Source organism: Narcine bancroftii, chromosome 4 (genome assembly GCF_036971445.1).
Source record: "Narcine bancroftii isolate sNarBan1 chromosome 4, sNarBan1.hap1, whole genome shotgun sequence".
NCBI classification, from domain to species: Eukaryota; Metazoa; Chordata; class Chondrichthyes; order Torpediniformes; family Narcinidae; genus Narcine; species Narcine bancroftii.
Window position 1 is genome coordinate 295359234 of NC_091472.1, and position 72089 is coordinate 295431322.

The 72089-nt window shown below is 40.5% G+C and overlaps 1 long non-coding RNA gene across 1 annotated transcript; it reads left to right on the forward strand.

Moving 5' to 3' along the window:
- Positions 1–42480: 42480 nt before the first annotated feature.
- On the forward strand, positions 42481–45475 carry LOC138760167 (uncharacterized). Its single transcript, XR_011355480.1, has 3 exons — positions 42481–42568; positions 43632–43894; positions 45277–45475. It is a non-coding gene; the product is annotated as an uncharacterized lncRNA (long non-coding RNA).
- The last annotated feature ends 26614 nt before the right edge of the window (positions 45476–72089 follow it).

A 72089-nucleotide genomic window follows, 5' to 3' on the forward strand; every position in this document is an offset into this window, starting at 1 on the left:
AAATAGAGTTGATGTGGTAGAACAGAAGCCATGTTTTTTTTGAAGAGAGAAACATCTGGAATGATCTGGAATGGAAGATATCATGCTGGGATCAGATGCAATGGAGATGGCAGAATTGAGAGAAAGGATTAGATTCCTGAGGTATAGTTGAGGTAGCGGTGGGAGTTGGTGGATTTGTAGAAAATGTCTGCCAAGTGAATTTGAGGTGGGGGTGAAAGTTAGCGGAAAAGTGGATAAAGTTGATGAGTTCACCATGGGTGCATGAGGCTGCACCAATTTAGTTGTCGATCTAGTGGAGAAAGATTTGAGGAGACTTTCCCATGTAGGCTTGTAGCATGGATTGCTCCACAAAGCAAACAGAAAGGCAGGCATAACAGGGACCCATTTGGATATCCATGGCTACCCTTATGACGGAGAAAATAGCTGAATAATAATTAACCTGCACCACTTTGATAAGCTGTAAAACTACAAAAATATTTCTCTTGCCTCATGATTGTCTTTTGCTCAGTTCTGGCTATCTAATGTCAATCTTGTTTTCTGACTGGAAATCACCTGTTAATATTTAGGTTGGTGAGTTAATCACCAAATACAAGCAGAAGACCTGGTGAATGATTTAGTGCTGCTCTGAGCTCAGTAAGATGATCAAGCAGAAAATGTGGTCAATTACCGGGGCTGTAATAAAATGGTTGAAGGTTTGGACGACTAATCCAGAGGTTTGAACTAATATTCTGGAGAAAATTATCTCAAGTGCCACAACACCAATCAGTTGTAAATTTAAAAAAAATCTAGTATTCATGTCTGTTCTTGTCCATCTTGTCCAGAATGAAACAAAACTGGTCAACTCTTCACTGTCCTAAGTTGAATCAGCTTTGTAGGTCAGTGACAATGATGTTTCCCTTCCTGACAGGCTGAACACTTGCTATACACGTTTCGATGAGGAAAACAACACGACACCAAAGACTCCTCCGTCGCCACCCTGAGGAACCATCACCCCCTGAGGAACCATCACCCTGCAAGGCTGTAGCTGATATACGGAGGATCCAATCCAGAGTGATCCCACAGAAAACAGAGGACCAGATAACATGCCTGGTTGGGTGATGAGGGCCTGTGGAGACCAGCTGATTTAGGTCCTAATGGACATCTTCAATATCTTGCTCAAGCAGTCCAATGTCCCTGCAGGATTCAAGGCCGCTACCATCATAATGGTGCCCACAAGAGCAACGGTAGTGGACTAAATGACTACCATCAAATGTCACTGACCTCTACAATCAGGAAGTGATTTGAGCAAATGATAATGGAGCGCATCAAAGCATACATATCAGTGACGATGCACCTATTTCAGTTTTCCTATTGGTCAAACCAATCCATGGGCGATGCAATAGCCCTGACCTTTCAGTCCATCTTGACCCACCTAGAGAATAATGCCTCATACACCAGGCTATTCATCATTAAATTCAATAATTCATTTAATAAAATCATACTGCAGAGGCTGGTAGATAAACTGTTCTCAGCGGGACTCAATACCCCTATCTGAAACTGGATCCAGAACTTCTTGATTGAAAGGCCATAATCTGTTTGATTGGCATCAAACCCTCAACCCCCATAACACTAAGCACTGGCACACCTCAGGGCTGCCTGCTCAGCCCGCCACTGTTCCCACTGCTAACTCACGACTCTACTGCTAGGTTCAGCTCTAACCGAATCTTCAAGTTTGAGGATGGCATTCAGAAGTTGGTCTCATCGGCAACAATGATGAGTTGGCTTACAGAGAGGAGGTTGAAAGGCTTGTTCTGTTGTGCAAGAGCAATAATCTGAGTCTCAGAATGGACAAGACAAAGGAGATGACCATGGACTTCAAGAAGAGGAAGGACCACTTCCCACTATATATCATGATAGCCTGGCTCATAGAGCGAATAGGGAGCACAAAGTTCCTTGGCATCCAATTAAAGGATGTCCTACTCTGACCCACAACACCTCTGCAATAGTCTGGGAGTGACTAGTCAGGTCATGCCTACACTTTTTAAGGAGGTTGAGGAAGGCAAGGCTACCAGCCACCATCCTAACCATACTCATGTGCAGCAAAATTGAGTGTCCTGGCTGGATGCATCAGAGTGCAGTCTGGTAGCTGCATAGCATCAGATCAGAGGTCAGTATGGAGGGTGATTAAAACTGCTGAGAAGATCACTGGGGTCTCCATTCCATCTATTGATGATATCTACAAGGAGTGGTGCTTAAGGAGGCTTAGAGAATCATTGAGGACCCTTACCATCTAGAATGGAGTATCTTTGAGGCACTTCCTTCAAGGATAAGGCACGGGACTATAAAAACCAGGACTGTCAAGCTGGGAAACAGCTTTTCTCCTGCTGACGGTGAGACTGTCAAACATTCCTAGAAACCCATAAATTATTTTTATATACCCTGCTTTACGGGTTCTCACTTTATGCAAATTCTCTTTTACGAAAGGGTTTTTGCTATTACAAAAACAGCGAGCCATTATAGAGGCTGCGCGGGCATCCTGAGCAGCTCCTTCCCTTGGAACTATGATGAGATGTCAATAGATAGATGACCCTCTTTCTCTCTCTCTCTCCTACGTCCTAGTCTCCTGTACCTCCCACCCAGTGGCGTCACTAGGGTTGGCGTTGCCCGCCTTCCCCCCACCCCCCCAAGGAGAGAGTGTATGTGGTGTAATGAGCATAGAAGAAACAGGTGTACAGGTGTGTGTTCTTTGTTTGTCTGAGGTAGCAGCGGCAGCGCTGAGCAGGGTGGTGGGGGACCTCTGGCATTAGAAGGTTCAAAAAGTAAATTTCTACTTTATAGATGTGCATTTATCATATAATTCCTGCTTTTAATCAATTTTTTTTCCTTTTTAAATATTTTAATTAATTTGATAGAGAGAAATATTACATGTATATATTGTTTAGATTTTAATTAATTATATAGCTTTTATATAATGCAATACAGAATATGAGTCAATATTTAAATGATACATTGGCTTATATAATTCTCGAGAAAAGTGAAACATCCTTATGAGAATTTCACCTTATATTCTAATACTGAGATATACATTGTGATTATCTTAATAGACCAATCTCTTTTAGGTGTAGAAAAATAAACAAAAATAAGAACAAAAGAAAAAATGGAAAAAGGAAGAAAGAAAAAAATGATGAGTCTAACCCGTATGTTAGTGTTATTTCAGGTTTTATGTGCTATTTGGTATGATTTGGTGGGTTATTTTTTGGGACTGGGAATGCTCAAAAATCTTTCCCATAGAAATCGATGGTAATCTCTTCTTTGCTTTAAACCATTTTGTCTCACTAAAGGTTCCATTGGAACGCTCTAGTTTCATAAAGTGGGGTACACCTGTACATATTTATTTTGGATAATTGTGCATATGCATCGTTTGTGTGTAGGGTGTACTGTGCGTCTGTGTGCGCACTAAGGTCCAGAAATACGCTATTAGTCAGGTTCTATATGTATAATTAGATGACAATAAACTTGAACTTGAAGTCACAGTAACAAGAAATAAACTTTATCGACTACCTACCACTGGCAAATACATACCAGTTGATAATGTAAACATTATCTCTCATCTGGAAATTTGCCCAAAGTTGGCAAGCTGACCTTCAGACTTGTCAAGCAACAACTTAATATAGCTATCCTTACAGAATCCAAGTTCCAGGACATAGAGATTGGAGTTCACATCCATGTAGTGTTTGCATCTAATGGGGTGACAGCACTGGGGTAAAAAAAACCTAGCTAATAATCAATAGGATGGCTTTCTCCCTATATCATTCAGACCTTACCTGCATTCAGACCCTTACCTGCATGATCTCCAGTTATAGCTGCCTGCAGTTAATGACCATATCATCTTCTTTATAAAGCAAGGGGAAACTCTGTGAGCCATAATGGCGGCCACAAAGCAACTTCAAAAGGTTGTAATGGAAATGAGGAAAATACATGGGAGAGGAAACACATGCCGTCAACGTCTGACCATCCTGCCCACATCTTCAGTGAAATCCACAGACCCTGCTGTGAATTGCTTAGTGACTTTGCAAGAGGCAGCACCATCAAAGTTACAGAGTGCACAAAATATTCTTATGCAATCAATGAGGTAGAAGAACTGCTCCAAGTTCTGGGACTCTAACTAATGCTGTGGGAAGTGTGCTGACAGTTGCCGAGCACCCTATATCAATGGGGATCCCTTTAAGTCATACCTCTTGGATGATGTGGAACAAGGTTTACTTCTTGATGTTGTGTGAGTGTAATAGTAGGTTGTATGTTGCTTCTTGAACATACCAATTTGTGCCAGTAAACATGGATAAACACCAACTAATGTCATTGGATATTAATCTGACTCTAAGAAAATGACAGATCTGCCAGCAAAGTACTTTGACCAATTCCCCTAGCTCCTAATTGGCTCAGAAATGGTCCAATATCATGATTTACTGTGCACAAAGCAGCTGTTATGCACAATTTGCACATCAAAAGCACAAATTGGTCTTATTTCGGTCACCATTTCCTTTTTATTTGGATATGTCTTCTTCCACCAAACAAACTGGAACACTAAGGCTGGCACCACAGTGGCAAACAATCAGGATGGAGTGATTCTGCGAGATACAAACATTGACTTTGCATCGGACTTCACAGTAGAAGAAATCCACCAGACACACGGGAACACCACGCAATGAATCAGTGTGAGGATTTAAAGGAATTAAGTATTAATTAAAAAATAGACCTAGAGAATTTGTGAACCTCTAAGCTGTTAAGGACCCAATAGTTTACATCCCAGAGTTTTGTCTTAAAAATAATGGAAACTCTGATTCTCATTCAAAGATTCTGAAATTGTTCCTTGCTGATTAAAAGTTAACAAGCGTGACCCCACTTTTAAGAAAGGAAGGAAAGAATAAAGACGCAAGTTCCAACCTGTTAAACTAGTTCGAGTGAAGGAAAATCCTGGATTCTATAAAGAAAATATTTGAAACAGAAAAATCTAAAAGAATATTAGGATTGAATGGAGTCAATATGGATTTATGAAAGCAAAATAATGTTTGATTAATCTATTGGGATTCTTTGAGGATGTGACCAGTAAAATAGATAAGAGAAAACCAATGGATGCAGTGTATTTGGATTTTCAGAAGGCATTTGATAAGGAAGTTAAACATAAAGACACTTCAAGGGGATTTGACAAAATAAGCGAGTGGGCGAGAGCATGGCCGATGGAATACCATGAGGACAATATGAGGTTATTCACTTTGAAGCACTTAACAGAAAAACAGCTTACTTATTAAATGGAAAGATTGGCTTATGTTGATGTTCAAAGGAATCAGATATACTGTAGACAAGTCACTGAAGGCCCACATGCAGGTGAAGCAAACGACTCAGAGGGCAAATGGCTTGCTTGCTTTTATTGTGAGAGGAATTCAACGGAAAAGTCTGAAAACCTTGTTGTAATTGTGTGGAGCCTTGATGAGACTGCACTTGGACTGTGCAGTTATGCAAGAAAGGGTGAACCTACTGTAAAATAAAAGTGTTTAGTGAAACTTCACAGCTAGTTCCATTACTATAAGAGGAAACATTCCGTATGTGGTGACTGTATTTTTTGGAGCGTTGGAAAATGAATAGAGATCTCAAAACATACATTATACTTGGCAAGTAAGATGTAATGATGAAATCTCACCAGACTGAGAAATCCAGGATCTCGTGCACAGTTTCAGAATAAAGGCTGAGATTTTCAGAACTGAATTGAAGAGAAAATTTGTCATTCAAAGGGGTATGGAAAACTTCAGATACTGGAATCTGAAGCTGCTGAAGGAACTCAGTGGGTCAAGCAGCATCATTTGGAGAAAACAAATGGTCAATGTTTCAGTCTAAAACCTTTCATCAAGGCACTGGAGTAGAAATGATGAAGGATTTTGACCTAAAACATCGACCATTCTTTTCCTCCACACTGATGCTGTTCAACCCACTGAGTTCCTTTAGCAGATTATGTTTAGAGGGGAATGAACCTATGAAATGCTAAACAAGTGGAAAGGCCCAAGTTCAATGCCAATCCATCTTTTGTATTATTATCATACAACCTACTAAGTCAAATCTTTTCTATACTGAAGAGGGGTTGGCATTGACCTTGGGCCTCTCCACTTGTTTAGCATTTCATATTTTATCCAGAGCACTAACATTGGAAATCAGGCATCTTCTTGTGTCTTTAGTGATTGGATGACTTCCTTCTGCACGGGGAACCACAACTTTAACAAAACACCACAGTTTGAATTTAACTCCCTCTGGACAGAAAGAGATAGAACTTCTCAAATGTTCTTTGTAGCTATTTCAAAACTCATACATGTTATTTTAGTCCATACCTTATAAGAAATTCTAAAAATCTGTGTAATATTTGAGATTTTTTTCTCACATTTGATTGCCCGTTCAAAAAGAGGATTCATCCAATGATTTTCTGAGTCAGAATTATTTATGGAAGCAAGAAGTATTGACCTAGCAGTGACATTTGACTGACCTCACCGAATGGTTCCATCACTCAAAAATAACAATGGAAGACCTTTGTTAATTATGATTGTCAACACTTTACAAGTCTAAGTATTCTGGGATAAATAACATCGTTACTGAGGACTTATTTGTTTGATATTTTTTTACCCTAAGATTTCCACTTAATTTATACCAAACTCATCATTTTCCTTAATTGTCATTGTATGGAGGTTGCCGGTCTTCCTTGCCAGCATTTGCAAGGAATAATTCTTTTAGAATGTAACTTATTTCTCTGTTTGAGGATTTTACTGTTTTCATCATTTTTCCTTGTGCATAGATATTGTTATCGCATTGAAGGAATTCTATTTGCAGCAAAGATGGCAAAATGTTTTCTAAAGGAAAATGAACAGACAGTGGCAGATCCAACACAGGACTGGATCCGTTCTTGTCAATAAAAGGGATTTTTTTTTCCAGTATCATAGTGAAGAATTTGATGGGTAGTTTAAAAGAGTAAGCTCAAGTGCATCATGTGCTTTTCCAAAATATAACTTCTCTCTTTAATTTTTGGCAAGGGGTATTTCACACCTTATCGTTAGTTCTTAATATTAATTTGACTCCTAGCCATTTCATTGCTATTTTTGCAGAGAGTAGACCAATGGATTTAATACTGACTCTTTCACAATCCCATGTTGTGGCTGTTGCTTCCCTCATTACTAGAAGGGCCATTTTGCTGGGATGGAAAGATGCTGTCCCTCCCACTCATACTCAATGGTTGTCAGAAGTGATGCCATATCTCCCTCTAGACAAAAATAGGTGTTCTACTACTGCAATGGATCTTGACTTTCTTTCTCTTCGAGGTCCTTTTCTTAATTGCTTTCAAAATTTGTAGATTAATTATCTCAGGTTTTTTTTAAATGTCCCCATAGTTATTATTATTAGTAGTAGAGTCCTTAACTTGGCCAGCAATCCTCATAGGGTGGGGTTTGGTTCTTAGTTTAGGAATATATCAGGATTTTTCTCTTTTACTTTTTTCCATTTAATAACATGGCTTCATATGCCCCTTCTTCATAGTTATTTGATACTTGTAACTTGATAATAATTAATTTCATTATTATTACCATATGTTCCTATGTATTTTGCATATGTAAAAACCATCAAAAAGATTGAAAATATTGCTTTGTTAAACCATTTTGCCATTATTTGTGCAAGGATGCAAAAAGATGGCAATACCTGCCAATTTGTTGGCAACTTTAGAACACAAGGTAGCACAGGAACAGATCTTTCAGCTCATTAGGTCTGTGACAAAGAGGATGCCAAATTAAACTAAATCACTTCTGCCTGTATATGATCCATACCCCATTCCTGGCAAATTCATATCTTAGAGTCATGCAGCATGAGACCTGCCCATCTCATCCATGCCAACCAAGTTGGCATCCTGGAATAGTTCTATTTACCATATTCTTCTAATCCCATCCAATCCATTTATCTGTTTAAATTAAATGATCATGTATCCTCTAATAGCCTTATAAATGCTACTATTGCATCTGCTACCACGAATATACTGGGAGCCATTCCAGGCAAAGAGTCACCCTTTCAGGTCAGAGACTGTTCTGATGAAGAGTCCCCAACTCAAAACATTGACTCTGTTTCTCTTCCCACAGATGCAGCCTGACGCATTATTTCCTGCATTTTCTGTTTTTTGTTTAATAAACATTTTTGTTATTGTTTTTTCATGGTGATTTTGAGACATCATAAGTTCATCAACTTTTGTTTAATTTGAAATATTGTGCAGCATGCTCTAGATAGGATTTTGTTACACTTGTACTTTCACTGTGGCGAGAGGAGTAAGACACAAAAGTCTGCAGAAGCAGTGATTGCCATAACAGATGTTCTCCTTCTTCAAAAAACCTGGCTTCCCATCTCCCCACCATCGGCTCGGTCCTGACCCATATCTCCTCCATTTCCTGCACAAGAAGAACAGGATTCCCCTTGTCCTCAACTGTCACCCCACCAGCCTCTGTATCCAACATATTATCCTCCACAATTTCTGTCAACCACAACATGATCCCACCACCAGATACATCTTCCCCTTTCCTCCCTCTCTGCCTTCTCAGAATCAGAATTTATTGTCATGAACAAGTCATGAAGTTCAGTGTTTTGTGGCAGCGTCATAGAGCAAACATACATATTAGAACCATCTGACAACATTACTATATATTAAAAAATAGTGCAGGAAAATTAAGGCGGTGTCTTTGGTTCATTAATTATTCAGGAATCTGGTGGCAGTGGGGAAGAAGCTGTCCTTGTGCCATTGAGTGCTCGTCTTTAGGCTCCTGTACCTTTTTCCTGATGGTAGCAGAGTGAAGAGGGCATGGCTTGGGTGGTGGGGGTCTTTGAGGATAGAGGCTTTTTTTTTTAAGACACCGCCTCATCTAGATGTCCTCGATGGAGTGAAGTGCATGTGATGTCGCAGGTCAAGTTAACAGCCCTCTGGAGTTTATTGTTGTCCTGAGTGTTGGAGCCTCCATACCAGGCAGTGATGCAACCAGCCAGAATGCTCTCCACAGTACACCTGTAGAAGTTTATGAGAGTCTTTGGTGATGTACCGAACCACCTCAGACACTTCACAAAGTATAGCTGCTGGAAAGCCTTCTTTGTGTTTGCATCAACATTGAGCTTCCAGCACAGATGCTTGGAGATACTGACACCAAGGAATTTGAAGTTTTTGACCCTCTCCTCTACTGAGCCCTTGATAAGGACTGGGTCATATTTCTCTGACATTACGCTTAAGTTAAGCGCAAGGTTGTGTTTGTTACATCATTCAATGAGCTAATCTATCTCTGTAACAACCGTTTCCTTCATGACTCTCTCATCCATTCATCTTTTCCCACTAATTGCCCATTTGCATCTTCCCCTGATACCACAAGAAGAGCCACATTTGCACCCACACCTTGTCACTAACCACCATCTGGGGCCTCAAATAGTCCTTCAACACTTCACTTGTGAATCTCTGTGAGTCCACTCCCACGCTGACATATCTGTCCATGACCTCACTCACTGCTAAACCAAGGCCACCCCGTCTGGACACTCTCCAACTTGAGGGCATTAACAATGACATCTGGTTTCTGCTAGGCTACATCCCCCCGCCCCCCCCCCCACCCTGTCCCCGTTCTCCCTCTCTTTCCCATCCCTCTGTCTCATTCAGATCTACACCCCGTTCCCTCTCCATTCACAGTGCCATTCTCCCCCTCCACTGTTTCCTCGTGTCCTCCCTCATTCACCTATTGCCTCTTACCTGTGACCTGTGCTACTCCCCCGCCCCTCTCCACCACCATCTTATTCAGCCGCTACCTGCATTTTGCTCATAACTTGATGAAGGGCTCAAGCCCGAAAAGTTGGTTATATATTTTATCTTTGTGATATAAAGTATGCTGTTTGACCTGCTGAGTTCCTCCACCTTTGTGCTTTTACATTCATAGTGATAGATCTTGTGTTTCTGAGTTGTCACATTTAAAGATGAATCACAAAACCACTACAGCACATTTCATTGCATCAACATCATTACCAATAGTGTATGAAACGTTACATTTTTAAGGAAACATATTTCTGGATTTCAAGTACTTTAATGCCTAAATAAAGTATGGCCTAAATCTTAAAACTCACTAAAATCAGAAAGAGTAGTAACAAGCTGCTCCTTTCATCTTATTTATTTCAAAATAACATGATTCTACGTGGCTTTGACAGACTCATTCTTTTGCTTCCATTTTTACCACAAGACATCTAGAAACTAAAGTGTCTCTCAAGAAATTACCAACACGTAGAGTTTGCATTGTCCTCAATGCAAGGTTCTTTATCCTGTCAGACTAAGACTCAACGATGTGACAGGAAGGGAAATCTCCCCATTATATGCCAGCCAGAAGAACAAAAGCTGACACTGATGGTGTCATGTGCTGTGTATTATCACTCTGACTGATCCAAAGGCCCAGAGACTGTCATCTTTTCAGATCGTACAAGTCAACACAAATAAAACGGAGGAAGCAAATAGCAACGACTGAGATAGATCCAGGCTTATTCTGCACACTGCCTCTTATTCAAACCTTGAAAATGACATGATGTGAAAAATGAGTCTGTGTCTAGTTCAGTGCCCATTAGAGTGTAAGCACATTATCTTCTACTTTTCACACTGAATCTCGCTGTAGAGATGTGGCAGCTTTTTCCTATACAGACACTCAGCTTTTCCAGGCATTCGACCATCACCTCTTTTCAAATGGATGGAGATAATATCCTGATAGGATTTGAGAATGTCCTTAATTTCATGTCTGACAGACAGACATTTTCAACAGTCTTTCCACCACACTAGACCCAAAACTTCAGTTATTTTGGGTGTATGTTTGCAGCAGGAGAAACTTACAAGTGAAACATGATCACTGCCTATGTGCGGTACTGCGAAACCCTTCCTCATTATTCCAGAGAGGTCAAAAAATGAACAAACATATGAAAGACAGATAGAGCCATTGCTCCGTCAGCATTCAGCGTTGTCACTTTGTCTGCATTCTATAAAATAAACATTTATGTTGCCTGCTGATGTGGGAAAATCAATTAATTTCTCACATCACTCCTTCAGCATTGCAACATTTTGGCCAGGGTCGGTGACTCAAGCTGCGAAGATTCGCTTTTCAACAGCTCTATCTGAAACCAAAGCTGACAGAGCTCAAGCAGAACATTTCCTGCTTTCAGAAAGAATCTAAAATAAAATCATGTTCAGGGGATGAGACAGTACCTCAGGAGGCTTTAACACTGTCAGTAACACTGCCATTTTACCTGCAAGAATCCCTGTAACTGTCCTTTATAACCTTTAATTCATAGCCCCAAAATATCTCTCAATTACCTCATGGGCAGAATTATGCATATTTTAAAATTCTCTCAGGGATGAAACACTAAAAGCCGGGTGTTATGGTTCATTGGTTTAAATTACTATGTACTTAATTAAGCAATATAAAGCGCTGCAGCCTTTTTCTACAATGTAAAGTGGTTCCATGTTGTGTTTCTACATCTATCATGCAAAATTTGAAGAAATGACTAAAATCTGAATGTTAAGGTAGGATTTTAAAATTAATTCTACTCAAAATAAATCATCTTATTCTTTTCGACTGGTATCGAGCATCCACATTGTGTGAACATTTCTGAGGGTATGGGTTATGAACCTTGCAGAGAAAAAGACACCTTCTTTTACTTAATGATGATTTGATAAATAGGATTAAAAATGAAGTACTCCATAAAATTATGAAAATCGAAACATTGGGTTCATGCATCTGAATATAAGATTATGGTTTAACTGGATTATTACATTTCATCCAAACTACAGTTAGAGGTAGTATCACCTAATGCAGGAAAATCACCTCTTATGAATGAGCTGTGAAATAAATTAGTCAATTTTACCCTGTTTAATTCTTTGTTTCAACCTTTATAAATAAATTGCATGGATTTTAGCAAAGTTAACATTCAAATCTCATGTTTGTAGAGAAATCTCTCCATGCTGTTTTAATATGATTTATAGTTAAGTTCTTTGAGATCCATCCACAACAGGAGTAGGCATCAGAACATGTCTCAACGGGGGTGGGGTGGGGGTGGTGGAATTAGGGTAACCGCGGTGTGGGGGGGAGGAAGCACAAACTGACGTTCGAAAACTCACTGAGCGGGGGGGGGGGGGGTCCCCTCTCCTGCCGGAAGCCCAACATCCCCACTTGTAACGCTAGTGACACTAGTGCTGCGGGTGGGTGGGTGGGGTGCACAATAACTTGTTTGGGGAGGGGGCATGGCCTACAGATGCCCCCCCCCCCACCATCATGCTGAGTTTGTCTGCCACTACTGGGAAGGAAGATTTAAACTGAACTGAGTGGAACATGAAAATTTGCAGATGCTGCGGTTGTAATTAAAACACATCGAAGTACTAGAAGAACTCTGCCGGTGTTTTGAGCGTCTATAGAAGACAAAGATATATTGCCAACGTTTCGGGCATGAGCCCATTTTAAAGGAATAAGCAGAATAAGCCAGAAGCAGGAAATCTCTGAAAGTCTGAGAATTCAGACAATGCTGGGTTGGGGAGATTATGTTTGTGTGATGGGAAACGGACTGGAAAGGCAGAGCTAGGGGAAGGCGACAGGGGAAGAAGGAAGAGGGTGGGGGGGGGGGGGTTAACAAAACCCAGAGAAGTCGATGGAAAAGTGAAAGATGCTTGAAAATTAAATAAAAACTCTGCACTCCAAATACTTAACTTCAAGTTGTGGGAATGCAACACAGAAGAAAAGAAATGAACATCATCAGACAAGTGAAAATGCTCATGTGTAAATATCTAAAGCAGAGGTGACTGAGAGAGTGAGATGATGGGGCTGGTGGGGGAGGAGGGGGGGGGGGTGGTAGTGGGTGGCAAGAGTGGGAACTCAACCAAAGGATTTGGCCCAAGTTTTATTTAATTTCTGTTACACTCATTACTGACGCTGAATAAATTATTTTGGAATCCTTGTATAACCTAAAAGACAATGAAATTGGCAATATTAACCCTAAATTAGAGTCTGTAGTGATTTTTTTTTTAAATGTAGCACTACTCCACTCTTTCCTGAAGGTTGCATTCAGCGCAGCAACTGTTCATTAATTGATGCTTGCAGGCAACAGCAGAAACTACTAGCTGTGGGCATCTGAATGCAGCCGATACTGGACTGGTCCAGTATTGGATCACACAGTACTGGATTTTCATGAGTTTGGATTTAGAGTGTGGAAACATTATGGGACAGATGTTGTTGGAAGCCCTAAAGCACCAACTAGCTTGTCCTTAATTAGCCGGCAATGCACTGAATTATTTAGTCTTAAATGTTGACTATTTCCATCCATGGATTCTGCTTAATCTGTTGATTTTCTCTAACATCTAGTTATTTACTATTAGTTCTAGATGCCCATTTTGCTAAAAAAATTCCCTGGGAGTCACCAAAGAAAAGTATTTTTCAAAAAGTTATTACTGGAAAATGGAGCCTGGAGTTGTCTTGCCAGGTTCATTTTTAATGAAGTACCACTGGTACTTCCACACATGCTAATGTACAAAAACGGAGGTGGGCTGCCTGCTCACTCCTTTAGGCTGGCACAGAATATCTGATCCACCTGGACTCCTTTACCTGGCCTATTACATTATCTAGAATCCAGATCGTTTATTCATTATCTACTGACATGACATTGACTACTGAACTTGCAGACTTTATTCACTAATGATCAACTCTGAGTGTCATCAAACCTGCCAAGGGCAGTGCATTTGTGGTTTGGTGAGGCAAACTATCAGCTCTCAGACACATCTTTGTCCATATCTCATGATCCTAACACTGAACCGCTGTTGCGTCCCAGAGAGCCTCCGACTTCATTCCCCTAGATCTTCTCTTCACACTGCACACGTATATTTTCTTAATGCTGCAAAATCTACTTCTGCCATCTCCTCAAAATGTAAAAACAGGAACTATCAGGTAGAACAATTGTTTCAGCCTAGTTTTGCCCTGTTTTACAGTGATCCCATCTTTTCTCCCATGGTCCAGTACTTCGCTACTTACATTATAGTTAATATAATGCCATCTGCCACTTTGACAGTTTCCAAAACTGTGGCTGCAACAGGATCACCTTCATCATGAATGTACAATCCTTCTAAGCCTCCATGCCACACCAGAGGGTCTGAGAACCTTCTTCACCCTCTTTAAACCAAGGTCCAAGTAGTTTTTCTCTACCACGAGTACACTCATTTTCCCCGCTAAACTCATTCACATATTAATCAACTTCTATTTCTGGTCATTTCTTTAAAGATCAAGCAGTTCTCAATTGTAGTTTCAAAAGTAAGATTTGGGCTTGGTAATTAGATTCTGGCCAAGGCACAATTGAATCAGCAGATTCAGGAACAAAAATAGAAAATGGTGGAAATTTACAATCATAGGGCATCAGTCACGTGCGCCCTGGGGAAAGTCCAAGCTCGAAATGACACGCTTGCATAAGTTAACAAATGAAGAACATACAAAACAGTTGTCAGAAGAACCCCAGAGTGAAGTGTTCAAAACATTTTAGCTCTTCTTGGAAAGTTAGATGCATTATAAAAGGAGAGTCAACTTTGCATAGGGGGTAGTAGGCAAACCCTGGAGACCATCATTTTCCAAAGAAAGAAGAAATGACCAACTCTGCTTCAACAGTTGTGCGCCAAACACCATTCATGTCTGATGGCCAATGTCTTAACTTCCTTTGTAGCGCTGCAGCAGCCAAGTGAAGGTGCCATAAGCATGGAACATAAAAACATTGTAATGGTTACCCAAGTATTGAGCAGTGACCACCATCATAACTTTTGATTTTATTGCAGAGAGGGAAAGTCATCTGATGGTGGAACATCTCAGCATTCAAATGTGGTGACCCAGAAGAATCATTGAGATGCCATTAAACTTGGCAAATCCATTAGTTAGTTAAAAAGAGGAGAATTCTAAGTTCTGTTAAACAAGAAAGTCTGCAGATACTGTGATTCTAATAGATTGCACAAAAATGCTGGAGAAACACATCAGGTCACGTGGCATTCATAGGAAGTCAAGGGAAACCAACAATTTGGGCCTGAGCCCTTCATCAAGGTATGAGCAAAAAGCAGACAGTCACCTGAATTAAAAAAAGGTGGGGGAAAAGAGGGGAGAAGTAAGGAAGGGCCAGGGGGAGGAGCACAGGCTATCAGGTAAGAGGTCATAGGTGAATATAGATGGGAAGGTCGAAGAGGTGATGGGAGAAGTGACAGCACTCTGAATGGAGCGAGAAGGTAAGGGGATGGAAACTGGAGGAGAGGAGGCATAGGGTTAAGGCAAGAAAGAGACTCGTGGGAGGGATTTAATAGAAAGTTGAGAAGTCGATGTTAATGCTCTCTGGTTGAAGAGAATATTAGGTGCTGTTCCACCAATATGGGGGTAGCCTAAGTTTGGCAGTGCATGATGTCAAGGATAGACATGGCAGTGTGGGAATAGTGTGTGGAATTAAAATGGTCGGCCACTGGGAGGTCTTTGTAATCGCAGCAGTGTTGCTTCACTTGGAAGGACTGTTTGAGGACCCGAATGGTGTTAAGGAAGGAGGTGTGAGTGCAGTGTAGTATTTCTTGTGATCATAGGTTAAAAACCAAGGAGGTGATTAGTAGGAAAGGATGAATGAACAAGGGAATCTTGGAAGTTGAGAAGGGAAGGGAGGAGAATGTGTGTGGTGGTGGAATTACATTTATAGGTAGGTGAGGAGAAGGGGAATCCTGTTCTAGTTGCATCTCCGGGCAAAGAGGGCTAGGATAGATGTATGGAAAATGGAGGAGATGCAGTTAAAGGCTTAGTTGTTGGTGGAAGAGGGGAGGCCATACTTTTTTCAAGAACATCTTGGATGTTCTGAATTTAAGTTCTGCTCTCTTTGAGTCTAGAAGCTTTCCAATTACCCAATGCTATAATGTTGCAAACAGCTTGATCTAGCAAATGTTTCCTGTTTCATTCTGGAAAGGTCTAACCCTAACCCTAACCCCAAATGCTGACCACTGCCATCCTCACAGCTACTACCCTATAGTTTTATTTACGGCTAAACCAAATGGCATATCTTTTTCAAAACGTCGAAGATGAAAACAGTCTCCTTAGGCATTATTTTATATCATGGCACATATAGAAGACTAGCTTCTTGAAGGGATTTGATGGGTAAAACCTCCTTCTGAGGACCTTTCCATTCATGGCCAGTTGTCAATTTTACTTGACCACATTCTCCTTACCATGATCCAATTTTGGAAGAATGATCAATAGAGCAGCAAAGCAGCAGAACCTTATTTACAAAACCACAGTCTACCTTCTACAATTCCATTGGCACAAGGTCTGGAAAAAAAAAACTTGTAACTTACTGCAAATACTACTTCATAAATGTTTGGAAATCTATTGCAAGGAAATGTTGGTTCCTTATAAAATCATACGTAGAGGAGGTTCAAGAATTATTACATTTGCTAAATCTTGGATAGTTTTGGTGAAATGAATGCTTGGTGTTTTATCTGCAACTCTTACATCCAATCTGACAGCAATCGTGCCAGAGCAACTTTGCAGACTTCACATGCTTCTAGCAGGAACCAATGCCAATGCACAAATACATTGCATGTCAAATTAAAAGATACAGCAACAAGAATACACCCAAAATCTGTTATGTATTATGGCCATTGAACTCAATCATAATATTCAAACATCCTCTGCTTGAGTTAAGCTCAGTCTGAGTTGCACCTTGGTTTCCAAATCTTTCCTTTATTGGTCCAAGACATCAATGTTCAAAGTTCAAATTTGTTCCCAGTGTACGTACATTACATCACATACAACCCTGAGATTCATTTTTCTGAGGGCCAGTTAGAATTTGTACTTATTGGTAACTGTAAACTGTACTCAGAAAGAAAGATATGTATACAAACAAGAGAAATATAAACAAAGAAAGAAGTGTAAACAAACTATGCAAATGCAGAAGATTAAATAATCAGTAATTTAAAAAATGAGCAAAGCGAGAGTCCTTAAATGAGTCTGATTGACTTTGTCAATTAGGAGTCAATTGGCCCTTTTACACTGCCCTTGAAAGATGGTAATTAACCACTTTTTTACCATTTCACTTACCTGTGTGCACACGATGAACGCGGTAAGGGGGGGGGTCATTTTCATCCCGGTTCTTACCCACCAAGGTAGACAGTATCAGAGCCAATGCGTTTTGCAACAGCTCCAGTATAAAAGGTTTACCAGTCTTCCTGGGATGCCAACACTGTAATGCTGCAGATCGCAATTTTCCACCAGGATGACGGGTCTCTATGTAAAAGGTTGCACTGAAATGACTTTTCTTGGATCAGTGTGAACCCTCTGATCTGACCCAACCTGGCTTTAAGTACAGGTCATTGACACACCAATTTAGTGGGTTCCCTCTGTAAAAGGGTCAAATGGTTGAGAAGTAGCAACTGTTCCTGAATCTGGTGGTGCAAGTCCTTTTGCTTTTATATCTCTTTCCTGATGGCAGCAGTGAGAACAGAGCTTATCTTGGCTCATGTGGATCCTTGATATTGCTGCTGCTCTCTGACTGCAGTGTTCCATGTAGATATTCTCGATGGTGGGGAGAGTTTTTGTCTGTGATGTATTGAGATGTGTTCAGGGCTTTCCACACAGAGGAATTGGTGTTTTCATACCAGGTCATGAAGCAGCCCATCAGAACACTTTGCACTACACATCTGTAGAAGTTTGCCAGAGTTTCTGATAACATACCTCACAAACTCCTGAGGAAGTAGAGGCACTGACATTCTTTCTTCACGTTGACATTAGTATTTGGGTCCAAGAAAGATCCTCCAAGAGAGTAACTCTTAGAAATGTAAATTTGCTCACCCTCTCCATCTCTGATCCCCTAATGATCATTGATCGTATAACTCTTGTTTTCTTTTCCTAATATCCACAATCAGCTCCTTGGTCTTAATGACATTGAGTGTGAGGTTGTTAGTACACTATTCCACCATGCTTTCAATCTCTCTCCTGTATGCTGATTCATTGCCCCTTTTTGTAGAACCCACTACCATGGTATCGTCAGCAAATTTGTAGATGGTGTCGAGCCACACAGTCATAGATGTAAAACAAGTAAAGCAGGAGCTAAGAATGCAGTATTGTGGTGCTTCAGTGCTGATAGAGGTTGTGGAAGAAATGTTCTTACCAATCCTTACTGATTGTGGTCTGCAGGTGAAAAATCCAGGATCAAATTATCCATTACTGCTCAATTATTAAGGCCCAGGTCTTGGAGTTTGCTGATCAGTTTTGAGGGGATGATGACATTGAGTGCCAAGCTGTAGACCAGTGGTTTTCAAACTATCCCCCTAAACTCACATTCCATCTTAAGCAATCCCTATGCCATAGGTGCTCTGTGATTAGTAAGGGATTGCTTAAGGTGGGATGTGAGTGGAGAGATAAAGTTTGAAGACCACTGTTTTAATCGTACCTAATTGACTCATTATGTGCACGGTTTCATAACTCCAAAAGAAGTGGGCCAATGACAAATAGTCGAGCAAAATATTTCAGTAACAATTGGGTCTAGAGCAGTGCTTCTCAACCTTCCCTTCCTACTTACATACCATCTTAAGCAATCCCTTGCCAATCACAGAGCACTAATGGCATAGGGATTGCTTAAGGTGGAATGTGAATTTAGGGGGCAGTTTGAAAACACTGCTGTAGACAATAAAGAGCATCCTGATGTATGCATCTTTGTGTCAGAGGTGTCCCAGGGCTTTGTGTTGAGCCAGTGAGATGGCATCTGTTGCAAACCTGTTGCTGTGGTAGGCAAATTGGAATGGATTCATGTCATCACTCTGATAGGAGCTGATATGCTTCAACACCATCCTCTCAAAACACTTCATCACTGTGGATTTGCCAAGCCCCAGTAGGTTGTATAAATAACCCGTGGAAGAGATGGAATAGCATTTTAAATTGAAATCTCACTGGCAACTTGCAGATTATTCTGTAAGACATTATTGTTCATATATTGCAGAAGCAAACTTAATTGGTGGGATCTTTAAAATGTTCATCACCTTCAAGAAGATCAGTTCAACCATTCCTCTCAAAGCTGAAAGCTCTGCTTTCTTTCCTTGATCTTTTGTTGGATCTCAGACTATTGAGATAACTGATGAGCCTCGTAACCTTACACTGTGTAGTACACAAAAGTGCTGGAGAAACTCACTCTGCTCTGTGCCAGGTTTAGCTATTTACACTTCCCCACTGCCCAGACACACTCATCAAGATGCTGCTCACCCAGAGTTTATTAAAGTGACTTCTTAACTTTCCCCGACAATAAAAAAAGGGCAGAGTGTGCAATTAGCATGCATATGTGCCAACATATTTGCCAACTCATTACCAACAAGACAAAACTGTAATGCTCTGTGAAGTAAGCCTCCAGCAGCCACAATGAGGAGAGGAAAAGTCAGTCTTTTCTTTGATTCTGAGCATACTTGTCTAACACCACTGCAAAATGTGGTAGATTTCTGGCAGTAAGAAAATGGAAATATTCCCAGGTACGCACTTTTTTTTTATCCACAGCTTCTACTTTGTATCTCATTCAAGAATGCTAGGGTTGCTTTATTTGACCGTTGATTGTGCAAACATATCACTGAGTTAGTAGCACAAGTTTTTAAAATATGAATTTTATGGAGGTTTTAAACTGCACCAAATAGCAGTATGGAAAGTTCATCAGAAATTCAATGCATCGTCCATTTATGCAATAGCTTACAAAAGGACAGTAATTGAACTCGAGAGTTCCACAGAAGCCAAGGGGGGGAAAAAAAATAATATTCAATGTCAGGATTAACAAAGTAAGGAAAATAAACAGAGTGTAAAACAGACTGCCGATCCATGACTGCTCAGGACTGGTTTCATCACATTGATTTTCCATTGTCAGTGTCATCTTTCTTTTAAACTATTGTTTACAATACTGCTGCAAAATCACATTAATAAAGAAAAAAACGATGACATTAATAAACCAAATTATTTAATTTAGAAATTATTTAAATTAGTCTAAATTTTCCTCGGGTGATTTGTGCTCGTTGAATGAATCAGGAGAAATAAATGCATTGCATTTTAGGATTTAGATTACGATTCAAAGATTATACTTGCTAAAAACACATTTCAGATATTGAGATAATCAATCCACAAAAATGATAAGATAATCAATATTAGTGAAACACTACAATTACCATGTTTTAACAAAGATTTCATTTTCAGGTGAATCCTATGTTCCCAGCATTCCTTCTGTTCTTCTCTTTTGGTCTTCACTCCTTTTTCTTCACACTTCTTTGTTTAAACCCAATGATGAACAATCCTTCTGCACTGTCACTTCATTACCACCATTCAGTCTGTCTTGGTCTCCACCCAAATCATGGACATTCCTTCGATCTCTCCAACCTTTGCTACTCTCCAACTTTGATGACTCTCCTGGTCATTGATCTAAAATATGAATGTTACTTCCCTCAACACAGATGCTGCCTGACTGCTGAGGAAATCTTATTGACTTACACCAAGAAGTCCAGTCGGTGTTGTGAAGGGGCAAATATATTTTGAACATACACTTTATAAAAGAAAGTTATATAGTTAAGATTGGAGATGTTGAAGCTAAATTGTCGAAAATGAAGGACCCAAAATTTTCTTTCTTGATATTATTTGTACGAAATACAAACATAAATGTTATGCCTCATTTATTTGAACTATATTGACCAAAGTGACATGAACTTCATGGCAAAACAAAAACCCTTACGACATATTTTCTTTTCTTCCTGGAAGGACCACTTTGTGGAACTAGGGAGGGACAAAGCAGGCAAAAAAAAGCTTCTCATGAAGCAGCAGAGTGTTAATGTGTGCCAGAACTATGCTAACCCATGAAGAGTCTGTCTAAGTCAAGGAAGGAGGCGGGGGGAATAGGATATTTGTACCACAGCATGAAAGATGAGAAGCTCTGATTGTGAAGTTGCAAGGAACACAGGATGACTTCTGAATTTCTGATGAAGACACCTCTGAATGATCAGGGACTAGATATTTTTTGCTTGGTTTTATTACAAGATGACTCCCACAGAAGCACAAATGTCAGACAAATATAAATAAAATCCATATTTAATTGGATTATTCCAACGGTCTATAAAGAACAGTGCTATCCATGTTTAATGTTTAAATAACATCTATTGTTTGGTGTTATGGAACTGGTTCTCTTGATTTTTACTTTATATAAAAAAAAATGTCTTTATTTCAAACTAAACCTAGATTGCACATAGAATACAAAGGGAAAGTCAAAGCAATGTTCTAAAATGTATTTATCTAAATGGAAAATAATCTAAGTATAGAAATAACATTTTTATTTAAAACTCCAAACCAAATTTTTTGAAATAAAAACATAGGATGCATGTAGTTCATATTGTGAGCTAAAGAGCTTTAAATAAAATATCTCTTGTTATAGAATTTACCAACAAACAGGTGTGCATGGTTGGTTGGGGGTAGGCCATATTGTTAGAAAATCATCTTGCATTCAGACAATGGAGGAGCCCCTAAATGCTTTTTCTCTGGCCTGATTAGTAATGGGTTGTTAAATTTAGATAGAAATATACATAGAACAGCACAGCACAGTACAGGCCCTTTGACCCTCAATGTTGTGCCGACCCATATATTCCTAAATAAAAAGTACAAAACCCTTCCTACCCCATAACCTTCCACTTTTCCTCCATCTATGAGGTTGTCCAAAACTCTTAAATGTTCTTAATGTTTCAGCCTCCACCACCATCCCTGGCAAGGCATTCCAGGCACCACAACTCTTAGCGGAAAAATCTTACCCCAGAAGTCTCCCCTAAACTTCCCTCCCCTCACTTTGTACATTCCAGAATATCCTCTGGTGTTTGCTATTCCTGCCCTGGGAAACAGGCACTGGCTGTCCCACACTATCTGTGCCTCTCATAATCTCGTAGACTTCTATTAAGTCTCCTCTCATTCTTTTGTGCTCCAAAGAATAGAGTCCCAGCTCTGCTAACCTTGACCCATAATACAAGGTTTTCCAATCCTGGTAAATCTCCTCTGCACCCTCTCCATAGCTTCTACATCCTTCCGATAATGAGGTGACCCGAACTGAACACAATACTCTAAATGTGGTTTCACCTGAGATTTGTAGAGTTACAACATGACCTCTCTACTCCTGAACTCAATCTTCCTATTAACGAAGCCTAGCTTCCCATAGGCTTTCTTAACTATCCTATCCTTGTGCAGCGACCTTGAGGGATGCATGAATTTGAACCCTCAATGTCCCATTATTCATTCACCCTCTTAAGTAACTGACCATGAACCCTGTATTCACCCTTCTGGTTAATCCTTCTAAAATGCATCACTTCACACTTTTCTGGATTGAACTTCATCTGCCACTTTTCTGCCCAAATCTGCATCATGTCTATATCTTCTTGTGACCTTTGACAGCCTTCAGCTCCATCCATAACTCCTCCAATCTTTGTGTCATCTGCAAACTTAATGACCCATCCTTCTGCCTCTTCATCCAGATAATTTATAAAAATCACAAAGAGCAGGGGTCCCAAAACAGATCCCTGTGGCACTCCACTAATCACTGATATCCAGGCAGAATATTTTCCATCCACTATAACTCTCTGCTTTCTTCCTACAAGCCAATTATTTTATCCACACGACCAAGGTTCCACTGATCCTGTGACTCATGACTTTCTGGATGAGTCTCTCGTGGGGGACTTGTCAAATGCCTTGCTAAAATCCATGTAGACCACTTCTATTGTTTTACCTTCATCAATTTCTTTTGTTACCTCCTCAAAAAAACTCAATTAGACTTGTGTGGCATGACCTTCCCTTCACAAAGCCATGCTAACTATCCTTGAGTAGACTGTACTTCTCCAAATGCTCATGGATCCTATTCTTAAGAATCCTCTCCATTAGTTTACACACCTCTGATGTAAGACTCACCGGTCTATAGTTCCCAGGATCTCCTTATTACCTCTTTTAAACAAGAGACAACCATTTGTCTCTTCTCTCACTTCTCTCAGCAACCAGGGGTATATCTTATCCAGCCCCAGGGACTTATCAATGAGGTTTTTAAGAAGATCCAACATTTCCTCTCCTTAATCTCCACATTGTCCAGCACACAGGCCTGTTCTATTCTGACCTCACCTTGATCAAGGTCCTTTTCTCATGTGAATACTGAAGCAAATATTCATTTAGGACCTCCCCATCCTCCTCTGCCTCCAGGCACATGTTGCCTCCTTTATCCTTTAGCGGCCCCTCCTTCATTCTCTTCATCCTTCTGTTCTCACATGCGCATAGAACACCTTGGGGTTCTCCTTAATCCTATATGCCAAGGCCTTCTCATGCCCCCTTCGAGCTCTCCTTGGACTTTTCTTAAGCTCCTTCCTGGCAACCATGTACTTCTCATGAGCCCTTCCTGTTTTCTGCTTCCTAAACAGACAGTCCCTGGATTATGAACATTGGGTTATGAACAACTCATACTACGGACAGGCTATTCCCCAATTCATACATGTCCATAAAAGCACATAAATGTTACCGTGAGTGCTAAATAAGAGCCATAAATACCTGTTCCACCTTATGTACAAATTCGGCTTATGAACAGACCAAGGTAACAGAACTAGTTTGTAACCTGGGGATTCCCTGTTTCTAATATCTGCTTCCTGCTTCCTTTTGACTAGTTGCCTTACCTGTTTCATCAGCCACAGTTTCATTTTCCTTGTCCCAATGGGAAAAACCTATCCTGAACCCAGCACAAGTGGTCGCTAAACTCCTTCCACATTACATCCGTGCTTTCACCCTTGAAAATCTGTTTCCAATTTACTCTTTCCTCATCCCTTCATAATTAGCCCTTCCCCAATTAAGCACTTACCCATTTTGTCCGTTTTTATCCTTCTGCATATCTATGCTGGAGCTTAGGGAGCTGTGATCACTCTCACCAAAATGCTCCCGCTCTGAGAGGCCCACCACCTGACCAAGTTCATTACCTGGAGCCAGATCCAGTCAGGCCTCTCTTCTCATCAGCCAGTCCACCTACTGTGCCAGGAATCCTTCTTGAACAAATTCATTTAAACCCTCCCCATTGGCTCTAGTAAATACAGCCCCATCCATCCCTCTTGCAGTCAGGAATTCCCAGTCAATATTAGGGAAGTTCAAATCACCCATTACTACAACCCTGTATTTCCTGCACCATTCCAAGATCTGCCTGCTTATCTGTTTGTCGGTGTCCCAAGGGCTATTTGGTGGCCTATAGACTACTCCCAGCACTGTAATAGCTCCCTTCCTATTTCTGACTTCCATCCACACCAACTCAGTGGACACTCCCTCTGCAACATCCTCCCTTTCTAATGCCGTGATACTCTCTCCGACCAGTAATGCTACTCCCCTCTCTCCTATCTCCCATCCAATTTCTTTTAAAGCACCCAAACCTCAGTACTTGCTTCAGTGAATTCTGCCCTTCCTCCAGCCAAGTTTCTGTAATGGCCACAATATCATAATTACATCCATGTTCTTAGTTCATCCTCTCTAACTAGACAATTATGTTTTGTCCCCTGCCTGACCTTTCTCACAAAATCAGAAAGCATGGCATTCTGGTCATGATTTCTGCCCTAATCTCTGCGCACACATTCTTTTTCCACCCCCTGCCAAACTCATTTAAACCCTCTCCAACGGCTCTAGTAAACCTGCCTGTCAATATTTTGGTCCCTTTCCAATTCAGGTGAAACCCACCCTTTTATTACAGGCCAGACCCACAAATCTGAACCACTGTCCCCTGCACCAACTCTTCAGCCATGCATTCACCTGCCACAACTTCCTATTCCTATCCTCACTGGTGTGTGGTACAGGCAGCAATCCTGAGATCACAACTCTTGAGGTCCTGCTTTTTAACTTCTTTCCTAAATCCCTATATTCCCTCTTCAGGACCTCATCACTACTCCCATCTATGTCATTAGTTCCCACGTGGACCATGACATCTGGCTCCTCCTCTAAATTGCTATGTACTCGATCAGAGACGTCCCTGACCCTGGCAGCTGGGTGGAAACATACCATCCAGGAGCCTTGATCTTGTTCACCAAACCTCCTATCTGCTCTCCTAACCAACAAGTCCCCAATGACCATACCTCTCCTCTTCTCCGCCCTTCCCTTCTGAGATGAGGGGCCAAACCTCTGTGCCTGAGACATGACGATCACAGCTTGTCTCTGGTAGATCTGCCCCCTGAACAGTATCCAAAACAGTATACTTGTTGTTGAGGGGAACAGCCACAGGGGTGCTCTGCACTCTCTGCCTATTCCCCTTCCCTCCCCTAACAGTCACCCAGTTACTTGTCTCCTGAATTTTAGGGGTGACTGTCTCCCTGAAGCTCCTCTCTATCACTCCCTCTGCCTCCTGAATGATCCAGAGTACATCCAGCTCCAGCTCTAGTTCCCCAACTTGGTCGCCCAGGAGCTGCAGCTGGATGCAACTCTTGTAGGTGCGGTCATCAGGATAATTGTGCTGTCCCAGATTTCCTATATCGTGCAATTGGATCATTCACTGCCCTGGCTGCTGTCTCTATTAACTCTTCCTAATTTAAATTCAAAGATCTTAACTTATTGGAATCAACCTCATCCTCAGCCTCTGCTTATCGAACCCTTGTGAGCCAAAGCCTCAAAGTCCCACTCCTACCCAGATTTGACTGCTCATTATCAGGGTTTTAATGACACATTAGCAGATGTCCTCTCACAAGTGAGTACCTGCTTGAGGCAGGAGAGAAACGGATCTCTAATTATTTTCATTGACTCAAGCACTTTGTTAATTTGACTCATTGACTCTTCTCAAGGTTCTGTCAAAAGCAGTGGTCAGTAAAATATTGAAATTCAGATAGTATGCCTGAATCTGAATATGTACTAAATGCCAGTTGGGAATCATCCAATAAGGCCAAGATGTGAATGTGCATTGAGGGATGAACATGAGTCATGAGCGATGACATCATAAAATAAAATTGCTCAAACCATTTTAAATAGATGCATCTCAGATTAAAGGATGGAAACAATGTGGAGAAAACTTTATATATTGAAATAGTTTTTCCAAGTAAACTGGAGCATATAACATTAAGATGCATTTCTATCTCATTGGCCACAAAGGAACAACATTAGAGAGTGCCACAAAGACTTCAGATGTGACCCTGGAGAATGCAATGTATTACACATACAATAAGAATAATCCTCGAAATGAAATTGGTCAACATCATCTATTCATTGCCACAAGCAAGAGAAAGAAGCATCATTTGATACATTCTTCATTGAAGTAAGATTGCTTGCAAATAAAGTGTAATTTTGTAGAGTTGGAGAAGGACTCATGTCAAAGACTGGATTTGGGAATCCAGCCAAAGGGAGGAATTAATACAAGACACAGAGTGAATATTGAAATATATTATATAAATATAATGTTATGGTGTCATCTAAAGCCAGGCTGTAAATATGGATGGGTCAACAAAATGAAGTTCATAAGGCAGAAAAGGGAAGTTACAGTTAAGGTGGCTTAGAATCTGTAAATATTGTGGACAGAAACATGAAAGTCTGAAGGAGAAACATTCTATGTGTGGGAAAAAAATATAAGAAATATGAATTGGAACAGCATTTCTACAAAGTGTACACAAAAAAGGGCATTAAATGTCCATGGAGTGGATGAGATTAGTCAGTGTAACAGAAACAAGGTCAGATTCTGAGTACTAGCTGCAAATGCTGTGTCAGGGAAGGTCAGTTCTGTGACAGGAAAACACATTAAATGTATCTACACTAAGGTATTAATGCTGAGACGACCATGTCATTTCAATTTGACCCAGGAACAATGAATGATGTCTGCCTGAAGCAAGCCAATAAACACAAGATGGTGCGGCTCAAAACAACCAAACATGTGTTGTCAATGCACAGCAAGACTACATTGTAGCCAAATGGGAGATGCTCTTTGGAGTTGGTGATCAAGAGGAAATGATGTGGACTTCATTGCAATCAACTCGAAAGGTGTCACACCCATACTTAGATAGATGGAATGATAAAGCTACCCCATGACAAGATCATGAGGATTCTTTTCAACTAAAGCAATCTCTTCAACCACACAGCTCACAGATGTTGGTATGGGATGTAAGGAAAGGTAAACTGCTGTGGGAACGTTTCAGAACTCCTATTACCACAGTGATTGGAAGCACAATGAGTATTAAACTTTCATCACACTGACAGTGGGTATACCTCAAAGGATTGATAACTCAACACTTCCGACACCATGGATTATATATGGTCATGACGAAGAAGGACATCCCATATGAGATCAATGGGTTCGGCCTCAGGAAGAGCAGCAAAGAGGCTTGCTTCGCAGAAGCTGATACTGAGAAAGCAGAAAGTACATTATTACCCTGCAGAGCAAGAATGTTACAACCTGAGGATGGCCACAAGTGTGGAAGGGCAATCAATGAATCACTGGAAAACTTTGCATTAAAGTAAAGCAAACCAAGAAGATTGGGCATATATTTTGTATGCCTGTTTCTTCATTTCTTAAACTTCCATTGTTGCAGAAAAATGGATCAGATGTAGCTCATTTAACATTAAGTGTGTACCCCATTAAGAATTTTTCTGACTAAAACTTTATTTTGGTTAAAATTGTGTGATCAGAGTAGAGAATTCTCTTCCATTCTCTTTGGAAGTCCCTTTATTTAACAAAGTGTTTTATTAATTTGAATCAATGACCATATCTTAGCAAACAATGAAAGATTGGAGGTAATAAGCTTCCATCGTTGCTCCCTGACCTTTCCCTCCAGCTTCTAGTTGCTTTGCTTATGGATTCCAGATCTGCAGTTCTTGTACATTTCTACCATTTCTCAGCCTCTCTTATACAAGGAACCAGTGACCATCTGCATTCAGTACATCAGCTATTTTCTTAACACCGTGGTTATTGAAAATTTACCATCACAGCTTTCTGTAAAGAATTTGTACATGGGTTTCCTCTGGGTGCTCTGGTTCCTTTCCATGGTCCAAAGGCGTGCGGGGTTGGTAGGTGAATTGGTCACCAGGTATATTTGGGCTGTACATGCTCACGGGACAGAAGAGCCTAAATTTAATTAACATTTATTTCTTATGACCTGAATTTGAAGCCTTGACTATTTCAAGTTTCTGTTAGTGACATGAAATGTAGGGTTCATCTCAGCACAAAATAAGAAATCTTTGATGGTCATGACTCCTTCATTCATTTGTTAGCATATTAATATTAATTAAAATAAGCTATCATGGGGACTATTTTTATGGCCACCAACTCGTAGAAAGATTTTTGAGGTGAACATTTTACAGGGAGCTAACAAAATTGTGCAAAAATCTGTTGCAAAAAAAAATAGGGACTTATAACTATCTAATTATTGACAGGAATAGCAATAACACAAGGGGGAAGAGGACTTATTAAAGTTTACAGAAGTGCAGTTGTAGCCAGCATATTTCTGGCTCAATGAAGAAGACAGTTTTGGGAAATTTGGTTCAAGGAAGTGGGCCAGAACAATGGAGTAGGTATCTCAATTATATATGCAAGAATCTTGCACAGCGTTATCTCAGAGAGAGAAAAAAATGTTATTGTACTATGGTGACAAGGGTATTATTTTTCAAGAATAAAATCATTTAAACTGAACAGTTCATGAGCTTACCTGCTTGCTTAATACAGCCATCTTGATCACATCTATTCAGCCAATGAGAATGCATTATATCATTGTTACTCACCCAATGAAAATTTAATTACCTGCTTTGTACAAGAGATTGACATGTAATTGACATGCATCTGCTCTTGAGCCACAGGGCTAACTGTTACCATTGTAAAACATTATAGACCAAAGGAAAATGCAAAAGGGTCATAACTATTGGACTTAAGTTAACTGCTATGCTCACCATGGCACTTATCTGATATGTTTTAGTAAACAAAAATAATTTATTATTGGATTTAAAAAATGTTTTTGATATAATCTTCACCAAAAATGAAAATATATATACACGTATTTAAAATATGACCAATCCATAAAAACTGCAAGCATAAAGTAGATGAGTATCAGGTAGATGTTGGGTGAGGATTCCAAATTGTTAGGCTCACTGTTCAACAAATTTTGAGGAATGCAGGAAAACCAACTCTACAACTTCAGCTAACGTTCAGGTAAACTCACTGATGAAGTCATTTGTTGGTAACTGTTGTTATATGTGATCAAATACCTGACTGGATGGCTTTATGCCAGCTCGTGATGGAGAAGGCCAGGAGCTTTTTTGCCCACTTTCAGGAACAAGAGGGCTTCAATGACAAAGACATTCATGGCCAGCTGAGGACAGTCCTTTGTATGAAAAATCACAGTAACTTACTGTACATTTGCACGAGTGGTGTAGCTGTGAGCACTGACCAGCAGGCAGCCCAGGAACAACCTGCTTGCTCAAACCCCACTTCCAGTCCAGCATGGTTTCTATCCTTTTGAGTTTGTTTTCGGTGTAGATGAGCTGGGGATTTTGGAAAGATGTTCTTGTGCACCTTCATCTCCTGAGAAGCAACATCTGCTTTGGACTTATGGCCACCAAAGACTGCAACATCCATCTGCTGGGTAATGTTTCAGATGACATTATGCTGCCATCTATACTTATCCATTATTCAAGAAATGCATAATAAATACATTTTTTAAAGAATGCCCACTGTAATCTGGAAACAAGAAGGCATGGGTAGCATTCATCATCCTTCAGCAGCATTTCATTTCATTTACTGTCAGGTAAGTATTGCTGTGAGGAATAGTGGAAGAAGAAACTGGTTGAAAGAAGCCTTTGCACAACCATGCAAAATTCTTACCAAATGGCTGTTTCTCTTTTGTGATTTATTCTCAGATGCATTGACATTCAGTTACAATGTTCTTAAAAGGAGAGCTACGATGGAATCCTATTTCTTGGCATAGAACATTAAAATTCTTAGAACTGTGCTTCACATGTAAGGAATTAGTTATAGCAACTAAAACAAAAAAAAAACACAATTTAAAACTGAACACTCCATTAAAGAGATACATGATAATAATCCATAGGGTAACATTATCTGAGGGAGGAATGGAACTCTGATGCCAGGAGTCTTGAATCAGTGCAATGGAATCTGAATCGCAGGATGAGACAAATCTTTTTTTTCATTCAAAACCTCATCTGAAAGCTAGTCTTTGACAATGAGGCATTCCCTTTTCACAGAACTGAAATGTCGGCCTGTCTTAAGTACTCAACTCCAGATAAAGTAAGGCAGAGGAAACATTCTCTGAAGCCCTTATTTTACCAACCATTTTTGGACCTTTCAACGTGACAAAGAAGGGTCCCTGCTTGACTGAATTTCGTGCAGGTGTTGTGTTACCTTTCATTGGTTTAGGAATTATTAGCAATAGTCCTCAGATGGATTGTACTTGGAGTCTATCACCAGGGAGAGGAAGGCAGACAAAGGTTCTTGCTAACCACGCTTCCAACGTGTTGGTAATAGAGCAACGAGAATTTCCAAATAGAAGGCACTCGAATAGGATGCTTCAGTAGAGCAACATCAATCGAAAAGCAAAGATAAACCAGAGACAAGATACTCGGACATATCACCAAACAGAGAGCTTTAAGGAAGATCTTAAAGAAGAAGGTACTGCAAAGGATTGAATGATCAATGAAATTCAATTAATGGTCAATTTAAAAAAAAGGTGTTCAGTTAGTTATGCAAAGAGCTCCACACTACTGTAATTAATTTTGGAACCAATAAATTAATCAGGAAGTTGAACTCTGAGATGAAGGTGGGAACATTAAAACTCCTATGCTTGAATATATGAAGGCTGCAGCAGACACTAATGCTCCTTTGAATCTCAAAAGAATGTAATGGAAATAGAAATTGGAATCTAATTTACCTTTTCTCTCAGAAAACTGTTGAAATCTCGCTAGGACAAGTGAAGTTAGTGCCAGAAATGTGTGGTCAGTTTTATGTAGCCATTGTGTATCATTTAGCATTTTTGTTTTCAATATCTTCATGAATTTATTCAGCTTATTTTCACCTTCACCTGCATTCATTTTTTGTCACCTCTAATGCTCAGCATTCTCACCATTATCATCGAGAGACCCAACATATCCTGTTGCCCATCCTTATGTGACACGCACATAAATGCTGCATTTTTGTCTCATCAGAAGTATTAATCAAGGTCCACGCTGGCTCTCGAATGGATATGGAAAGTGACATCATATTAGTCAATGGCGATTAGAACCTTGGTATCTTGACCAATAGTCATCTGTTAACCAAGATAATTAAGAATACATTACTTGTCACTGTCTTGTTTCTGTCCACTGACATTTCTTGCGCACAGTTGCATCCGTAACAAGAGTGGCAACATTACATAAATAAATAATTGATGGTGAACCTCTGTAGCCTTCCTGGGGTAGTGATAGGGAAGGTAAGTTGCTATTTCATGGACAAAATATGGGTGATTCCAGAACAATGTCATATAATCAATGTTTACTACTTTTTTAAGGAGGGAGGGAGTGCACAATAGGGTGGAGATATCCGCGTGCAGACAGCTGCACACTAGGTGCCAAATCCATTCCAGCAATGCACCTAAATTCTGCCTGGCTGGAAACTGAAGGGCAGATAATGGTCTCAGATCAGAATCCACTTTGTAAGAGCTGCCTGACCTATGACAAATTTGTTCTTACAATAAAAAAAAATGATAGGATGCTTAAAGCACTTAGATGTAATAATCCAAATGTTAACCAGACTAATTTTACCCAATTTAAGAAAGAAGAATTACAGAATCACGCAATAGTTCAAAATGGAAAGAGCTATTCAATATATTCTCCACAAGCAGTTTGAAGTAATTCAACCATGTCCTCTCCCCCTGCCCTACAAATTATTTTCTTTCAGATACTAATCCAGTTCTTTTTGAATACTGGAACTGAATCTGCCTCAACAGCTACTCGTGGCAAAGCTTTGAAAACACTACCTAGTTCCTGTGTAAGAACACGTTTACTTATGCCAAATTTGGTTCTCATGTCAATATTTTTCACATTAAACCTCCTAGTTCTTCATCCATCTACTAATAGGAGGCAGTTTCTCTTTATCTACATTGTCTAGATCCTTTATGATTTTAAAACCATGACCTCTTTCCATCTATGCACAAAACTTTCTTCTCTTGTCTACCATAATAATAAAACCCCTTGTCCTGGTATTTTGTCCTTCCACATTTTTATCAAAGGCTTAACATCATTTCTAAAATGTGCCACCTAAACTGGATACTCCAATTATCACTGACCCAAAGTTTTCTGAATATTCACCATACCCTACTTGTATCTTTACATTATGTCTCTTATTTAAGAAACACTTTCTCAACCTGCTCTGTTATTTTCAATGTACGTTGCATTAATGCTCCCAGATCTTTTTGTTCCTCAACTCCTTTAAGATTGTGTCCTCAAATACATGGTTTATCCTCACATTCTTCCTACCAAACTGTGTCTCTTCATATTCCTCACCATTATGTTTCATCTGCCACCTATTGGCTTAATCCATCAGGCTGTTTTTATTTCCTTGAAGTCTATGACTGTCCTCTTTACAGTTCACTGTGCCTCCAAGATTTTTTGGCATCTGAAGATTTGGAAACTATGCCCTGTACATCCACATCCAAGTTATAAATATATACTGAGCAAAGTAATGGTCCAAGTACTGACTCCCTCGAGGAACTCCCCTGTACATCTCCCAACTGTCTGAGAAACAGTGTCAACCACTACTCGATGTTTCTGGTTTCTTAGCCAATTTCCATTCATGTTATAACAGTACATTTTATTCCATGTTTAATGATAGTCCAATCATGTTGAACTCCTTTTGAAATTTTTTTTTGATGACATAACTGCACTTCCCTTATTAAAACCACTTTTATTTCTTATCAATTAGGAAAATGCTGCATTTGGAAACTATCAGGTTTGGTGGGTTTGCAGAGAGATGAGTCTGGACACAAGTATTATAATTAAAGGTAACTTTATGGAACACACAGGAGACAAACGGGAAGATTTCAAATGATACTTAATCACTCTACTACTAAACATTGGACCCAGGTTGAACTCCAATACCAGTGGAGGCCCATCTTCTACACTCTCACACACGTGTACACACTTCACAGACAGGGACTTTCAAACCTACTCACAATTCCGTTACCAACAGGGGTGCAGCTCTCTGCAAGTACTGATCTATCACAATAGCACACCTGACCTGTGACTCTTCCAGTGACGACCACAGTAGTGAGCTGGCGTAGAGCGGTGCTCAGGGCTTGGAGCACGAGGCAGAGAGGAAGAAATGTGCTATGGATGAATGTTTTATGCAGTTCTGAGTTGGGCGTTTAGCCAAGTAATTTAAATGAGTCAACAGCAAGGTGTGCACTAATATGCGGCCAGTGTCCAATTTTGATTGGCAGGTGATGCGACTTCAAACACGGAGGACATATGACCCTACAGAAACTCTAATGTTCAGAGAGAGGCCACGTGATCCTCCACAAGCCACATATAACACTCCACCTCTTGGAAGTCACATCACTCGACAATCACTACAAACGCAATGAATAACTGGTTTCTAAACTGTAAAAATCTAAATAACATGTTATAACTGTAAAAGCATGTCTAAAACAAGGCGGATCAAGTGGATTGATATATACACAAGTGCCTTCCATATGATGGACAAGGCACATAATCAAACTAAATGACAACGCCACACCGGCCTCACCCCCACCCCGCCCCACCACCAACCGACAAAAGAGAGTTGTTGTTGTGCTCCAGTAGTGCAAGATGCTCTCCAGTGAGAGAGGGGAGAGAAGAGATTATCTGTTCACTGACTCGCATGCTTGGTTTTTCTGGCTTAGCTGGCATATGTGTGCGCCTTTACCATCAATGTCTGCAAGCAGGCAATGCAAGGTCATCCATGAGATGCCAAAGTTCTCTCTTTGCTTGCACATCCCATGCCTTGGCTTCACATTTGGATGCCCAGAGCCCAGATGCCCATTACCATACTAACCCATGATGAGGCAGGGAACGGGCCAGCAAGCATGCATCCAGGGTGCACCCATATTCTCGTGGGAGTGCCCCATTTTTCTGGGCTGTCATTTGACACCAGGATGCTCCCTGCTCATGTTCCCATTAAACAGGTGCCATAAATGCCTGTGTTGGTTCTCGGTAACAATAGACAGGAGGAGTCAGGACAGAATGTTGGCCAAATGAAAGCTCCTGCAGCACCCACCCATGAGGAGTTAGTTTCTATTAATGGGAGGACTGGTGGAAGTGGTGGTGGTGGGGGGAGGGGGAAATGTTGTTATTTGTATCCACTACAAAATATATACAATATTTCCTGCTAGTGGATGATCTGCCCCATTATACTTAAAAGCTTAAACTACAAATTCTTATTCAGTGTTCAATGAAAAAGTTCATTACAAAGGATGTAATTGAAAGGCACATGACAAAGGTTGTGGACATTGTTAATCTAGAATTTCCTGTGAGGGAGCATCCATGGGAACAGTTCTTGCCTCTCTGCTAAAGGTTTTCTGTATAGATCGCAGCAATCTGTTTTGATGAGTGTTTCATAGACCCTTACATTAAGTTCCCTAACGTCGAAGTACTCGAGATGGCAGAGGTCGACAGCATCGAGTCCACGCTGCTGAAGATCCAGCTGCGCTGGGTGGGTCACGTCTCCAGAATGGAGGACCATCACCTTCCCAAGATCGTGTTATATGGCGAGCTCTCCACTGGCCACCGTGACAGAGGTGCACCAAAGAAAAGGTACAAGGACTGCCTAAAGAAATCTCTTGGTGCCTGCCACATTGACCACCGCCAGTGGGCTGATAACGCCTCAAACCGTGCATCTTGGCGCCTCACAGTTTGGCGGGCAGCAACCTCCTTTGAAGAAGACCGCAGAGCCCACCTCACTGACAAAAGGCAATGGAGGAAAAACCCAACACCCAACCCCAACCCACCAATTTTCCCCTGCAGCCGCTGCAACCGTGTCTGCCTGTCCCGCATCGGACTTGTCAGCCACAAACGAGCCTGCAGCTGACGAGGACATTTACCCCCTCCATAAATCTTCGTCCGCGAAGCCAAGCCAAAGAAAGATACATTAAGAAGAGGAACAGCTTGAAGTTTAGTCTTCTCCTGCTGGGTTGGGGGGGAGGGTAGTGGTGTTTGGGTGAGCTCAAAAGATAGATTAGTCAGGGGCCACCTCCTGAGGGGGAGGACCAGAAGGGAGGCTGGTGGCGCATAGGAAGCTCCACCCCCACAGGGCTTCACCCTGCAATGCTCTCTCCAGAGATCATACATGTCTCTGTGAGTTATTGACAGAGTGACATCACCGAACTTCACCTCAGCCCTGCAAATGAGTGGGTGCTCCCCACTCCATGTACTCTGATCCCTCCAGGAGGGTAAAGGCTTCCTGGATGGTTTTCCCAGTCACCATTCCCATCTGGGCACCCTCCAACTGTATGGCATTATCATCGACTTCTCCTGTTTCCATTTGCCCCACCCCATCTATGTCCCTGCTCCTCTCGTTTTTGACTCTTTTCCCCCATCTCTGTATTGTGTTACAGAGTTCTGTGTTGTGTATTGGCCTATGTGTTGTGTGTTTTTATGTTAAAAAGTGACAGTTTGCCTTAGCCAAGTGAAGGTGGACTGCTGAGAGAGTGGGAGACAGAGTGAGCATGTGCAGAAAATTATCTAAAAATTTCTGGACTTGGACGATAAACCACCATTGGGTGGTGCTGTGGAGTGGAAGAAGGCCCAGAGCGTGAGTCATGGACAGTTTAGAATGTTGGGAATTCAAAAAGGGATGAACATTCTGAAGGTATCCAGAAGGATCTGGACCAAGCCAGTTGGTTCCTCTCTCTGCAAGCAACACAAGACAACTTTGAATTTTGTGCTCTCTCTCTCTCTCTCTCTCTCTCAAAGATCTTTTGGCTTCAGTTTACCAAACAAACTGAATTTTGTTTATGATCTTTGCTTTGGTTGAGATCGAAGTTTTGTGAGTCTTGTGTGTTTTGTTTTTCTGTGGGCTGGTTGGAAGTGTAGCTTAGACTTTAATTAAAAATGTTATGTTATTTATTAGCTGGGGAATTTATTAGTTTTACACTGTTATAGAGATTTGCATAGTAACCAGTGGGCATTGTTATAAAAGGGTGGGGGGGAGATTTTGAATTAAAGTTTGAAGGTTAATTTTTTGTTAATAAAGTAATTGTTCATCTTTACCCCTGTGTGATATGCCTCCTTTGTGGTTGCTGGTTTGATCTTTTAACAACTGACAAAGACATAAACCCCTTCCCCCAATAAATTCTTATCTTTCCTCTCACCTGTCCTCCTATGCATATTACATTATATCTGTTGGTATATGCTCTGCTCTGATTTTCTTTACTTCTCGACAGCCTTTTAATTCAGGCACCAGTCTGCTTTTTGGTCATACCTTGAAGAATGGCTCAGGCCCAAAATGCCGTTTATATATCTTTACCTCCTATAGATGCAGCGAGACCTGCTGAGCTGGTCCCGCAATTCTATGTTTTTAATTTTTAAAATCTTACCCAGCATCTCAATTACATATTTTTATACACCTATTCCTTTGGTAAAGAATAAAAGTATTCAACTCGTACCTCAGCCATACTCTCTGCCTCAATGAGGCAGTCTTTCTGTCTCTGATTGATCCAACATCTCCTCCTGTAGCCTGCTCTCTTTTTGAGTTTGCTGCCAAGCGTTTCTCTTTCTCTCTCTTGCCTCCCTTGTTTTCCTTTTCATTTCCCCACTGAACCTGCTGTAATCAGTCTGGCATCTGTCATATGCTCTTGTTTCTGGCGTATTTTATTCTCTATATATTTGGCCATCCAAGGAGTTCTGGCTTTAAGTTCCGTAGCATGCAACAGAAACACTTTACTTTCAAATCCTCCCGTTGGTCCATGACAGATTTGCTTGCTACTAGGCTTTGATTAAATTTACCTGGGAGAGATCTGTTCTCACCGATAGAAACTGACCCTTCTTCAATTGTCCACTTTTATCTTTTAGTGGTCAATATCCTTTAATGTGGCATTTCTATCATTGATCAATATGTATTGATTACAAAATGTTATTGCCATTTTTAGATTATATTAATGTTGGTCTGTGATTAAATGAAATGGAATTAAAAACACTAAAATCATGAGGACAATTAACACCAGGGACTAGTTTCTGTGTGGAAATCTCTGTTACTCCTGATAGCAAAAAAAATCGAGCAACATTACCTACATGGGAGGCATATTTGTGACTGCAAGACCCTTCCTTTAAAATGTTTGTTAGCTCCCAATCACATTCATTAATGTACAACTCCATTAACACAAGTGCTACCAATATGATAGTATCCCTGCCAAGATAGACAATAGACAATAGGAGCTGGAATAGGCCATTTGGCCCGTCGGGCCAGCACCGCCATTTTAGATCATGGCTGATCATTACCATCAGTACCCCTTTCCAGCCTTATCCCCATAACCCTTAACTCCGTTACCCACAAGAGTCTTATCTAACTCTCTTTTGAACATAGTCAGCGAATCCACCTCTACCACCCTCTGTGGCAGAGCATTCCACAGATTCACACTTCTCTGGGTAAAAAAATGCTTTCTCATCTCCGTCCTAATTGGCCTACCCTGTATTCTTAAACTATGCCCTCTAGTCCTCGTCTCCCCCATCATTGGGAACAAGTAATCAGACTTCACCTTTTCTATCCCCTTGATGATTTTGTATACCTCAATCATGACCCCCCTCATCCTTCTAAACTCCAATGGATACAAGTCCAGTTTTTCTAGCCTTGCTGCATATGACAACCCTGCCATCCCTGGAACTAACCTTGTAAATCTGCGCTGCACGCCCTCTATAGCTAGTATGTCCTTCCTCAAGTTTGGAGACCAGAACTGGACGCAATACTCCAGGTGGGGTCTCACCAGGGCCCTAGATAACTGCAGAAGGGCGTCTCTGTTCCTATACTCCAATCCCCTCTTTATGAAAGCCAACATTCCATTTGCCTTCTTCACAGCTTTCTGAACCTGCATGCTAGCCTTCAGTGACCGGTGAACAAGTACACCCAGATCCATTTGCACTTCCCCACTCCCTAGCTTGTCTCCATTTAAATAATACTCAGCTTTCCTATTACTTCCCCCAAAATGAATAACCTCACATTTGTTCACATTGAAATTCATCTTCCATTTAGCCGCCCACTCCTCCAGCCTGTCAAAGTTCCTCTGCATTTTCCTTACATCCTCCTCACACCCCACACCGCCACCCAGTTTAGTGTCATCTGCAAATTTGCTCATGTTATTTATAATCCCCTCATCCAAATCATTAACATAAATTACAAACAACTGAGGACCCAACACCGATCCCTGAGGCACTCCACTCGTCACATCCTGCCATTCTGAAAAAGACCCATTTACTCCAACCCTTTGTTTCCTATCTCTTAACCAATTTCCTATCCATGTCAGCACCTTACCTCCAATACCATGCTCCCTGATCTTGCCCACTAGACTCCCATGCGGTACCTTATCAAAGGCCTTCTGGAAGTCCAAATACACCACATCCACTGGCTCTCCCGAGTCCACCCTCTTTGTCACATCCTCAAAAAATTCCAGAAGGTTAGTCAAGCATGACTTACCCTTAAGGAATCCATGCTGACTAGCCCTTATACTATTATTACTGACTAAGTGTTCTGCTATTTCTCCTTTTATGATGGACTCCAATATCTTCCCCACCACTGATGTCAGGCTAACCGGTCTATAATTTCCCGTTTTCTCCCTCCCTCCTTTCTTAAAAAGCGGCACAACATCAGCCACTCTCCAATCCTCAGGGACCTCCCCGGAATCTATGGAACTTTGGAAAATGTCGACCAGTGCCTCCACAATTTCCATAGCCACCTCTTTAAGCACCCTAGGATGCAGCCCATCAGGCCCTGGGGATTTATCAGCCCTCAGTCCCAACAATTTACTCATAACCTCCTGCTTCTGGATCCGGATATCCATTAGATCCCCTACCTCCCCAGTAAAGTTCCCCAAGTCTCTTGGTACCACATGACCACCACCCCCTAACTGACTATAACCTATATCCTCCTTGGTGAAGACAGTTGCAAAGTATTTGTTAAATTCCTCTGCCATCTCCTTGTTTCCGGTAATAATTTCACCCTTGCCCATTTTCAAAGGGCCAATTTTAGACCGAACCAATTTCTTCCTCTTCACATACTTAAAAAAGCTTTTGCTATCCTCCGCAATATTATCTGCTAATTTCCTCTCGTACTTCATTTTCCCATCTCTTATGGCTTTCTTAGTTACCCTCTGATGTTCTTTGAAGGTTTCCCAATCCTCTAATTTCCCACTCCGCTTCGCTATCTTATAATTACTCTCTTTGGACTTGATAATGCACTTGATTTCCTTAGTTAGCCAGGGCTGCCATTTGCATCTCCTAGAGCCTTTCCTCCACTTTGGAATAAATTTGTCCTGAATCCCGTGAAAAATGTCCATAAAAACCTGCCATTTTTCCCCAGTTGTCCTCTTTATAAAGATGCCATTTTATAAGCTCCACCTCTACTAACAGGATTTGGAAATCCCTTCGAATTTTCATTTGACTGTGTGGTTAGTTTGTCTAACATTTTTCAAACACAGAATTCAGTTGTCACTTTGCATAAAGTAACAGGAAGTACTGAAGTCTGATCTACCTTTTTTATTATTTCTAAATTAAGATGGGATATTATGATCCATCCAATAATTCAAGTATATTAACAAAATACATTTTGTATAAATAATAACTTGATCTAAGCTTGTTTGTGTTGGAAGCCACAATTTGTGGAGCAGCGATGGGACTTTTGAACTTTCTGCAGGAAGAACGTGGAAATTATGGGAACATTCCAAAACATTTCCCATCAAATGAATTGTTTGACGTGTGTAACCGTTTAGCATTCTTTTTCCATCAATAGCAATTATTTCCATATAGCATATTCCACAGACACTGAGGAGATCACTGGCCAGTTATTTTCTTCTTTCCTTATGACACCAAATGGATCTATTCAGTCCATCAAGTATATATTGAAGAATTCCATCTGTCCCAGTATCCTACTTATTTCCTTATGATCCACTCTTTTTTTTACATTCCTGATAGTCCTCCTACTTGTCCCCTCCCCATTCCTCTACACCTGGCAATATATACTAGCCAGAATGAGACCAACATGTATATCCTTAGGATGTGGCAATCCGGTCACAGAGAGATGTTGCAAACTCTCCATAGCTAGGAATGGAGATGAATCTCCCGAACTGTGAGGTGGAAGCACTATCCGATTCTTTTTGTTGAAGGACTTGTAAATTGTTAAGGTAAGTTTTTAACTGACACTTTAACCATAATTAAGCTAAAGATTTAACATTATTGTGCTGTGGTCTTTTTACGAACTAGTGGCCAAAGTGTGGCATGGTTAGTGTAATGGTTTGAATCCCTCGCTGTCTGTAAGGAGTTTGTAAGTTCTCACCATGTCTATGTGCGTTTCCTCTGGGTGCTCCAGTTTCTTCCCACCCTTCAAAAAGAAAACTACCGGGGTGGGGTTGTAGGTCAATTGGGTGTAATTGAGTGGCATGGGCTCCTGGGTTGAAAGGGCCTGTACTGTGCTGTATGTCTAAATTAATAAAATGGTTAAAACTGATGTTTAAGGCAACCAAATGTTGTTATTGATGCAAAAATGCCTGGAAATGTGGTCCTTCATCAGCAGAGCGGAAAATCAGCAGATGGAAATTCACTCAAGAAAGGGTCCTGAATTACATCCAATCAAATGCTCATAACTGAAGAGAGCTGATTCATCCCCTGTATTTTTACATCCTTAAAATAATTAATTTGTTCACTAGGCATAAAGTTGAATGTGTATGCATGGTGCCGTATCTTCTATCCATGCACAAGAATCAAAGCTAGCAGTATACATGGTTATCAGGAATTTAACATTAATTTTTTAAATCAGATCTTAACCAGTTGAAGTCGTCTAACAAATGCTATTCATCTTCTTTCTTGGTTTCTACTCAAAATTATTCTACATCCATGTTTAATCTGACTGCATGTTTAATATTTTTATTGTTTAAATACACTTCACAATTGTTTTTCTATCAGTTTGAACACTAATATATTGGTGTTTTAATTAAGGAGTGTGAACAACTTATAATCTTGTTTTATCATGTGATGTGCATTCCCTGATATGTGCTCTTGTTTACAATATGATTGTGTAAGGTGCAAATGCAATAGCTCAGGTTAATTGATAAGTTCAATTGTTCATTTTCATTATGGTCAATACATCTCCACTTGTTCTAATGTTTTGCTTTGTAATAGACTGAGTTTCATTCAAGTGTACTTTCAATATAATGCAGTTCAGTAATATTTGTGATGAGCTTCAAAGGCTAGAAATTGAAGCTGCCTTAAATATCCATCACTGCAATGGAGGACAAATATTGAGATTGATTTGAATTTGAATGTTGATGCGAATAATTATTGTCCAATAATCAAACTTGGCTGGGAAAACAACAATCTTTGTTACACTACGTGGCATTTCGATTTCCCTGTTTGTTTCCCCGAAAATGATGAAATGGTTACTGAATTTGGACAGTTTTACACTGTTTCCACTGCACAATCTGTGCCTCGGAAATAAAATGTTGAATAGTCGTTAGAAAAATCTTTCCATCACTCACCTTACAGACAGTTTCAAGAAAAGTTCTTGCCAGCTACCTTGCACCATATCAGGATCCAGTTCTGAATCAGCTTGGTAAATGGATAGATTAATTACGTACATGCTCATCTAGGTAAACTTAGGTTTAATAAATTACCATGTCATTTAAAAAATTCATGACATGGTTCATCTTTTAAATCAAAAGAATAGGAAAGATTAAAGTGATCAAATTTGAAGTTTTAATGGAAGCTTGCTGCTTAAACACAGGCCCACAAACCTGGAGAGACAAATGCACACATCGACACAGAAATATACCCTCGCTCAAATAGACCTGTACTCTTTGAATTCACTGTGTGGGTGAAATCAAAGAACAGAACAAACAGCGTTTTGATATTTCTTTGAAGACGATAACAGCTTCTGACAGAGAAAAAGGATGGTTGTGGGTCTGTGAGAAAACATCATCTCTGATTGACATGACACCTGGCCCAAGGAAAGTTTACCTTTTAATGAGAGCTCTGTAAGACCCTCTCAAAGACCTTAGTGAGTTTTCAGTTGGACAGAACTAGACCACTTGGAGCAGATTTCAATCAATTTTTTTGGAGCTGTTCTCATCTACTCCCTGCCTTTAAGCAGTAAATGCTGAGGAAGAGACTTTTGAAGGAAATGAGAATATTTTGGATTAAGTACCTTTGCAAGAATGATTTTAGTTTGTTTGAAGATTATGCTTTGCTTATCCATAGTAAAAAGATTGACTGCAAATTCCTATAATACTTTCTCCAGGTGGTTGGTGTTCTGATCTAAATAAGAAGAGATGAAAACATACATGAAAGTAGGTTGCAGATTTCTATCACTTTAATTTTTACACTGTGAGAGGTAAAAGCTACCAGTTAGTACTTAAGCAATAAGTATTTATTCCAGCAAAATGATTCATTTTGTTTGTGTGTGTGTGTGTGTGGGTGGGTGGGTGGGTGGGTGGGTGAGGGGGGGGGGGTGTTAGTTTGCCTTGGAATAGTTTTTTTTTAACAGTAGCACAAGAAGTTATGTCTCAAATGAAAATAGGTCAGCTGCCTAAAACTGATGTTATTGACAACTTAAGGTAAACTCACATCTATTTGCTCATCTAAGTCACTGAAACAAAATCAAAACAAAATACTGCATTTAACCAATGATGCAGGACTTTTATCAGCATTATGAACAGAATTTATTCTACAGAATTCAGGTGATGAGCTCAATTAGTAATTATCATTGGTTGCCGTGGAAATTTCAATACACTCCCGTTTAATCAGCATGGAGATAGATGTACACAGGTAATACACTTCATTACTCCATGAAGTACAATGATACAAGCATGTTCTTTTACTGTCAAGTTTCACTTGGAACTCCAGCAAAAGAGTGGCTGGTTTGGCAGAAGGCAGATCATCATTCTGGGAACATTCAGATTGATCGAGGTGCAAAGTTACATAGAATGAAACTGGTCCTTCAGTGCAACTTTGCAATCAAGATGCTATCTACACTAATCCCATTTGCTTGCATTTGGCCCATATCCCTCCTAATCTTTCCTATCTATGTACCTAACATCAAAACGATACCCACTTCCACCACTCCTCTGGCAGTTTGTACCATATACACATATGTGAAAAGCTTGCCCCTTGGATTCCCTTTAAAGCTTTCTTTTTTCTCTTTAAAACTATGCTCTCTAGCTTTAGACTTTCCTATCCTGAGAAAAAGACTGTGGTTATCACCCCCCCCCTCCCCCTATCTAGGCTTCTCATAATTAAAAAAAATGTTTATAATGTTACCTCAAGGGGAATCAGTCCCTACCTATTCAGACTCTATAACTCAATTTCTCAAATTCAAGCAACAGTCTCACAATTTTTTTCTGTCCCCTCTAGCTTAATCTTCCCTCAGGGTGGTGATCAAAACTGTGCAATATTGCTCCAACTGCAGCCAAACCAATGATTTATGACGTCCCAATTCCATGCTTGGCTAATGAAGGCAAACATGCCATATGCCTTCTTCACAACTCTATCAGCAGGGCCACTTTCAGGGAACCGTGTATTTGTATCCCAAGGTCTCTAATAAGCGGAAGTAGATTGGATGGCAAAGAACGTGGATCCTATGCATGGCTTCATTGGGTGGAACATGGAGTATAAAGGTAAGGAAGTCATGTGGCAGCTATAACAAACTTTGGCTCTGCCATGCTTGGAATACTGTGTGCAATTCTGGTCACCCCATCACAGGGAGGAAGTGGAGGTTTTGGAAAAGATACCGAGAGGTTTACCGGGATATTGGCTGATTCAGATAGTATGAGTTGTGAGGAAATATTGGACATACTTAGGTTGTTTCTCTGGAGTGAAGGAGGCTGTGGGGAGACCTGATAGAGGTTTATAAACTCATGAGGAACATTGATAGGCTTGAGAGTGAGAATCTTTACCCTCAGGTTAAAAGTGTCACACACCAAAGGACATGCATTTCAGTGCAAGGAAGCTGAAGGAAAATGTGCAGGGCAAATATTTTACGCAGAGTGGTGGGTGTCTGGAATGGGGCTGCTAGGAGTAACGGTGGAATCAGACGCAACTGTAGCATTAAAGAGGCTTATAGATAGACACATGAACATGAAGGAGATGGAGGAATGGGTGTCATGTGCAAACACCAGATTTTTTAGATTGATTTGGACATCATGTTCAGCATAGACACATGGGCCAAGGGGCCTGCTTCCTGTGCTGTGATGTTCTATCTTCTACGTCAATAAATGTAGGCAATAGGAGCCTCCTCCTTAACAGGTCCAGAAATTGCTTCCCTCTGTTAGAGAGAGTGCAGAGAAGGTTCACGAGAATGTTGACAGGATTTCAGGGTCTGAGTTACAGGGAAAGGTTGTGCAGACTGGGGCTTTTTTCTCTGGAGCGTAGAAGATTGAGAGGGGACTTGATAGAGGTGTTTAAGATTTTAAAAGGGACAGACAGAGTAAATGTGGATAGGCTTTTTCAATTAAGAAAGGGGGAGATTCAAACTAGAGGACATGGTTTAAGATTGAACGGGAAAATTATAAGGGGAACGTGAGGGGAAATTTCTTTACGCAGAGGGTGGTGGGGATGTGGAATGAGCTTCCGGTAGACGTGGTCGAGGCGGGAACATTGGTTACATTTAAGGAAAGACTGGATCGTTACATGGATAGGAGGGGACTAGAGGGGTATGGACCGGGTGCTGGTCAGTGGGACTAGGAGGGTGGGGATTTGCTACGGCATGGACTAGTAGGGCCGAACTGGCCTGTTCTGTGCTGTAAGTGGTTATATGGTTATGTTAAATTTTAAAATTTGCAGAAATTCTGAACTAACTAGTGGTATTATTGATTAAACAACTACAAATGATGCAGCAATTACATATCTAATACAAGAAATCACATAATCATATTTTAATTAAGTTGTTCCTTTAAACTGGGGTAAATATTTATTTGAATTTCAGAATTTTCTTTATTATTATCGCCATGACCAAAATGTTATGATGAAATTGATTTATCCTTTATGAACCTTTTGGCAGCACCTTTAATAAAGACAGAGAACACAAGAATAAGGATTAAAGGACTACAATTACAATATCAACCACCAGCATGAATTTCAATTACATCTCACCTTTACAAATGAAGACAAAACTGAAAAATATTATTACTGGTGATTGCTCAAATCACTGCACCTTGTGTGCTGTTTCCTCGGTTGGTATGAAATTTCATGTTATTTTCTATTCACTCAGATATTCAGGACAAGTCACTTTACAACACTGTCCACTTTTCAATAATTCTCTATTGATTTCTTGTTAACCAGGGTCAAAGATAAAGTCAGAGCACATAGACTCTGATAGGCTCAGTTGCTCTTGCTCAAGAGAGGGACGATTAATGTTAATACTTACGTTGCCACTCAGTGACTTGATAGGATGCAGTCCTGACATGAGACATGAGTGTAAATGTCATGCTCCTATTGTACAGAAGTCTGGCAGGACTGCATTTGGGTTGTGCACAGGTTTGTTCTCTACACATGAGGAAGAATGTAATAGGGCGAGAGGGAATGCAGATTCATTATGTGAAAGCATGTTTACTGTATCAGAGGAGATCGGGCAGATTAGACCTTGAGCCGAGATGATTTCATTAAATCATACAAATTTCTTAAGTAACGTGACAGTGTAGGAGTAGCTTTTTTCTTTAACTGGTGTGCCTACAACCAGGAATCATAGACACAAATACGAGGGTGTGGCTATCATATATTCTGGTGTGTAGGATGACTCGTGGATAGGATGACCCCAGAATTTCCACTTAAAATGTTTGTTTTGAGTGATGCACTTTGTATAAGCCAAACCCCTCCCCCCCCAAAAAAATCAGGCATTTACCACTGACCAGTGGATGCCGTTAAAAGCAAATCACAGTATTTTAATACCAAATTACCCTGTAAAGGTTTTAATTTAAAGTAAACCAGCATTGACTCCTGTAACAGGCCACTTAAAACCTGTACAGAGCCGACAGCAGTTGGACTGGGTGGATTGGCCCCACGGGGGAACGCTGAGACTTTGTTGGTAACTAACAGGACATGCGCAAGATTGTGTCGGAGCTTCCGGGAAGATGGCAGCGCTGTCGAGATTTCGCTATCTGAGTTCAGATTTTATACCCGCTGTATAAGACAACCCCTGATTTTGAGGCGACTAAAGTTTAGAGGATTGTCTTATACACCAGCATATACATTATTCTGGGAAGAGGTGAGAAGAAATTCTTCACACTGAGAGCAGCAAATCTTTGGAATTTGCCAACCAAGAGGGCTATGGAGGCTAAAGACAAAGACAAATTAATTTGCAGATATTAAGAGAATCAAGGGATGTGGGGTAAACACAGGATAGTGGAACACAGCAAGGCTCGTATTGAAATATATAACAAGCTGGACAACCTACTCTGCATCCCCTTGTTATGTTTTTATGCACCTAATCCCCTCACTAAGAAAACCAGTTTGGCTTGTGATTTTCCCCACTGATTAGAGTACAGTAATTTGAATAATTTAATTATTTTTCTTCCATGTTCACCAATAAAATGTTGGTCTTTGATTAATTCATTACTTTTATTAAGGGGCAGCACTGATTAAAGTGTGCATTGTATAGAAGAAAATGATACAAACTGCTTAATTAGATTATATCAGCCTTGCTAGCAATTAGCAGGACTTGTATTGAATCAAAACATCACCAAATGATTGATGATTACCTGCTGGTTCACTTCCTTCTGTCTCATATAGATCTACATTGGCATGTTATTGTTTGATGCAATGAGTTCATGTTGGTTTATCCCATTTCAATTGCCTTGCTGTACATTTTATTTTTTTCTTGCTACATATTTTATAACAATATTTGAAGAGTATTGGAAAATCAGAGCTCAAACTGAACACAAAGTTTACCATGAAATACAAAGCCTGCAGATGCTGGAATCTTGAGGGAGCAAAGGGAAGCTGGCGGGAATCTGCGGGGCAAGCAGCGACTATGGAGAGAAATGTTCAGTCAGCGTTTGGGAGTCAGAACCCCTTATTGAGACTAAAGAAGGAAGGGATGAAATTGTTAGTGTAACGGTTAGTGCAACACTGTTACAGCAACTAGGGTTCGAACCCGGTACTGTCTGTAAGGAGTTTGTATGTTTTCCCCGCATCTGTGTGAGTTTCATCTGAGCACTCCAGTTTGCTCCCACCAAGATTACTAAGTGGTCAGATTCCTTAATAAAGGGTTATATCTGGACCGATACGAGGAAATGCCTGGCCATGCCAGCTCTGTATGGAACTTGAGATGCTTCTGAGAATCATGTGTCCATTTGTCACAATGGTGATAGTGGAAAAAATGCGCCATCTGCCAAACCACCTGCCAGTCTGGGCACATCAAGAATATCTGACGGAGCTTGTGGACCCCCTCAATGCACTCAGCAACCACTTCTGAGTCTTGAGGAGAGTGGGAGAGACAAGGCCACAGGCTTGGAATAAAAGGACTTCCCTTTAGAATGGAGATGAGAAGCTTCTTCAGCCAGAGGATGGTGAATCTGTGGAATTTGTTGCCACAGGTGGATATGCAGATCAAATGCAATACGCAAAATGTGCTGGAGAAACTCAGCAGGCCGAGCAATACTAGTCCCGCTAATTGCTAGCAAGGCTGATATAATCTAATCAAGCAGTTTGTATCATTTTCTTCTATACATTGCACACTTTAATCAGTGCTGCCCCTTAATAAAAGTAACAAATTAATCAAAGATCAACATTTTATTGGTGAACATGGAAGAAAAATAATTAAATTGTTCAAATTATTGTACTCTAATCAGTGGGGAAAATCACAGGCCCAAACTGGTTTTCTTAGTGAGGGAATTAGGTGCATAAAAACATAACAAGGGGATGCCCAGTAGGTTGTCATTTCAATATGAGCCTGAACCAGTGTTTGGGGCCTGAACAGTATCAGGAATGTAGAAAAGCAGGTAGTGATATGAATCAAAAGGTGGGGAGGAGGAGGAGAGAAGATGAGAAAGGGGAAGGGGGAGGAGCACAGTGGAACCCAAAGCATTGGGTCAATTTCAAGCAGAGTTTGATAGGTTCTTGATTAGTAAGGATGTCAAAGGTTATGTGGCGAAAGGAGGAAAATAGGGTTGAGAGGAAAAATATGTCAGCTATGATTGGAATGGTGAAGCAGACTTAAAGGAGCCAATGGCCTAACTCTACTCCTCTATCATACATTTTGATTGAGGTGGAAAGAATGCAAGGACAAGGACCTAAAATCAATCTCTTTCTGTCAGGTTGGGATGATAGTAAATAATTTTAAAAGCATGAATGTGCTTGAGGGAACTACATACCCATGCATGGGTTCTTCGTTCTGCTCTGGCCTCTCTGCACCTGCTCTTGATTTTTGTAAAGGAACTTAGAGTCGTGGTGTTCTGCAGCACAGAAACAGGGCCTTCAGCCTAACTTGTCCGTGCCAACAAAGGAAAGCATTTTCATTCATTCAGGGAACATGGTCATCATTTGTCGCTCACCCCCAATTGTCCCCGAACAAAGAGATGTGCTTAGTCATTTCAGATCCGTAGGGCCTGATAATTTCCCTCCCTAAAGGACAGGTGGACTGATTGTATTTATTCAATGACCAAGTTGTCTTGTAGTTATCATTTCTGATACTATAATATTAATACTATATTTCTGAATAAATCTACAATGTTTGTGCTCCACAGAAGGCAGGAAGGCAACATTTTGTGCGTAAGGTTCATCAGACCCAACCACAACCTTACACTGTCCCTGAGAACAACCACACAAACTCTGGGCGCTGGAACCGCAGGCAAACAATGAGCTGCTGGAGGGACTCAGCATGTCAGGTAGCATCCGTGGATTGAGAGGGTCCATCAATGTGCCAGTTGGGGACATTGCTTGTAGAGAGATCTGGACCTGATGGACAAACAGGCTGAAAAATGGCAGATGGAATTTAATGCAGACAAGTTTGAGGTGTTGGATTTTGGAAGGACAAACCAAGAATGGTAGGGCACTGAGGAGGAATGCGGTAGAACAGAGGGACCTGGAAATACAGATACATAATTCCCTGAAAGTGGCATCACAGGTGGATAGGGTTGTAAAGAGAGCATTTGGCATATTGGCCTTCATAAATCAAAGTACTGAGCGTAGGAGTTGGGATCTTATGATAAAGTTGTATAAGACATTGGTGAGGCCAAGTTTGGAGTAATGTGTGCAATTTTGGTCACCTAACTACAGAAAAGATATCAATAAGACTAGAAGGGTTAAAGGGGTCTGTTTCAAAGCTGTTCTATGGTTCTATTGGGTTCTGTACTTTAAATGGGTTGTTGGTTTCACAAGCTAGTTTTGAATAATTTTTATGGATGGGTGCAGTTAACCCCTGCTTGAGTAACACTGGACTATTCCTGATGGCAACTCTGCCTGCTGAAGGTATGCAGGTGTGGACTGTACCCAGCTGATGTCGACAAGGTGGAGACACTTCTGTAGCTGGGGTGACAGCCTCTAGTGCGAAACCGGGAAGAGATGGTAATGGAGCTCGGGCCATTCAGTGGTGTTTCTCAGCAGTGCCCTCTGCAGATGGTTACAGGTGCACAGGAAGTTACAGCTGCACAGATGGTTACAGGTGTGCAGGAGGTTACAGATACACAGATGGTTACAGGTGTGCAAGAGGTTACAGATGCACAGATGATTACAGGTGTGCAGGAGGTTAGATGCACAGGTGGTTACAGTTTTGTAGGAGTTACAGGTTTGCAGGAGGTTACAGCTGTGCATGAGTTACAGGTGTGTCAGAGTTACAGGGTTGCAGGATGTTACAGGTGTGCAAGAGGTTACATTTTTGCAGGAGTTACAGGTGAGCAGGAGGTTACATATTTGCAGGAGTTACAGGGGTGCAGGAGGTTCAGGTGTGCAGGAGGTTACAGGTGTGAAGGAGGTAGTTGCACAGTTGACTACAGGTGAAAAGGTGCTTTAATTTGGTTTGGAATGTGACACAGAAGACTCTTTCTTCCTGCATTATTTGGAAAGTGTTAATGATCAGACCTAATTTAATTAAAATTGATCAGACGTAAAATATTTAATCTGAGAAAAAAAGTTAACAATCAGAGTCAAAGAGCAAAGTCAAAAACAGGAGCAGGACCACGTTCTTTATTCCCCCCATTTTATAATTGTTGTATCAAAAAAAGAGTGTCATTGCACCAAAATCAGTATATTGGGGAACTAATTTTGGCCTGTCCACTTTTGGAGCTCTGGGCAGAAAACTCACTCCCTACACCTGAGGCTGAGTGTACTTCTTGATATGAGGGCTCAGACTTCAGATGCAGAAAGGTGAGGCAATGGCTCATCTGTTAGAGTGCTGTCACAAGGTGCAAAGACTTGAGTTCAATCCTGACCTTGGGTACCGTCCTGTGGTGTTGGCAAGTCCTCCATGTGACTGCATGAGTTTGCTCCTGGTGATCCAGTTTCGCCCTGCAGCCCAACTATGTATAGGTCGGGAGGCTAAGTGGGCAATGTAAGTTCCCCTTTCGTGTGGGTGTCTGATGGAACCTGGGCGTGAAGTTCAAGGAAGAAGAGAAACAAATGGAAGAACAAAATGGGCAGAAATACTGGGGCTTTAATGAGCAGATGGTATTCTTTACAAGCCATGTGGATGGCATGCTATCCTAAGATAGTTCAGTCACTCTTTCCAACTTGCACGCTGGTATAGATTTGTTTGCCTCACAGATTTGTATGTGTCTCACTTATGCCAAACTCCAACCTCTTAGATTGTGCAACACCCAAGCAATTAGACGATGTTATTTGACTATCAGCTGACATAAAAAGACTAAGCTTGCAATGATGAGTTGGTTTTACTTATTCTGAAAAGTTTAATGCATAAAAGTGCAGAAGTACTGGATAAACTCAACAGGCCATGCAGCGTTCTTTATGGTATAGATACATAAGCAATGTTTCAGGCCTGAGCACTTCATCAAGGTAGGAGCCAAAAGATCAGATGGACACCTGAATAAAATAGAGAGAGTAGGGGCAAGGGAAGGAGCACTGACCCATGGGCAAAGGGGTTATATGTGTGGGAGGGCAGGAGATGAAAGCTGGGAAGTGATAGGTGGAGTAGATAGCTCTCTGAATGGAGAGGGAAGATGTGGGGAGTTGCAGGAATTAAGACAGAGAAAGAAAGAGAGAGATGGGAGAGAAGCCTAATGGAAAATGAAGGAGAAGTTAATGCCATGTGGTTGGAGAGAGAAATTAGGTTACTCATCCCTCTCTCTCTCTCTTTTACCCTATCCCTCTATCTCCTTTCATCCAGGGTTTGTTTTGTATTTAAAGATACAGCCCAGTACAAGCCCTTCTGGCCCACGAGCTCTCTCTACCTAAATGTCCATGTAACTAATTAACCTGACGCTGTAAGAGCATGTGCTCCCCACTATTTTTGAGTAGTGGAGTGTTTGGGAAAGAAGATAATTGAATGGCAGAAGTAAATAGTTGGAGAAACTTCACAGAGGCAGCATCTGTGGAGACTGAAGCAGAGTCTCAGCTGGAAATGTTGGCTGATGTTTTCCCTCCACAAATGCTGCTTGATCTGCTGAGTTCCTCCAGCAACCTGGATTTCAGCATCTGTAGTCCTCTTGCATCTTTATAAGTCCGTGAAGAATAAATGCTATGGATGTAAAGCGTTACAAAAAAAAAGAAACAAAACCTGATTACAGGGCCAGCTACTCGGGACAAAAAAAAACAAGCAGAATTACATGCCATATTAAAATTGTGAATATTATAGCCTCAGCAAACACATTACTATGAATAAATTATTGGGAAGGACGCATATGCTTTTTAATCTTCAGAAAAAATGCTGATTTTTAAATATGTGAAAACAAATTTAGCATCAAATGGTAGTATGAAACGCTGTTTTGTCAGGTCATACTTGTACAATTGGATGATAAATAAACTTGAACTTGAATTTGTATACACCAGGCTATTTGAGCTGTGCAAAACCTGCTTCACGAAGGGTTAATCAAATTCCTTTTCTCAGACCATTAAAATAATGACAAATATGATTCAACTCTTTGGCCAGATTGGAATCTTTGTCCTCACCAACATCCGAACCCTCCTTAGTTTAGCTTTAAGCAGTCCATGGCTTGGGACCAGGAGGGAGAGAACAGAAGATTGGGGAAACATTCAGGCTTTGCAAACTGTAGGAAGTGTCCAATGTTGTTTCCAAAATGACCCTTGTACATTTTGATATATAGTTTTGAGATTGGGTGTGCAGTAGTTCATTTAAAAGTTTGCAGATGCCATAAGCTTAGTAAAGCAGAAATCATGATGGAAAATTAGAGAAACTGGTAAACTAGAAAAGTGAAACAGAAGAAAAAAGAATTAATGTATTTTGTTTGAGAAAATAGATATAGGTTAAAATAGTCTCATTTGAAAAGGGTTGTAGGAATGCATCTATGATACGATATGATAATAAAATACAATGCGATACCTTTATTGTGAATTTAAGACCAGACTGTAGAACAGTGGACAGTAATAAACAAAATAACATTCCTTCAAACCATAATGTTACTTACACATCACGAGATTACACAAAAACAACCCAGACAACACAAGACTACGCCATTCTTACACGAGACAAAACAAAGGAAAAAAAAACTACACAAGACTGGAACACATCTGCACAGAACCTCATAGTGAATTAAAAAAAACAGTGCAAACAATACAGCAAAACCCGACAGTAGTCACAGCAGAGACAAGTTGCATTTTTGTAGACTTAAATTTTAATAAGTCTAGTAGCTTGAAGTGAAGAACCGGCACACAGTTCACATGTCCATATGGGTCCGCAGGTTTTGGCACAATTGCGATAGAGAGACCCAACAACCTCCTTGCTAACCCCACCATCCACCTCATGGGGCCCACTCTCCGAGACAGCACAGCCTCCAGAACCTCCGGGCCACGCACTTAACACAGCCCCTCTGGGTTCCCCGACACTTCCACCGCAGAACACACAGATCTCCAGATCCTTCCATCCAGGTGCATGACAGAGTCCGCTGTGACACACCTCCGCAAAATACACTACAGTGTCTCCACCTTGGCCACTGGCAACAAATAACGTCGAAGTCTGGAAGCCTCGTCCCCACAACAGAGGTACAGGTACAAATGGTTCAACATATTAGAACAATGTGAGGAGAACCTACATAGATCGCAAAGGCCTGGAGATTTAGCTAAATCTTTATAAGGCTCAGGTTATTCCTCTCCAAAAACCTTGTCTGGGTATCACAAGGAAGAGTGTCAAAGACTGAGAGAAGATCAAGGATGGAGGAATCAGCTGAATGGCACCAGGATGCAGAGCAATAGGGAAGTTGTGACCATGACAACAAAGAAGTCTGAGGCCGCAGAGGGAATGTTTTTCCACTCTCCAAGTTGAGATCGGGTTTTGGTTGATTGATGGATTCAATATTAACTTTGGGGAGGGAAATGGATTTAAAAAAGTAATAGACTCATGGGGAAAGAGCTGATGAGTGAAACCAATTGGATCTCTAGACCAAAGAAATGACACTGATCAATGACCTTCTGTGATGTGGCTTCATTTCATTGTAAGTGGTTAGAATGATCTAAGGAAAACAGAGACGATACACTCTTGTTGTGGGTGAAGGAAACCTGGCCTCCCTGCCTATCTGGAATGTGTGTATTGTGGGTAGTCACGTGTCTTCCCTGTCTGAAACTTAACCGGAAGTCAGATCACCTGTCAATAAAGGTTGGACTCCAGCCACCATTTGCGCACACCTCACCATTGGCTAATTTAAATCACCTGGGGTTATTATTGGCTAGAAGCACTGTGGATAACACCAAATCACAGCACATTCTTTCTCTCTGCCTCGTGGTCCAAACCCTGGACATCACTCTGTACCAGGTTGCTAATATGGACATCGCTGAAAGTGTTGTGGGTAAGGTATGCCTACACTGAAGCTGAGCCTTAGTATTGTGATAGATCAATACTTGCAGAGAGCTGCACTCCCATTGGTACAGGGAACCAGGTGTGTGTAAGAGTCCCTGCTTGTAATGTGTGTACTCAAGTGTGTGAGCATGTCAAGTATAGGTTTACTATTGTCAGAGTCTAACCTAGGTCTGAGGTGGATGTCTATATGACTTAAGTGAAATAGTAATCGAGTACCGTTTAACGTCCTCCCCCGTTTGTCTCTTATGTGTTAATTAAAGTTACATGTGATAGTAACACCTGTGTCCAGACTCATCTCTCTGATATTCTTCCCAACACAACTCTTAAGTGCAATTATGAAGCACTGTTCATTTTTGGACCTTATTAAACCATATGTAACTAGAATCTAAGACATTTCTGGTTGGCTGATTTGAAAACGAGAAGGTTTGTTCATGTCCCTTATTGCTTAAGTGTAAATCAGTGGACCAACTTCTTTCAAACCTCCATTATATTGTTTGGATTCATTGTTTAAGATTTCTTAAAAGAAAAAATCAAAAAACCCTTTGTGCAAATTACAACCTAATCCTATTAACCACACAAGAAATGGCCGAAAAGTTGAAGTTAAAAATTAACAGATTTGTTAATGGCCATGTGCTTCATGTACTCAGATTGTGATTGGACCCTGTTTTCTGTTCAGTGGGTTGTTGCCTGTGCTCCAACTTGATTGCACAGACAGATGCCTGCTGATTTATCTCGGGTGACCAACATAAAGGAATAATTCTAATTACTTTCACTTTAATCTTATTAGTTTCAGTTATGTTTAATTAAAAAATATTATATGAAATTCTTCACACTGAAATTGGGCTATTTCCAACAGTACCTTTAACTTTTGAATATAAAATTGTTCTCCGGATGATTTCCCTAAAATTTCACTTGTGTAAGGAATAAAAATAAAAATAAAACAAAGGTCTCCTTTTTACCAGTTGCTGGTGGGAGATAGAATTTAAGAGATGAAGTGGTAGTTTAGTAATCCAGACTATAATTTTCAGGGGGACTTCTTACAGATGGCAGATGACATGGAAGACTGTGTATTCAAAATATTCATGGGAATGTTCTGTCACAACAGATGTGCTCTGGAATCATCAGTGGGTAGTGTGATTTGTAAGCAATTTCACAGCAATGCCTTTTTTCCCTGACTGATGACTTTACTCGTGTCAACTGATTATTTTCTTTCTCTCTGTAAGATGGTTAAATATTATCTGAAAGTTACTACGGGTACATTAAAGCATTAAAAAGGCAACTACGCTCAATGTTAAAATACTTTTCTCCATAGACCATTTCCTTCCTAGTTCATTTTATTCCCAATACATTTTTGCTCCCTTAGAGCATACCAGGCACTATATAAATAGATTTTGAGCCGAGTTCTCCCTGAGACCAACTTCAGATAGGCAATGGCTTTATTTTTTTTCAGACATATTTCCAGTTGAGATCTTTACAGTCACACCATTTCAGCTCCACCAGTGAGGATAAATGAAATTTGGATATCTGTCCTTTTTGTAACTGTTCTCTGCATATCCAGTGTAACAGCAAATTATAACTTTTCTCCATTGGTTTTTGCTGTGAATTAACAGAGTCTGCATTTGCTGTAAGTTGATCAGAAGCTCTATGCCTGATCACAAGCTGATTAAATAAACCTTCAGTACTTTGTAATTATATCAGCTGAATATGGCTACTGTCCTTCCAAACAGAAATGTTTGTAACCCTTTGTTACAAAGTGGTTTAGATGCAGTTCTTGCATTGCTTTGGATTTTGTAGTTCTAAAATATTTTAAACAGACAGCAGAAAATGGAAGTGAACCTTCTGTTTATTACTTTATGCTAAACATTTTCAAAAGACCATTTGTGCTGAGAGGAAAATCCTGGCTTTAAATGTGCACAATATTCCATATTTGTACATGTCATTTCAGAGTGCAGTTGGAATAATGCAGTGTCAAATCTGTGTGACAGATTGAGGTGAAAGCTGGGAATAAAGCCTGCATGCAGAAACTGTTTTCTCTGGATCAGGCACCCTGTGGAAATTTTCTGTAGGCTACGAGGAACTCGTTTTCCCAACAAAGGAGATTGGAATTGATGTGGCTTGAGTATTTTACTTGGAAATTTTATTTTTACTTTGTGTGGGGGGGAAACAATGTTAAGCTCATTGTTTATGGACAATTCTGCCATCTAGTGCCTTTCTCCCATACTGCAATATATTATCTTTAAATAAATTGAATTAAACTTTAAGACCCTGTGCAATGTTCCAGGAAATTAACAAGAGTCAAACGGTAAATCAAAGGCACAATTTCTATCCTTTCAATTACAGTATATACCCTCAATTGATCACAGCAGCACCCATCATGTAAATTATTTCTAGAATTCGGGAAAGGATGGTGAAAATTTCCAGCGAGAACCAATCTGTTGGTGGGATTCAATCTAGCAGCATGTGGGGAAAGAACAGTCAATATTTAAAATCCTTCTTTGAGCCTTGATGCAGAGTCTCATGCTGAAGTATCAACAATTCCTTTGCTCTCTAACCATGATCTTTTCAGCAGATTCTTTTCTTTGTTCCAGATTCCAGCCATCTGCACCTATCTTATGCCCTCAGTTAAATTTTCCACTTCCATTCATGAAGACTGAAATGCTCTAAGTTTTGGCACATAGTAACTTTCATCCAACAAACCTTGGGAAGGAACAACAAATATGTAACAAGTCCCACTGCACCTGCAGAAATGCTCATTTTACAACCTCTCAAGCAGATGGAAGCTGCGTAAATAGTAAAAATTGTGTTCACCCATCTGTAGAGCTCGCAAAGCACAGTTAAAGAGCCCCCCAACGAAGACTTTATAAACTACACTGGTTGAGAATGAGATTTTCTTCACATTTCAGACCTCAACTAACCATTTACCCAAAACCAAATCACACGACCTCCTCAAATACAAAAGTTATCATACACAATGAATTCAGTCTTATTATGGAGAAAATAGACATTCAGAAGCAGTTATAAATTTCCATGAGCTGATAATGTGACTTAAATAAAATTGTGTTTTGAGGGAAATTCCATCTTTATTTATATTCTCGGTATGAATAGACTCAATTGAAGAATTATGATCTGCTCTGAATCGCAGCTGTAGAGTTGTGGGAGTGCAGGAGGTGAATCTAAGGACTCTCGGTGTCTCTGAAAGAACTCTCTTTTGTTTCACTTTCTGATAGGTGGGGGCACTGGGCTAGTGGCTCATCTTTGTGTTTCTTTATGGAAAGCAAAAGTTGACAAATTTTGTGTATTCATGAAAGGGATCTTGAATCCTGAATCCTGCTCCTGCATACTAATGTTGAGAATCCGAACAAATATTTTGTGCAATAACCTTTTTTTTGTGAATCTTTGATGTCGATGAGTTTATTTAATTCTACAAAAACATTTGATTTCATTCATTAACGAGGTAACTTAAACTGGAGATGCTCTGCCACTATTGTGTAGACTGGAATGAAGATCTGGTCAAAGTTAAGTATCTGAGCTTGGATTCCCCATGCACCACAGGGAATTTAGAGTAGTTATTCCCATCGGGGAGCCCTACAGTCCTCCTGGGGGCCATGGCAAAATTAAGTAAAAGCCTTGTTTTCTTTTCACCTCACTTAACATAAATATTTAAAATGTTTTTTTTAAATGTAATCGGTACAAGAGAAGTACAGAAGAAACCAAAACATGACTGTTTCACAAGGAAGGGCGCCCATAAATTTTGAGGAGAGTCCTTGTGGGCGGGGGGGTGGGGGGGGTTGAGCTATAGCCAAACAAAAGGTTGAGAATATCTGGTCTAGAGTCTTCCTGTGAGAATCCCAGAGTGTAGATCATGTCTGGGTGCTGTTGGACAAATTGAGGTTTCCAGGCCATATTTAAGTCATCGAATCTTAACTCTTCTTCTTGGTGTCCTGTTTAATTTTTTTTCCTTTTTTTTGTGAATCTTTGATGTCGATGAGTTTATTTAATTCTACAAAAGCATTTGATTTCATTCATTAAAGTTCCTCCCTTTCCTCTAAAGTTATTGAATATTATTCTCCAAAACAAATCTTGTATGGATATTAGATAAAATATTTAAATTTAGACATGCTGCACAGTAACAGGTCCCTACTGGCCCATGAGCCCATGCAGCCCAATTACACTCAATTGATCAATAACCCTGGTGCTTTCCGAATGGTGGGAGGAAACTGGAGCATCCGGAGGAAACTCACGCAAACACGGGGAGAACATACAAACTCTTTACAGACAGTACCGGATTCGAACTCAAGTTACTGGTGCTGTAACAGCGTTTACAATCCAGTGATCATTGGGGGATCAGATGGAGAGGGTGAGCTAATTTAAGTTCTTGGCAATCACTATCTCAGAGGATCTTTCCTGGACCCAACACACCAATGGCATCATGAAGAAAGCACGTCAAACTCCTTAGGAGTTTGCGAAGATTTGGTATGACACCAGAAACCCTGGCAAATTTCTACAAAGGTGTGGTGGGAAGTGTTCTGACCGGCTGCATCACGGCCTGGTTTGGAGACACCGATACCCATGAGTGTAAAATCCCTCCAAAATGTAGTGGACACATCCCTGGGACATCACAGGCAAAACTCTGCCCACTATTGAGAACATCTCCAGGGAACTCTGCTGTCAGACAGCAGCAGCAATCATCAAGGATGCACACCACCCAGCACACGCTCTGTTCTCGCTGCTGCCATCAGGAAGGAGGCATATGTACCACAAGCTGCTCCCCATCCACCATCAGACTTCACAACGACTAACTCAATCGGGGACTCATTTAAGGATTCTTACTGTCCACTTTATTGATTTTTTTAAAATTCTCTCTGTATTGCACAGTTTGTTTACATTCATTATCAGTTCTTTATTTGTTTACATGTATATGCTGTGTACAGTTTTGTTTTGCGCTACTAACAAGTGGTAATTCTTACTTTCCCACAGAAAAAAGAATCTCAGGGTTGTATGTGATGTCATGTATGTACTCTGACAATAAATCTTAACCTGCGTACACCATTCTGGTTAATAAAATGTGTACCCTCCCTACTCAAGATTGACTTCCTACTGATTTTTATTGAGTTGCAAAGTTCTTTAAACTGTTACTAGTATTACATTAATAAATGTATGGATTTACACAGCATCAGATTGCACTGTGTGCTAACACTGGTTTCCAAAGAGTTGCCTTCAAAACAAATAATTTGTCTTTTTTCTATATTTAAATAAAGATGGTTATCAATCTCAAGTCATCTGATACAAGAACTAAATAAAAATATTTGAAAGCAGATATCTAATCATGTCAAGTAACAGATATTTTATTTTAAATGTCCATATTCCTTGTCTTTTTTTTTCCTGAGTGGCAAGTTTTCCAAGTAAACTTTTAAAGATACACAAGTGCGACTGAAGTTTTCTTGCACATTTTATGGAAGGGAGGGTGGTATCATGAGATTATTTCACCAAAGCTTCCATTTTGCAGGCCCTGACAATACCCCATATAAATGGTTCTCAACCTTTTTCTTTCTATTCACATACTATTTTAAGTAATCCGTATGTCATAGATCCTCTGTGATTAGTAAGGGATTGCTTAAGGTGGTATGTGGGTGGGAAGAAAAAGGTTGAAAACCACTGTTTTTATCATACCTAATTGACTTGTTTTGTGCATGGTTTCATAACTCCAAAGGAAATGGCCCAATGACAATTTTTCTCAAGAAAAATATTTCAGTTACAATTGGGTCTAGAGCAGTGATTCTCAACTTTCCCTTCCCACTCACCTACCACCTTAAGCAATCCCTTTCTAATCACAGAGCACCGATGGCATAAAGTATGTGAGTGGGAAGAAAAGGGTTGAGAACCGCTGATCGACATGAAACAGAGAATTTTGGAACCAACTAGTTGAAACAACAAAGTACTGTTTTAAGCAAAATCACTTGGAGAACCATTGGGTTACTTAGAATACATTTTCTCGGTGACTATTCTGATAAAGTAATGTAGGAAGTATCGGGAGGTGGAGAGGGAAATGCTATCCCAGCTCTCATGCCTGGAGTATTTCTGTGTGCCAGATGAAGCTGATGGTGTAATATGATTGCCCAAATGTACACAGATATATTAAAATATTAAATCAGATAAGACATTTTTCCTGTTGTTTAATGTTGGTTGCAGAAAAGCATTTCTGAAATTCAGGATTTCTAAGGGGCTGGGCAAGGGCTGAGGTAAATTCTATGAAATTGCTTTTCCTACTCAACTTTCTGCTGTGTTCTATAGGGCGACGTGGGAGTTCCAAATTTCCAGAATAATGGAATAAATAAAGCTTATGGAATAATATGACCCTGTTCCACCAAGAATGCACTGCCATTGCTAATGTTTTACAGAAGTGGCTGAACAGGGGTTAAAATTGGAGTTCAATCACTAAATGTCCAAAATATTGCTGCAGGCATTTCTCAAGGAATCCTCAGTTTGAAATGTTCAACTACTTCATCAGCGACTTTCCTTCCAAACTTCAGTTAGCAATGAGTATATTTGCAGACGATTCTACAAAGCTGTTCACAGTACAATCAGAACATCATTCTAGCATAGCAGACATACTTCAGGTTATCTCCACGCCGACTGTAGCTGCCTATTAACCATTTCACAGGGAGAAGTGAATGGCCATCATCTCTTGAATTTTATTAATGTTATCACCTTGTCCATCAGCTGCGTTTAAGAGTCATTTGTGTCCAGGAGGTTCAGTGAATCCTCCGCATCAATCATATGGAGATAACAGATTAGGTTTTTGGTAATCCAGTCACATTCTGGTCCTGGATCTTATCGATCGTCCACAAGGTTCAAGTGATGATTGGATGGATGTAATAATCAAGAAATTCAACATCAGTGCAGATTCACAGTCCCTATTGTGAGGCATTACAACATCTGCAGCACTCTGTTTCAACAGCTCTTCCATTGCTTCTGATTTGTACTAATTGGAAAGTCGAGAGTATCAATGGCAGCAGGAATGTCAACATCTCCAAGTTCACACCAAGTTACAAATTTTCCCAATTATTTCTCTTCCCTCGTCAGTGGTTTGACACCCAGATGAGAAGACAGCCAATGTCGTGCCATGGTTCAAAAAAATAGGATACAAGCAAAGGCAGGTAACTATAGGCCAGTTAGTTGGAAAAATGCTTGAAGCTATCAGTAAAGAAGAGATTGTGAGATATCTGGATGGAACTTGTCCCAACAAGCATGAATTTAGGGGCAGCAGATCAAATTCACTGGAGTTCTTTGAGGATATAATGACCACAGAGGGTATAGGAGAAAAGGTGGACGTTGTGTACTTGGATTTCCAGAAGGTGCCGTTTAAAAGGCCTCCAAGAGGTAAGAGTGCATGAGTTGGGAGTAAATTATAGTGGATTGTTTAACAGAAGGCAGAAAGTTGGGATAAATAGGTATTTCTCTAGTTGGCAGTCATGAGCAGAGTGCTGCCGGGGACAGTGCTGAACATGGAACCCAGAGGAAACCCACGCAGTCACGGGGAGAACGTACAAACTCCTTACAAACAACGCTGGATTCGTTCCCGAGTTGCTGTCGTTGTAATAGTGTTGTGCTGCCCAAATTTAGATTTATAATTTAAATTTGTAAACTGGCTTGCATTTCCAACTCTGCACGTGATTTCCACGGAAAAATGACCCGTTCAGAATAGTTAGCAGGTCACTTAAAAAAATCACATGAGGAAATGCATTTAGAATTTCCCAGAAATCTGCAGAATTGTGGTCTGATTATTCAAATACTTTAATTTGATGGGGCTGAAATGATTTGCTCCCTTTATTACTTTATCTTTCATAAGAATCCAGAAGGGACTATGCTGGAAGACTGAAATTACTTTTCAGCCACAACCACAATGTTGGTGTGAATCACTGGCGGAAAGAATGATACATCTGCAATACGTGGGCTCCACCTAATGGAAGGTTCTGTGTTAACACAAAGTGAAATCCAACAATGACATCAAGGAAAGATGAAAGACCAGCAGCCCCCAGGGATATGCTGGTAACAAATAACCTGACTGATGCTGTTGCATTTCAGAAAACACTCTTAATTTTCTGCTGTGGCAGCACGCGAAGATCTCTCTTGAAAATGGTCTTCCGGAAGTTTAGTCCTCATCTATTACAGCAAGGAATAAATTTTATTGAGCTGTGCATATTTGTACATAAGTTTCTACAGTGCCTGTTCCCTGGGGTGCAGATGAAAGGATATCTAGCAAGGCAAAGGGAAAAGCGAAGGCAATAATGAGGGAGTATCGAAAGTGATTGTGTTACTGAGGGAGTTATCAAGGAACTCTACCATCCATCACACTGTAACTTTGTCCTATGACCAGCAGGAAAGAGGCACAGGAGCATCAAGATTAGGACACGAGGTTACGCGTGATACAATATAATTGGTTACATAGGCTATACACCACACCCCAAAAGTTAAATAAATGGGACCCAACAGTATCAGATAGATGTTTTCACTGTAAGAAGGAAACGGGAACAACAGTACATGCAATTTGGGCATGTGAGAAAGTGGAAACGTTTTGGGAAGATCTAAACCAGGTATTAAATAAAATCATAAAAAGCAACATACCAAAAAATCCAGAGATCTTTCTTCTAAGTAATATAAGAAGTAAAGAACTTGGACTGGATTTGGATGGAGCACAAAAAAGATTTATTATGATAGCCTTAGCTGTAGCAAAAAAATGTATTATGTCAACCTGGAAATTAGAAGATAGCCTGAGAATACAGCAATGGTACATAGAAATGAATAAATGTATTCCATTGGAAAAAATAACATATAATTTAAGAAATAACATCACAGTATTCGAACAAATTTGGGAACCGTACATGGAACACAACAGAGAAGTCCTACTGCGGACCTCCTCCACCTAAAATGACAGAAGGAGAAGAAGACGAAATGAACTGACCCAGTGTGTAAAAGTAGATGACACAAATTTCTTGTTTATTTTCATTGTGTGATGACATTGTTTGATGGGTTTAATGTATCATATATGTTTGAACGTTGAGTGGGTGGGGAGGGGGGGTGAAGGAGGGAGGGAAGGGAGGGGGAAAGGGGAGAAAATGACACTGTGAATATTCAAGAGGGAAATGTTTATTTGTATTTTGGTCAGTATGGTTCATAGTGTGAAAAATTAAAAAAAAATTAAAAAAGTTTAGGACTGCCAAGGTGGAAATAGATTCTTCCCACAGGCTGGAAGATTGATGAATGGTATGCTGCAACCTTGGGTCTCCAGAAAATAAACAAGTAAATTATTCCAAAATATTTACATTCAGTATATATATATTTTTATATTGTGTCTTTGTGTGTGCATGTGATTTTTATGTGCTGCGTATTAGGTGTGTATGTGAGTGCACTGTGATCTGGGGAAACATCTGGTTGTATGTGTATAGTCAGATGATAATAAACTTTAACTTGAACGAGTGAGTATGGCTAGAAATGGAAGGAGAATGCAGCTTAACATGTGGGCCAAAGAGATGGTGCAGAAGGGAAAGCTTCAGATTTCTGGATCATTGGGCCTCACTTCCAGGGAAGGTGGAATCTGTTCTGACGGGACAGTTTGCAATTGAACTGGAATATCCATGCAAGAAAGATTACTAGTGCTGCTCCGGGGAGAGGGGGTGGGGGAGGGGGGGGAGGGTTTAAACTTGATTTGCAGGGAGATGGGAACCAAAGTACCAGAGCAGGTAACAGAGTGGAAGAAGAAAAAAATGATGGCAAGACTGCATATAGAGACAGAAATCAAATGGTTGTGCATGGTGGTAATAATGTTCTCAGATGCATCTATTTCAATGAAAGGCAGATGAACTCAGAGCATGGATTTGCACATGGAATTATGACATTGTGGCAATTAGTGAAACTTAGTTTGAGGAGGGTCAGGATTGGCAACTCAAAGCTTCGGATGCAATAGATTGGGAGGGATGAAAGGGGGAGTAATGGCGTTGCTTGTAAATGAAAATATCGAAGCGGTGTTCAGACAGAACAGACTAGAGGCTATATGGATGAAGCTGAGATGTGGGAAAGGTATGACCACATTAATGGGGTTGTACCCAATCATCAGTGGGAATTGGAGTAGAAAATCTGCAGGGAGATAGCATAAAATTATAACATAAAGTTGAGATAGTAGGTGATTTTAACTTTTCACTTATTGACTGGGACTTCCAGATTCTAAAAGGGCTGAATGGCTTAGAGTTTGTTGAATATGTTCAGAGGAGTTTTCTAAATCAATATATTGAGGTACCAACTAGAAAGAGTGCAATTCTTTTGTTCATAAATGAGTCAGGGAAGATGACAGAAGTATGTCTGGAGAACACTTTGGGTCGAGCGATCATAAAGCTATTCGTTTCAAAATAATTATGGATAAAGATATGTCTGATCTTTAGATTGAGATTCTAAAGTGGAGAATGGCCAATTTTGAAAAAAATAATGAGAAAGGGTCTAAAATGCTTGGATTGGACTAGGTTGTTTTCTGACAAGGTAAGCAGAAGGTCTTCAAAGGTGAAACATTGAGAGAACAGTTTCTATGATCCTGTAAGGATTAAAGATAAAGTTAACAGGCGTAAGGTACCTTGGCTTTTGAGGGATGTTGGGAATTTGGGAAAGATGAAGAGAGAGGTGTATAGCAGATATAGGCAACAATGAACAAATAAGGTACTTTAAGAGAATTTAAAAATGCAAGGAAACAAATCAGGAGGACCAAAAGAAGACATGAGGTTGCTTTGGCAAAGTGAAGAAAAACCTTAACAGCTTCTACAGGTACAGTATATTAAAAGCATAAGGATAGTAAAGATGAAAATTGTCCTCTTGAAGATCAGTGGTCAGCTATATGTGGATCAAGAGGAGATGGAGGAGATCTTAAATGTTGTTTTACATCTGTATTTAACTCATGAAACTGGTGCAGAATGTAGTGTAGGGTAGTGAGGCAAACAAGTAAGGACAGGGGACCTATAGAGATTAAAGAGGAGGAGGTGCTTTTTACCCTCAGACCTTGAGGGAGGCTGGTGAAGAAATTGCAGGGGCCCTGGAAGATATATTTAAAATGTCCTTAGCCATAGATGAGATGCCAGACGATTGGAGGGTAGCTCATGATATTCTGTTGTTGAAAAATGGTTCTGAAAATAATTTAGGAAATTATAGGCCAGTGAACATGACATCAGTAGTAGGCAAGCTATTGGATGGTGTTCTAAGAGGTCGGATATACAAGTATTTGGATAGTCAGGGACTGATAATGGATAATCAACATAGCTTTTTGTGTGGTAGGTCATGTTTCATAGAATTATTTCAAAAAATTTGCCAGGAAAGTTGATGAACGAAAGGCTATGGATGTTGTCTACATAGGCCTCTGACAAGGTCTCACATAGGAGGTTAGTCGCTTGGTATTCATGGTGAGGTAGTAAATTGGATTCAACATTGGCTTTGTGGGAGAAGCTGGAGAGTGGTACTGGATCATTGCCAATCTAGCTGGAGGCCTGTGCCTCAAGCATTGGTGCTGGATCCATTGTTGTCATCCATATCAATGATCTAGATGATAATATGGTAAATTAGATCAGCAAGTTTTGCAGTTGACACAAAGTTTGGAGGTGTTGTGGACAGTGCAGAAGGCTTTCAAGGCTTGCAGAAGGGTCTGGACCAGCTGGAAAAGTGGGCTGCAAAATAGCAGATGGAATTCAATACAGACAAGTATGAGGTAATACATTTTGGAAGGAAAACCAAAATAGGATATACATGTTAAATGGTAAGGCATTGAGGAGTGTGGTAAAACAGAGGGATTTGGGAATACAGATACACAATTTCCAGAAGTTGTTGCCACAAGTAGATAGGGTAATAGAGGTTTTTGCACATTGGCCTTCATAAATCAAAGTAATGAGTATAAAAGTTGGGATTTTGTGGTAAAGTTGTATAAAATATTGGTGAGGCTAAATTTGGAGTATTGTGTGCAGTTTGGTCACCTAACTACAGGAAAAATAGTAATAAAATTTAAAGAGTGGAGAGAAGATTTACAGGGATTTTGCTAGAATTTGAGGAACTGAGTTACAGGGAAAAGTTAAACAGGTTAGGACTTTATTCCCTGAAGTGTAGAAGAATGAGGGGAGATTTGATAGAGGTATTTATAATTATGATGGGTACAAATAGAATACATGTAAATAGGCTTTTTCCACTGATGTAGGTAAGATACAAACCAGAGGACATGGGCAAGGGTGAAAGTGGAGGTTTAGCGGGAACATAGGGGGAATTTTGTCACACAGAGTGCGGTGGGAGTATGGAACAAGTTGTTAGATGAAGTGGTGAATGGGGCTCATTTCTAACATTTAAAACAAAAATTGGACTGGTACATGGATGAGAGGGGCATGAAGGATTATGGAATGGGTGCAGGTGAGTGGGACTAGACAAAGTAATAGTTTGACAGAGACTAGAAGGGCTAAAGGGCTAGTTTTCTATGCTTAGGGGAAATCAGAGTGTGATAATAAGGTAGAACAATTAATTAAAAGCCCTTTACCTGAATTTAAAGGGTAGTTTTGGAACAAGTTCATAAATTGTACTCAGGAACATTACTTAAAGTATCATAATGAGACACCAGGAATAAAACACGGAAGTCTGCAGACACTGTGATTCAAGTAAATACACAAATGCTGGAGAAACACAGCTGGTCAAACAGTGTCCTTTATGTAGCAAAGGTACATAACCAACATTTCAGGCTTGAGACCTTCATCAAGGTAATTTTATATTGAGGAAATACTGGAAAGGAGGCTACTTTAGGTATATTATTTTATACAGAATTTATTAATGATCACATTAAGGAAAGAGTAATCTTAACATGGTAATTTCAACGTGTTTACAGTGAGAAACTCAGCTCTGAAATCAAGGTCCTAAACTTAAACCAAGGCAATTACAATGACACAGAGATGACTAAAGCAGACTGAGTAAATCGTTGAAAGGTAGGTCGGGCCAACAGTTGTGAAAGACATTAATGGCGATAAATTTCAGTGCCGATATATTTTGGTGAGAAAGAATTATCCACCAAGAAGGAATCAAAATCCATTGCTAACGGAGAAAGTCAAGGATGGTGACAAATGGGAAAAAAAAGGCAAGTAATATTGTGAAAGTCAGTGGTAAGACACATTATGTTGGAATTTTTAGAAGCTAGTAAAGGATGAAAAGAGAAATGATGGTGCAGCTGAGGATAAAAGGTAAGAATAAACCAGCATATTTGGGATGCTTATTGTTATTAACTGATATATATTAGAACAAGGACGGTCTGCAGGAACTGCGCGAGAGCACAGAAACAGGAGCAGGAGAGGGACAGACAGTCCCTTGAATCTGCTGGATAATTTAGTAAGATCCAAGTATGCTCTCAAGATCACATTCTACTTTCACCCCACACCTCCAAACTTCCTCGTCTGTGTCTCCACCTTCAATATCTTCATAGACCCATCCTATGTATCCCTTGTATATAGAAAATTAAATGTCATTACACTTGAAGGGAAGTTTCTTCTCATCTTCATCTTAAATGGCCAAACCCATATTCCAAAACCATCATTGTAAATTCTATATACCTGAAGTGGGAGAAATATCTTCACTGCACCCATCCTGTCAATTCCTCTCAGTAATTATGCATCTCAGTAAGATCATATGGGTAGAGATTAGAAACAAAATTATTTTGCTGGGGATGTATTAAAATTAACTGGAAATAGAAGAACAGATATGTCAGAAGATATCAAAGAACTGCAATAAAAATAGGGTTATGGCAGCAGGGAATTCAATTTCCCAAATATTAACAAGGATGGCTTTAGCATTAAAAATCTCGATGGGGCACCATTTTTGAGGTGTATCCTGCGGTACTCTATATAGAAAGGCCAACAAGGCAAAGAGCATTACTGGACCTTACCTTGGCTAATGTAGCTGGTCACATGGCAAGCAGAAGGTAGAGGATTGTTTTGGAGAGATAATAACTGTACACTTCAAAGTAGTTATGGAAAAGGATAGACCAATAATTAAGGTCTTAAACTGTGCAGAGGCCAAACTCTTTAACATGTTGGAAGACCTGGCAAATGTTGATTGGGACAATCAGCGCAAAATTAGGTCTTCATTTGTGCAATGGGAAGCCTTCAAAGGAGAAATAGCGAGAATTCAAGGCCAATGTGGGTAAGAACCAGGGTAACAAGTATTGGGAAATTTGATTGGCTAGGGCCATTGGAGACTGGATAAAAACTTGCAGTGCTGCTGGAGGTTTTGTAATGGCAGGACTGCCTCTGGTGTGGACACGGAGGAGTGGGTCCAACCATCCAGTACCAATGCTGACGCTCTGTACAGGCTATAAATGGCCAGTAAAAGGAGCTGACAGTGTTTTTAATTAAAAATCCTGCAATGGTGGGGTCTGTGACTTTTCTAATTTTTCGAAGGTGGGGGTAAATCTCACAAGTCATTGCAGATATGGTAAAGTACTTGCACAGAAGGTACCATGGGAAAATAAGTCTGGTGCCATTGTGATAAAGAACGTACTGAGAATTATTTCAAAGGACAGTGCTTCTACAGAATTGCTTGCTTGACAAAGTGGAATAAACTGCGTAAAATATGGAAGCGTCATTTTCAGAGCAGATGGTTACAGGCACAATATGGAACCCAAGTAAGATATATCAGGAGATCTTGAAGGGAGAAATACAGGGAACTAGGGAGAAAGGTGAGAAGCAGAAGTAATCTCAGGATTATTGCTTGTGCCACGAACTAGTGAGGGCAAAAATAATGAGATCAGGCAGATAAATGCAAGGCTGAGAAATTGGTGTAGGGGGCAGGGCTTCAGATTCTTGGATCCTTGGGATCACCTTTGAGGAAGATGCGACTTGTACTAAAAGGATGGGTTACACCTGAACCCAAAGGGGAGCAATATCCTGGCGGGCAGGTTTAGTACATCATTTTTGGAGGATTTAAACTAATTTGGCAGGGGGATGGGAATCAGACTGGTGGGGTTGAAGAAGGGGAAAGTGAAGATAATGTGCAGCAAAGATGACAGGCAGGTGATGAGACAAAGTGACAGCCAGAGGGATGACAGAGGCACAGTACATTCAAAAACTGGTCTAAAGTTATTATACCTAAATGGACACAGCAATGGAAACAAGGTGGATGATCTTGCTGTACAGCTACAGGTTGGAGGGTACGATGCTCTGGCTACTACTGAGTCATGGCTAAAGGATGGATGACACTGGGAGCTGATCATTGAAGGGATACACAGTATATCACAAGGATGGGCAGGGAGGTCGAGGGGGCAGCATCGCCCCTCTGCTAAGTAGCAACGTTAAATCGTTGGAAAGAAGGGAAATAGGATCAGAAGAGGTAGAGTCCTTATGGGCTGAGTGAGGAAATGGTAAAGATATATATAGGCCCCCAAACAGCAGCCGGGACGAGGATTACAAAATGCAACTGGCAATAGATAAAACATGTCAGAAGGACAATAATTATAGGGGATTTTAACATAAGATTGGGAAAGTCAGGTTTGTATGGGACTTAGGAGAGAGTGTTTGCAGAATGCCTAGAGGAGCAGCTTGTTGATGGGCCCAATGGTGGAGTGGCTATTCTGGAATGGGCGCTGTGTAATGAATCAGAGGTGATTAGACAGCTTAAGGTAAAGGAACCCTTAGGTGGCAGTGATCACGATGTGATTAAATTCACTGTGAAATTTGAAAAGGTGAGGCTAGAGTCCAATGTGTCAGTATTTCAGTGGAGTAAAGGAAATTACAGTCACATGAGAGAGGAACTGGACAAAGCCAACTGGAAAAACACACTCAGTGTGATCTACTGCGGAAGACAGTAGATCAGCAAATGACTGGAGTTTATGCACAAAATGAGGAAAGTGCAGGACAAGCACATACCCAAAATAAAAAAAAAATTGTGAATGGAAAAATGAGCCAACTGTGGCTGACAATGGAAGTCAAAGCCAAAGTAAAAGCAAAAGAGAAAGCATACAAGGAAGCAAAAATTATTGGGAAGAGAGATGAATTGGGAAACTTTAAAAATTGGAGATGACACCATTATTCCCTCAGGGCTGCCCAAGAAGCTACAAACTCTGGGCCTCTGTACCCCACTCTGCAACTGGATCCTTGACTATTTCATTGGAAGACCACAATCTGTACAAATTGGAAACAACACCTCCTGTTCACTGATCATCAACACAAGGGCACCTCAAGAATGTGTGTTTAGCCCACTGCTCTACTCGTTATACACCCACGACTGTGTGGCCAGGCACAATTCCTATGCCATCGATAAGTTTGGCGATGACACCACAGCGGTCGGCAGAATCACAAACAGCAATGAAGAAGCGTACAGCAGGGAGATAGATCAGCTTGTTGAATGGTGTAAATGACAACAACCCTGCACTCAAAGTCAGAAAAACCAAGGAGATGATTGTGGACTTCAGGAGGAAGACAGAAGAACACGACCCAGTCCTCATCAAGGGCTCAGTAGTGGAGAGGGTCAAGAACTTCAAATTCCTGGGTGTCAACATCTCCAAGGATCTGTCTTGGAGCTTCCATGTTGATGCAATCACGAGTCTATACTTCATGTGGTGCTTGAGGAGATTCAGTATGTCACCAAAGACTCTCGTGGAGAGCATTCTATCTGGTTGTATCACTGCCTGGTAATGGAGGCCAAACATCTCAGGACTAGAATAAACTCGAGAGAGTTGTTAACTCAGTCTGTGACATCACAGGCACCAGACTTCACTCCATGATGACATCTACACGAGGTGGTGTCTTTCTCTGTCCCTCACACCCAGGACATGCCCTCTTCATTCTGCTACAATCTGGAAGGAGGTACAGGAGTCTATGGACAAGCACTTAGTAGCATAAAGTCAGTTTCGTCCCCACTGCCATCAGATTCCTGAATGATCAATGAACCAAAAACACTGCCTTACTTTTTGTGTACTATTATTTTATTTTTTATCTATATTATTTTTGTAAGATGGTTCATAATGTGAACGTTGAACTCTGATGCTTTCGCTAAACACTGAATTTCATGACTTGTTCCTGACAGTAAATTCTGATTCTGATTTTGACAGCCTGTCACAAGTCCCCACACTTAGCCCACCATCCCTCTCCCCCGTCAGCCCGCCACCATCCCTACACTGATCCCACCATCCCTCTCCCCCATCAGCTCGCCACCATCTCCACACTGATCCTACCACCCTTCTCCCCATCAGCCCGTCACCAGACCCCACACTGATCCCACCATCCTGTTCCGCCTGACAGCCCACCACCAGTCCCCACACTTATTCCACCACCACTCTGCCCCATCAGCCCACCACTAGTTCTCACACTAATCCCACTGCCTCACTCTGCCCAACAGCCGGTCACAAGTCCACACACTGATCCCATTGCCTCTCTCCTCGTCAGCCTACCACCAGTCCACACACTGATCCCACTGCCCTGTTCCCCCGGCAGCCCGCCACATGTCCCCACACTAATCCCACCACCCCACTCCCCGTCAGCCTGCCACCAGTCCCCACATTGATACCACCTTCCTGTTCTCCCTGACAGCCCGTCATCAGTCCCCATAATAATCCCACTGGCCCTCTCCCACCACCAGTCCCCACACTGATCCCACCACCCCACCCCAGGAGAACGCAGGGCAGTGTGACTGGCATCGGGACCAACAGCAGCAGCTTGTTTTTATAAAATGTTTTCTGCTATAACTAGCCTGCTTTTGTTCTTTTGTAAATTACAGCAGTATAATTATTAAAAAGATTTTTCCTCCGATCCATTTACATGTTTTGTCCAATTTTTTTCTGCTACACTTCAGCTACATATTTATATAACATTAAATTCTTGCCTGTAAATACACTAAAAAATAAT